This window comes from Podarcis tiliguerta (genome assembly GCF_965153285.1).
Source record: "Podarcis tiliguerta genome assembly, chromosome: 4".
Lineage (NCBI taxonomy): Eukaryota > Metazoa > Chordata > Lepidosauria > Squamata > Lacertidae > Podarcis > Podarcis tiliguerta.
This window is the reverse complement of record NC_139537.1, coordinates 35,239,463-35,311,551: the sequence shown is the minus strand read 5'-3', so window position 1 is coordinate 35,311,551 and position 72,089 is coordinate 35,239,463. Positions and strand designations below refer to the sequence as shown.

Below are 72,089 nucleotides of genomic sequence, written 5' to 3'. Positions count from 1 at the left end.
TCTTGACCTCAGGGCACCCCAAATTCTCCTGGCCAGAGGATAGGGGCTGTGGAAGCAGCTCCTGGGGGCAGGGCAGCAGCATTGGGAAGGAGGTGTTAGATTGCCTTCCCAAGGCCTGGTTAGCAATTTGGGAAGAAGGCTGGTGGAGTCTAGGATCCTGCCAGAGCCCTCACACCTCCTTCCTAAAGCCATACAAGTCTCTCCTCTTGCAGCTTTCTTCAGGCAAGGGAGAAAGTTCTACTACTATTGTGCCTACTACAACAATTCATCGGATTTGCAGGGGATTTTCCTCAAATAGAGTGGTATGGTTTTGTTTTCTGTAGATAAGCACACAACCCTCCAGGAGCCGCCTCCTTCAAACCCACCCAGACAGAGCCTAGCCCAATGCCATTCTTAGCACACTTTGAGAGGGTAGAAGCTGCCACAAGTAAGAGCACCTCCCCCTCCACTCTCTACTGAGCTAGCAAGGAACAGCTCCAGGTGAACTTTCAGCCCTTCCTTGCCAAACCCACCAACTCCCTTCTCCACACACCACTTCCTCTGCTTCTTGTATCTCAGTCCCAGCAAGGAGGAGAAGAGAAGAGTACCAGGAGAAAGTGTGGAAGAGAAGGGGTTGAAAACTCATCCTCACTCCCAGAGTCAGTAGTGGGTTTGCAATTAGGTGTGGTGCCTCCCCAGGCTGTGGGGGGTAAACTCTGAGCAAGCGGCGCTGCCTCTGTTGCACAAAGCAGGTGTCTCTCGCCACATATACCAGGCCTTCCTGCTCCTACCTCAGCACTCACATCACAATGGTCTTGACCCTGGCTGTGCCATTGGGGACCTCTCAAATCCCCATAGTGAAGAGCAGTGAGGGAGTGGGGGCTCCCAGGCTTCAAACCTCCCCCCCCCCCGGCTGGTGAGTTGGCACAGCGTGGAGGGGTGCGGAGAGACAGAATATCCATATTTTCATCTGAAGAATGTTGGAGGGTATGTGATAGAAAAGTAGACATTTAAACAGACATTTAAAATCACCTTAAGGTGCAGATTGGACCACTTCAGGGACAGTGATTTACCCAGGAATTACCAGAAAATAGGCATAGATTCTGGAAAATCGGGTCAGTTTAGACTCTAAACTGGACCAGGGAGAGTCCTAGGTGCCAGGAAGAGAGGCAAAGAACATCTGGCTCCTAGGTTTGGTGTCCCCCCTCCAGGTTTAGAGGTTACAAGTGTTGTGCAACAGGGTTTAACCTCCTGATTTCAACGAGCACAAGTGGTATGAATTCAGCAAAGCTCTTGGAACTCTTTCTAGATGTGGGTTCTACTTCTAGGCTAGAACAGAAAACGAAGTGAGTTTTATTTATTACTCTTATTATTAAATTTTTAATGAAAACAAGGATAGATAAAAGCACACAACTTCAGCCATGCTATGGACACTTCTCTACACATGTGCATAAATATTGAGTGTCGAAATGCTGGGTCCCAGCCATGGCCTGCAATGTTGTCAAATTAGCACAACTTCATTTAAGCCACAGAGTTGTGTTTATTCCTCTCCTGCACAATGCTGGGAGTTTCTCTGTCTCTCTAGTAGCATCAATTCCTCCTTTCATTCTCCAAGAGACTCTGCAGCAGATGGTGTTGAGCTAGCTACAGTAGCTTAGTGCCTGCTTCTCTTTGCTGGATTATCCAATATCAGTGAAATTTCCATCTGTCTAGGTATTCAGAGAGACATATATATTAGTAGATGATAGGAAAGACATGCATTTTCTGATATTTTGCTCCCATTCAGCAGTGTGCTTGTCTGTCCACCTACTTAAAAATGTCTCATTGATTTTAAGGGAAACATATTTATGTCTATTTATTACATTTATATTCTGCTCTTCCTCCCAAAGGACCTCAAGTGTGTTCCTTTAAGTGTGCTTTTGAGCAACTGGAACTATGTGCTTGGGAGCAACTGGAAGTATGTCACAGAAGTACCACATGTTACTGTGGGAACTTAGAAAGCAAACATTGGAGCCCAATGGTTTGGTGCAATTGTACTGATTTGGATCATTCCCCCTCCCTGCCGTGACTTTTTGATTCAGACTGTTGGCTCAGCGCCTTGATGGGATACTCCTGTGCTTCCCTTCTGACCCTACAAAACAGGACAGGCCATCCCACATTCAGGCCACATTCACACCATACATTTAATCATTATACTACATAGCTTCCCCAAAAGAATCCTGGGAGTTTGTTAAGGGTGCTGAAAGTTGTTAGGAGTCCACTGTTCTCCTCATAGTTTTATAAGTCACATAGTGCCCTGGGAAGATGGACTGGTTGTTAAAGCACTCTGTGGGGATTTCCTAGGGATATCCTAATGATGCTTCCTTAACAAACTACAGCTACCAGGATTCTTTGGGAGAAGCCATGACTGTTTAAAGTGATATCATGATGCTTTATGTGTATGGTGTGAATAGAACCACAGAGAGCTAGAAGAGAATGGAGCATTAGCCCTATGAGGACCACATTTTCTGTGGTGCATTTAGAACTGTATACAGGAAAGTAGAAACCAGTTTGCTAGTTCCATCCCCTCTGTTATAACAACTTGCCTGTCTCCGCCACTCCCCATCTGTTGAAGGCAAGCATCTGTGACAGGAAGACTATTGTACTTGCATTTGAGTGTGTGAAGACTGCTTCCCACTCAGGACAGACCAACTAGTCTATTTCTGTTCTGGATCATTTTTGCATGTGTCCATTCATAACCCTGTTCCATTCCATTTCCATGTTAGTCAGATTTAAACACAACCCGTATACAAATCTGTATTCAAATGCACATTGCAATAATATTTCATTTCACTATACACAGTTCAAAACATATTTTATACCAAAATACACATTTAGAATGCATTTTGCTATGTTTTTGAGCCAAGAGGTTTGAAAGTGAGAAATTGATTGATTGATTGATTGATTGAATGAATGAATTTATATACCACCCTATATAAGGTCTCAGGGCAGTTCACAGAATAAAATCAAAATATAAAACCACAAATACATAATCAAAATAAAAACAACAACCCAATAACCCCACTCCCCTGCCAAACCTCACATTTTAGAAGTGCATAGGATGTCAATCAAATCAGCCAAAGGCCTGGTTAAAAAGGAACTTTTTTTCCTGGCGCCTAAAGGTATATAATGAAGGCGCCAGGCAAATTTTCCCGGGGAGAGCATTCCATAGATGGGATGCCATTGCAGAGAAGGCCCGTTCTTGTGTTGCCACCCTTTGGATCTCTTGAGGAGGAGGCACACAAAGAAGGGCCTCAGAAGGTGATCTCAGGGTTTGGGTAGGTTTATATGGAAAGAGGCAGTCCTTGAGGTATTGGGGTTTTGAGCCATTTAAGGCTTTATAGGTCAAAACCAGCACTTTGAATTGGGCCCGGAAACTAATTGATAGCCAGTGCAGTCGGACCCCACATTGAAGGTTCCATGGGGCTGAAAAGCATTCAGCAAGTAACACCCTCTGGGAATGACCATCCAAGTAGGACTGGAACCACCAGAAAGTGGTGCCACCCACCTCTAGTTTGGACAGTCACTCCAGAAGGATACCATGGTCATTGGGATTGAAAGCTGCTGAGCGGTTGAGAAGGATTAACAGGGACATGTTTCCCTTGTCTCTCTCCCTACAGAGGTCATCATGCAGGGCGACCAAAGCAGTTTCTGTGCCAAAACCGGGCCTAAACCCTGATTGAAATGGATCCAGAAATTCAGTTTCTTCCAAAAGTGCCTGGATTTGGTCTGCAACCTCTCGCTCCAGAACCTTGCTCAGGAAAGGCAGATTAGCAACTGGCTGGTAGTTAGTTATCTGAAGGATAATTTGTTCAAGAAGGGCAAATTAGGTTGGCTTGCTTAAAAATACAGACTAAGTGACCCTATAGCATAACTGAGTTGTAGCCATTGAATGGTCTTTTTAAAAAAATTGTGTAGCTATTGCAAACAATTACTCAGTGGTAAACCCCAATAAGGTCAGTGGGTCTTCCTTACAAGTAAGGATGCATGGGTATCCAGTATTCAGAAAACTAGAAAGGTTTTCACTTGGAAATGAAATGAGCCATTTTAGTAAATAGTGAAAAAGGCAGCACTATGTAGAGGTGAGCGGGGAAACTGCCATGCAGTTCAGCCCAAGCTCTGCTGGTATTCTTTCACATTGTCTCACTGAGGGCAAAGGGGATGTAAAGAAGAACATAAGCTTACCAGGTAGCGGTCAGGGACATGGAGGGGTTGGGAAAAAACATAATAGAGAGAACAACATAAAAAGTAAGTTAGAAAAGAATAAAAGAAGAAGAAGGGGGTTGTGAAGAGAGACATATCTCGTCATGTATCTCAAGCTGGGTAACCTTGGAGAGAATTCTCTGTGTTTATCCTTTCTGTCTGTAAGGTCAGAGTAGTGGAAGGTTCTCTAATGTCTCTTACTGTATTCTTGGTGTACAGGCAGATCAGTAGCCTGGGAATTTTTCTTTAATGAGAAGCTGTTTATTTCCTCACAGGCATGAAGCATCGGAAAGCTCCACTTGCCAATCACCTTAGTGAACACATGATCTTGAATCCCCATGACTGGCAGAGGAACTTTGCTTGTCTTGGTAGACAGCAAGTGATATAAGACAAGAATATCTATTTTTTTAAAAATGCTTGATTGCTTGCTGCCTGCTTTTTTATATTTCCCACCAATAGTTTTGTGAAAAGTGTGAAATTAAAGGTGTTTCATCTCACTAGATGTTGCACAACCAGCATTCACAATTTGCAGCTGATCCCCTAAAGCACTCATAATCCTGCCACTTAGTTCACTTACACATTTACTAGTCTGTCTTGGCTGACCCCAGGAGGCTAAAATATTGCCCTCATCCCATATCCATGATGGATTGCTTTTTCATGGAACGAAAAGCAGCCCTGTTACCTTTATTTCATGGTGTTTTCTTTCACTTGGAAAAGGATGGCACAATAGCTAAAATTACCAGCAGTTATATTTCTAGTAGTGCCAACAGTGCCTGGTCACTGTGTGAAGAATCACACAGTAAACATACACCATCCATGAGATAAAGTTATGCAGTGAGTAATTCTTGTTTTCTATGAGCCCTTGCCTTGCCTTGCAATGATCAGGTATCACAGGGGGAATCACCAAAGCATGCTTAGGAACATTACTTTTTGTACCTCCCCCCACTGTAAGCAAACCTATAAAAACCATTATTCTGACATGGGACAAGGCATTTATCAAAGGCATTTTTATTTTACGATGACCATAGCAGAAACTTAGACACATGCTATTTTGCTGCTGCATCAATATTTGTTTGCTTCTAAAATTTATAGCCCAGTCTTCATCATCATAAAAGGGGCTCAGGGCAAGTAGCAACATACGACGAAGAAGAAGAAGAAGAAGAAGAAGAAGAGTTTGGATTTGATATCCCGCCTTTCACTCCCTTTAAGGAGTCTCAAAGTGGCTAACATTCTCCTTTCCCTTCCTCCCCCACAACAAACACTCTGTGAGGTGAGTGGGGCTGAGAGACTTCAAAGAAGTGTGACTGGCCCAAGGTCACCCAGCAGCTGCATGTGGAGGAGCGAAGACGCGAACCCGGTTACCCAGATTACGGGACTACCACTCTTAACCACTACACCACTACACCACACAACCCCAACCAACCCCAATTAAAACACCCACATAAAATCGATTAAAATCATTGCAAACAAACTATCTAATTGCCTTTGTTATCTTTTCAATAAGACAGTCAAATCGCCAATCTTATCATGAAAGCTGAAATATACACACAAATACACATAAAAATCTCTTTTTAGTGTCAACAGTTTACAATAGGGGTTCCATCTTCAAAATGGTAAAATGTGACTACCCGGCCCATTCAGCATCAGTAAAACAGAAGTGACACCAAAAACATCATTACAACCACTGTGTGTAATCCTGAATGTAATGCTTTTGATTATAGAGTGGACCCATTGCAATTAATGGGCCCAGTTTTGCCATGAAATCAATAATTTCAATAGGTCTGCTCTGATTAAAACTTAGCTGAAGATCATTCTTAATTATTAAAAATGGAACTGCAAGGTAGATTAGTAGATCTGATGGCTCTTTACTGTTATAGCTTATTATTGTTGTTGTTGTTGTTATTGGTTATGATTATTTTATACATCAGATTGAATCTCCAGTACACGTATGAATGAGAAATAAAATGACCCTATGCACACTATTTTTTTCGATTTTTAATTTAAATGAGTATTTTTGTTGACTAAAAATATGTGTTAAAGCTCTGTTCATAGTTAAGAGCAAGATGTATAGATCTAAGGTGAAAGTTTTTTCTTTGCCTCGGGCTCTTTAGAATCAATTCAAGATTCAGAGTTTCTCTTCAGAAGGCAATGTCAAAAGTGATTGTCAGGTGAAGAATGAGATTAGCTGGGTGATGCTTTTGGCTATGTCTCTTGCATACCTAGTGCATCTTTACTGTTTCCCTTAAAATAACAATCAGATTTTGCACTGCAGTTTTTGTCCCACTGGTAAGCAAATCTCCATACATTAAATTTCACACATCAAACTGGCCCAAACCAAACTGGTATTAACAGGACAGCAACAATATGAAGTCAATATTTCAGATACTTACATGTCCCACAGAAGTTATGTACACAGCCTTCTTTGTGCTTTAGACTGTTGAAATATTGCTTAATGATTACTGCACTTGCTCACTTTCTTTGATTAATTAAATAATCAACTAGACACATCTAGTTTGCTGCTCACTGTGATCTTGAAAACTTAATCAGAGTGCGGCTATAATTTAATTGCCCTTAGATAAGCCTTCACACTCTTAATTCTGCCGTTCTTTTGGAAATTAGTCATCACAACTATGTAAACCTTATTAAGGTAAATATGCCTCAGTTTTTATTGACTTGAAATTGGTTAATTGACATAATCAGCAGTACATGCTGTGCTGGACACAATAACCACCTACTTATTTTTTCTGTGGCGTGTTGTTGCTTGTTTTAGGTCCACAGTTCCATAAGAGAAAAGGTACTGCAATATGAAATAATAATTATTATTTACAATTATCATTTAGTAAAGAAACATTAGGACATTATGATCAGGAAAACTGACACAATATTCCCCGTGTCTGAATGCAACCTAAGTCTTCTTGAAAAGATTCCTGTTAAAAGCAGAAGAGAGTTGAAATTAGGGATCATCATGTTTCCATTGACATACAAGCCCTCTTCAGGTGTGAAACAAAACACATGGGGGAGGCACAGGGAATACCATTCCAATTGTCCTGAAATGCAGGTCTGATGACCTTGTGAAATGGCTCTCAGGGGTTCTAAATGTCCGGAGCACAGAAATTTCAGAGCTTTATGAGAATTCTCCTCATGTGTTCTAATATTTGTGGAATGGAAAACGAGTTGGCCTACTCATCCCTGTGCCTATTCTTGCACCAACTGCCCAGGGTGTTTTCACACACGTAATGTTGGAAAAAAGGCTGTGGTCATACTTCAACCTAGGCTGTTTTTCAGTTTTGAGGTAGCTGCTGGCAAACAGAGGGGGAGATAACAACTGGAGACCTGGAAGTCTGCAAGGTGCCATGAATACGAATGCTGCTGCATAAATTAATATACAGCATAATGCTTTTAAAATACCCAGAGCTTCAGTAGGCTCATATAGTTGACGAAGGATGTATCTCGGTGGCAGATGGGCATTTCGATCTAGTCTGTAAAGCATTTAGGGACCATACCCATAGGATGAGAAGAGGATCAGTAAATATTTAATTTCCTCCCTCCCTGCAGCTGCTTGAAGGCTGCTCTGTTTTCATAAGCACCTGACATTTATGGCTCAGTAGGAGCCAGAGTAACTTATCTTCATGCCAAGCAGCAAAATCTCAGTTTGGAGTAGTCAGTCTATGCATCCCTTTATCTGACTGCCTAAGGAGCATCATTGCCAATTTTGTGCCTTTTTGTTAGAAAAGGAAGACTAAACTTTTGTTAGCTAATACCAAACTTCATCACTTCCATGAAAAAGGTAAAATATCAAATGACCTTTTTGTTTTGTTTGGAAAGCAACAACAACAACCCAAAATAGTGTGTTACATTGGCAGCAAGTTTTGTTATTTCTCTGTGTTGGTGGCAGAGAGAAATCCAATTCAGTTTACTTTAAAAGGCAAACCTAGTTAATTTGCAGTTTCCAAAACAATACGGGAACTGAAATACAGCCATCCTTGGAAATATGAAGCTCTCTGAAATCGGCAGAGCAGCTCTCCAACAAAGCACCGCGTACAAAAATGCTTATCTTGGGTTCATTAAAATGCATCAATTAATACAAAATGCCCCATTTTCAGGAAAATTGCTTTGCAAAAATGAGCATCTTTGGCAACATTGTATGCAAACATGTGTACATTAGGAGAAATGTCCATTAGGATGATAAGAATAATGAGTACTAAAAAAAAAAGGTGGAAATGTAGAGAACTGAATTTAAAATTGGAAAACTGAGAAACTGTCAGAAACAGAAAGTGACAATTTCACCCACCCCCAATTGGTAGCTTGCTCCTCTTCTCACCATAGTTATGAATTTAAATGTGAGCTACTATCCCCACTGGCTTATTTATTATTTATTTATAAAATGGATTATTAAAGGTAAAGGTACCCTTCCTTAAATCCTTGATTGGTTGCCACTCAGCAATGACCAGCAGTTCCCACTAGGGAACCACTTCGTGACTTCATCTGGGCTTTGTAAATAATCAAACTATTTATTTTTTGTGCTTTCTACATAATCTGAAAATGCTGCTTACTTAAATGACCTAACACAGAAAATAGGATGAGGATCCCCAGTCCATGATTTCGTTCTATTTGCACTGCTACATCCAAGATGCTTGCATACCCAGATATTAAAACAAATAAACAAATGGGAATGGTATTGAGATAGGGAAGCATTAAAGACACACTAAGAACTCAAAATGTTTAGAAAATAATGGGACTGATATGGGGATTTGATAGAGGGGCTTGAAGCATTTCATTTCATTCATCTTTTAAAAAATAATACTGAATCGTTGTTGTTTTTTTGTAACATGCTCAGTTGAATTGTCCTCTGTAGGAATGGGAAAGAAATTTGATTCAGTTCATATTTAAGGCCAAATTTACCATTTCCAAAGCAATATGAGAATCAAAATATAGCCATTCTTCAAAATTTGCATTTATAATAATTTTGCAATGCAGTTCTCCAACCAACCACTTATTATTATTTTTTTTAAAAAATGCATATACTGGGGGGAAATGTGCGTAAAATGAATATATGAATGAAAATAGCATACAAATTGCATTTTATTAGGAGAAAACTGCTTTCAAAAAAGTGTACTTTAGTCAAAATTGCATACAAAATTATGTTTATTTGGAGAAATTTACACAAGTGCTAAAGAATTAGAAACTTGAACATTTTTGGCCTCCAGCAATATGATTTTTCTCAGGCTGCAGAGCAGAAGGAGAGAAGCAAAGCAGAACTATTTCATCACTTCTGCAGAGAGGCCACTTGTCTCCCTCCCTCTTCAGCCACCTAGTGGCTGTTATTCTTCCAGAATTCCTGAACTGTTTCCATCCCAGCATGTGACTAAATGCAGCTTTAAGAACTGGTGCCTAAACTTGCCCTCCCCCAAATTCCTCTTTCCTTTGGTGCCATGCATTTAAATAAATACAAAAACTGAAGGAATGGCCTATTCCTCCTACCCCTCTATCGTCTGTTGTTTTCTGCTGCTCCAGAGAAGCGGACACGGAGCAATGGCTCCAAACTACAAGAAAGAAGATTCCACCTAAACATTAGGAAGAACTCCCTGACAGTAAGAGCTGTTCGACAGTGGAATTTGCTGCCAAGGAGTGTGGTGGAGTCTCCTTCTTTGGAGGTCTTTAAGCAGAGGCTTGACAACCATATGTCAGGAATGCTCTGATGGTGTTTCTTGCTTGGCAGGGGGTTGGATTCGATGGCCCTTGTGGTCTCTTCCAACTCTATGATTCTATGATTCTTTTCTCTCCAGGGGCAAAGGATGGCGATGGGGAAGGCAATTGGAACATAAATAGCAATTGGGTTTGTCACAGAAAACATAAAACCATAAAAAATATAAATGAGACAACAGCCCCAAAACCATTCGACTTCTTAATGGATAATTAGATTTCCAGCGCTCACAAAATTTCTATTATACCACTTCAGGTATAGACTAGATTCTGCTCTACAATGTAATTATCAATGAGGGCCACCTCCCAGCCGACACTCTGTCAAATTGACTGTGCAAATTAGCATTTGAATTGCAAGCATCTATATTGACTTAATCTATCCAATTTCATCTGAGCTAACAACTGTACAAAAATCCTGTGGCACAGAATTTCAGAATAGGTAAAGAATAATGGATTTATGTACATGAGTTTTGCTCTGTGCATTCTCTATTGATAGCCCCATGATATTGCACCTGTCAGTGGGACAAAGAGAAGGGCTATTCGAAACATGTGGTTTGTCAGATGTGAGGCTGGGGTACTCTGCGTGTACACAGACAATCATTTATTTCACAATGTTTGTATTCAAATATATTGATTATTTTTTATTTGTTGAATTTTCAGCAGTTCATTTATTTTAAAATGAAAGGTATTCTTGGGGACAGGGGGCTGAAATATTTACTGTGGGTGCCTAGTCTATCATGCTATTTCACACAGTAACTAACCAGTTGCTTCTGGGAAGTTGAGAAGCAGAACATCAAAAGGGTTAGTTTTCGCTAGAAGGAGTTGACATCTTTCCAAAGTCTGAAAGCCTGCCAGCACTCTAGACAAAAAGAGAGGAAAAGGTTGTGTTATCTAAATCACAAACACTCCTGTGAATGAAACATTCTCTGCCACTACTACGATGACTAGGAACAGCGACTGGGAGGCTAAATTGACCTAGCTCAAAGGCTTTGAAAAACCAGCACTATTTTTAAACTCCCAGCCACCTGAGCAGATATTGAAATGTTTTGCTGAATAGCAGAATTTCCTGCTCCATAAATATCCAATCGAAAATGCAATGTCGGAGTCAAGGCACATGAATAAAGATTGGGACTTTGGCTGTATTTGAAGTGAATAGCTGGGTGGGGGTGGAAAAGGATGAAAGATGTGGAAAACATCTTAATATACCAAGCAGTTTCTTTTCAAGCCTATACAAAATGGAAGTTGGCACTGCCGATTATTAGAGGATAAAACACACTTTAGATCAACTGCAGTCATTTCTCACTAGGTCAGAAAGATTCATCTTGAAAGGGCATGATATGAACCAAAAAGTGGCCAGGGGAGATTACATTTTGCCTTCCTCCTCATCCTTATAATCATATTTGGCACAGATATCAGTAAATATCCAATTGAATGCGAAACGGCCAGTTTCCTTTACTGCAAGTGGGGGGAAAATATTGCATAGGGAGAATTTACCATTTCAACTTTATTACCATAAGAATTCAGAAGCTTACATTGGAAAGGTGAGAGCCCAGAAGTTTGGGAGATAGCAAGCCATGCAGAAGCATTACAAAAGGGACTGAGTGGTGAAACTGGATAATAGACTAGACTACGTCTCAAGATTTTGGCACTGTGGAATAAATGACAAATACCATTTCTGCTTCTATTTTCCAGAATCATCATAGCCAGAACTCTGTAAATAATAGTGTAGTCCACTCAGTACTGGTAAGAACCCCACAATCCTCTTTCCTCGTGAAGATCAGAAGTTCGATAAAAGATGTGATAGTTAATATGTGGTTCTGTTATAGTATATAAGATTTATATGTACTTTATAATTTGTATAGAGGGTCTCAGGGAGCCACAATAGAACTAGGACTGTTTTCCAGGTGCCGTTGTCCATTTTACTTTACAATGTTACCTTGGAAATGCATGAAAGGAAGAACTATCAATGACTACTACCCCTGAAGACTACATGCCTCTGAATACCAGTTTCTGGTAATCACATGGGGAGAGCCATGTTGTGTTCAGGTTCTGCTTCCTGGCTTCCCCTCAGCACCTGATTGGCTACTGTGAGAACAGGATGCTGGACCAGATGCGCCTTTGATCTGAGCCAGCAGGGCTTTCCTTATGTCCCTATACCTCAAACTTTTGCCAAATGTATTGCTTTGCTTTCCAATGGACCACCTCAGCAAGTGTGTGTGTGGCGGGGGGGGGGGGGTCCTGTCATCTTGGCAGCCTCCATATCTACTGCCCAGACATGCGCCCTGTGAAGGTCACTTCAGTGCTGCTAATGTAGTGGTGTGACTTCACCCCCAAAGGCACACTCCATTGTCTCTTGGGACAGACGAATGTCAACAATACCTCAGCTTAGTCTTGGGAATGTTCTCAAGAGGATTTGACATAAGCCATGGCTAGCCAAGAGGCATGGCTAAGAGTACAGGAGTGCTTCTCCATGTAACTAAGAAGCTCCCGACTTCCCATCTGCTCAGCTTATAACTGGGTTGGCTGAGTAATGGCCACGCGCCCAGTATCATCAATACCACCTTTCCCTTCTAATTCTTTGTGTCTCTTCTTTGGCATCAGGACTCTTGCATTGGCTGTCCTGTTGCCTGTGCATTTTTAGCCCCTGCCTGAGTCTCATTTGTGATTTGAAAGCTGATGTTGCATCATCAAGAGACACATCTGCCTAAAGGCAAGAAGAAAGCTTAAGCCACCTGCGCTTTTCGACTTCAAACTTAGAAAATGTGAAGCACAGTTTGAGCTTAAAATGTGAACTGGAAGATGTGCATTTTTGGAAAACAAAAAACTGATATAAGGCAGTCAAGATTGCATGTTCAGCCACCTGTCACAGATGCTTTAGTTAAGATTCCTACATTGCAGGGGGTGGATTAGATGACCCTTGGGGTCCCTCCCAACTCTAGAATTCTGTGAGTCTATAAGAAAAAAGGAGGAGGTTGACAAATCATGAAGCACTTTGAACGAGGTAAAAAGTTGAGAGGAGAAATCAAACAAAGAAAGGATCGAGGAACTGGAAATTCCAGCATGCATTCAATTTCCCAGTATTGGATATCTTTGCACAAAGGTTCCTCAGATGTTACCAAATGATGCTTCATGGCTCTTAAAAGCTTCAGTTGTTCTTCAGAAGCAGAGAAGTTGTTGGGCACTGGGCTGAAGAGGAGGGCTAGGAATCTCCCCCTCCTCCCTCTCTGCTTCTTTCAGAGGAGGAGGGGGAGTGGGAAGAATCATCCCCCTTCCCCATTGGTTACAAGAGAAGAGAGAGACCAGGCTGGATTCTAGCAGAATGCAGAGTTGCCAAGTTATGAGATCTTGGGAGAAGAAGGTGGAGTTGGAGAACTGCCAGCGGAAACATCTTTAGAGAGCATAGAATTACCACCCTCCCCATGTACACGCGGGTCACTTAGAATTCAAGAGCAAAGGGCTCAAAGACATTTGACTGCTGAGGTTTCCTGTAGAACCACAGGCTGTTGCTGGGGGAGGGAATCAGAGTGAGCAATGCCACCATGGAGTACTGGATTCTTTGCCTTGCTCCACTATTACTCAGTAAAACCACAAATACGAACTTTCTTGTTTCTTCTTTGCTCCTTCATGCTACTGGGGAGAGGATCTCTCGAGTCTGACAGAGGCCTTCCTTGTGATGGATTAATCATGCACAAAGCACCACCAGTAGTGCATTAGTTCCTCATTGGTAGCACCTGCTCTGCCACTGCATCTACTTACAATCTACTAACAATGCATCTACTGAGGGAATACCATGTTTCTTCTGTGCTCAGATAGCATTTCCCCACATTCAGTCAGATTGTGCAAAATGTTGTTGTGTGTCCCGAGCCCTTATTAATTTGTGTGTGTGATGTGCTTAGTGACAAGCAACACAAATCCTTTCACCCTGAGCCAGATTCTCACATGCTGTATTATATCTAAATCTGGGATACTGTTGGTCAAATTTCTGTTTGAAGCCTCTGCAGGTTAACCATTTGAGTTTATACACTGTAGGTCTTATGACCTCATCCAGGCTATTGTTGGTCCTAAGTAACATGACATGCTGCTGTAGAAGCAACTGCGTGCATGAAAAAAAGTCTCTTAAACACAGCAAAGGAACATAGGATGCTGCCTTATCCTGAGTCAGACCATTGGGTCCATCTAGCTCAGAACTGTATACACTCACGGAGCCTTGTTCATATTTTTGTGTGAACCTACCTAATTTGCACATTCCAGAAGAATGCACAAACTGAAATAAAGCTGCACACACTTTTCACACTCCTCCAAATGTTGTAAGCATATATACATGTGGGAAGTGTGCATTAAAAGTATGTTAATAACAATAGCATAGAAAAAAAGCATTAGGCAAATTGCTTGCAAAAATATGTATATTAGGCAAAATTGCATACCATAATGTGTGTGTTAGGATAAATACTCATCAAAATGCTAATGAACTTTCATCAGGTCCCCCCCCCACCCCCAGATTGCAAACTGATCCAGAACTGTAGTTGCTTGAACTTAACATTGGGATAATAAGAAACTGGGGAAAACCAAAATTGACAGTTTTGTCCATTCTTAATTTACAGGTGGGTTATTGCAGTCAAAGAAGACTGACTTGGCCTTGCAAAAGAGTGAACCTACACGTTCTAATTCATATATAGGTCTGCTTCATCATCCAAGGAAGGAGAATCTATCACCTTCTGAGGGAGTTTGTTCCACTGTCGAAAGGTTCTTCTCTTACTGTCAAAAAGTTCTACCTGATGTTTAGTCAGAATCTCCTTTCTTGTAACTTGAATCCATCGGTTGGGGTCCTATCTTCCAGAGCAAGAGAAAAAAAGCTTGCTCCACCTTCTATGTGACAGCCCTTTAGTTATTTTAAAATGGCTATCATGTCTCTTATCAGTCTCCTCTTGTATCCAGGCTAAACATGCCCAACTTCCTCAACCATTCCCCCAGATCATCTTGGACTGCCTCCTCTGCACATGTTCCAGCTTGTCAATATCCTTCTTAAACTGTGGTGCCCAGAACTGGACACAGTACTCCAGGTATGGTCTGACCAAGGAAGAACAGAGTGGGACAATGACTTCCCTTGATCAGGGCATTATACCTCTGTTGATGAAGCCTAAAATAGATTAGCTTTTTGCTGCTGTATCACACTCATGTTAAGGTTGTGGTCTACTAAGGCCCCTATACCTTTTTCACATGTACTACTAGCAAGCCAGGTGTTTCCCATCTTATACTGGTGCATTTGGTTTTTCCTCCCTAGCTGTAAAACCTTACCATTCTCCCTACCAAAATTCTTTCTTTTCTTTTCTTTTCTTTTCTGAGCCCAGTTTTCCAGTCAGTTTGTTGTCATCTGCAAATTGGATGCACATCCCCTCCATTCCTTCATCCAACTTGTTTATAAAGATGTTGATCAACAACAATTTGAGAACATTCAGTCACACACACAAACATGTCATTTGAATCATCTCTCCTAAACCTTTTTGCTGTTTTATGCATTTATGTATTATGCAATGTGTGTTATCAGATTCTCTGCATAGAATGATCCACATCCTTTCCTATTTCAGCTTGCAGCTCAAAAATTAACAAGTTTTTTTTCAGATGTTCAAAGCTTTTCTCATCTTTTTTTTCTTTTCTCCAGCAATTCAATTTTCTCCAACACTTCAGCCTCCTTTGTCTGCAGCAATAGCATAATGGGAGGAAGCATGAGTGTTTCTGAGGAAATATTGCTACCATCTGGGGATAGCTAGTATATACGTGTTGTCCTAGCCTTGTGGCATTAATTCCTTCTCCTTACAGTATGGACTTTGTAGAGGTTGATATAAAAATAGTATATCCTGTTTAATCCACCCTTATAGCCTATCCAGTGTTTTAGAGAGCCAGATTGCATGTTGCTATTCTCCCCTCAACCCTTACTTGTATGGGAAAGCACAGCATTTCCCTCAAGTGCCCTCTTTCATTGCTCCATCTCCTTCTGGAAGCTCATCGTATCACATGGCTATGTGATAAGAATCCACCTTGAAATCTGATCTCCATAAAGGATGACAAAAGCTACATTGCCATTGTTTCAACTTGCGATCCTATCCCCACTTACCTGGGAGTAAGCTCCATGAACCTAGTGGGAGCTGCTTCTGAAGAGGCATATATAGGATGACTCTGTGACTCTCTTGTATGAAGGTATCTCTCCAGGGCCAGCTCAAAATAAAGGACAACATGGCACCTCTATGCACTCCACATGCAGAAGCTGACAGGGCTGAAAGTTGATTCTTACTTCAATATCAGGGACAGTATAGTGTTTTCCAGTGCACTTGAGGTAACAGGCTAATTGCTGGAGTGGGGAGACACAATTCCAACTAAGGGAAATGGCTGAGGAAATGGCTTACCAGGAACAGCCAGGTGGCTGCTGCTGTGCCCCCTAGCATTTGCTGCCTGAGGCAGCTACCGCACTTTGCCTGATGGTAGGGCTGGCTCTGTATCTCTTGCAACTTACTGGAGCCCAGACTAATTGGCCACTGTTGTTAACTTTTCCTATAAATTCACTGTTATACTAATGTCATGTTCTGGTGAGAGAGAATTGCCTCCGTCTCTGTCACACTGAAAACCAAAACAACGGAAAACATTAAAATATTTGCCTGTCCCTGGTCATTAAGAAATAAAACTTCTAGAGAAAAAGGAAATATATTAAGAAGCTAAGGTGTCAAGCCAGTGGACATGAGCTACTATTAACAATCTGCTGCCAAAGTTAGGAAACCAGAAGGTCAATGCAAAATTGTTTTTGTTCTGTTCAGTTTCTTCTATGTAGTACTTTTTATATTAAAAAAAATCAAAACTCTACAAGTTACCTCTTGAACTAGCAACCTTTTCAAAATTTGCTTCCCTTTAAGCAGTGTTTCAGTGCAAATGGAGATTCGTAGTGAAAGATGACAACATCTCTCCACATTCCTACATTTCTAAAACTACAACCAACCTTTTGAATTGTTTTGGTACTTTCACTTGTCCACTGTGTGGACGAGCTATAGGCCATAACAGACTGATGTGGTAAGTTTATAGGATAGTGTTTACATAGAGCTCAGTACACTATTTCGAATGGAAGCAGATTTTCAGGAGCAGAGGGAGATTGGCTCCAGCTAGACAAGGAAGCACAGTCTGAAAGCAGCCTGCTCTCACCTCTGTTTCTCAGACTAAAAAGCCAGGCTAATGCCTGATCAGTCCAATCAAACCAAATTATGTATTCCAAATTATACAAATTATCCAATAATCAAACACATCCCAATGTTATGCCTAATTATAAATTATTATTATTTTTTAGCTGACTTCCCATGCTTCGAGATCGGAGGGAATACTAATCATCTCATAGTTTTACTGCATTTCAAAATATTACAACAATTCCCTTAATACATTTTGATGTTAATCCTCCATTATTTTCAACAGCCTCTGTGTTCATTCTGCAAGTGAGTTGAAGTCCAAATAAAATGTTTCTGTGTGGATTTTATGTCAAAGCCTGAGGCTTTTTAACAGGGCCAGCTTCAAATTTAAGGAAGTCTTTGGCAAAGTACCAACACTGGTGGGCCTCCTCTGCCACCAGCTTAGCTGGCAGCAGGTAGCTATGAGTCACCATTCAAAATTTCTAATGCTTTCCCAGAGCACCAAATGTAGCACCTCTGACAGTTGTTAAGCTGGTAACTTCCATTCTACTTTCTAGACTACAGCACCTGAGACACCAAAGTTCAGCAGAGATAGGTCCATCACCACCTCATGCTGGTGCCAAGAATAGGACCACCAGGTCTTGTTGCCAGAGTCCTCCCCAGGCTCCATGCTTGACAGAGAATGCTCTAGAACAGTGTGATAGTAGGGAGCAAGAAGGTCAGAATGAATGAACTGGAGACCTGAAAGCTCTGGTCAGGTAAATTACCAGAGTGAACTCTATCAGATACCCAAATGAATCTGCTTATTAGGAAATCAGTTGCCCAAATTAATGTGGCTGGTAGGCGAATTTTAGGCCCATAAAAATCTGTGAAACATGGAAAGTATTCTGTTCATGGACTCTTCTGTTCCAGAGTTATATGTGGGTGTGCAGAAACTAGTTGGCTGCCCAGGTGTGCTTCATATAACTGAATTAGCTTTTGCTAGAAACCTGGCATACAAAGATATACAAAGTGCTACCAATGGCAGAAGAACAATTGATATTGAATTAGGACAGTAGTGCTGGAGGCAATGGGAACAATATCAAAAGGAAAGGGAACAGCAGACTGCTATAGGGCAGGTGGGGAAAAAACTTCATTAATTCTTCTTCTTTCTTCTGAATCTTCTCCGAGTCTGTCTGTGTTCTCATGCCTCCTTAGAAGCACTATTCACTGACTGCCATTGCGGTGTATCATTGCCAGTGATCCATTGATTAAGAGCTCCCTTAGTACACATTGGTGAGAGATTATGTCAATGATCCATGAATTAAATATGATGAGATCTGAACAGTTACATTTTTAATTGAGCAAGTGTGCCAATTCCATTGATAGTGCCAGATGTGAATATGTGTTCAGTTTTTCTGCAAACAGACTTTCAGCATTAAGAACATAAGAAAATCCCATCTGTAGTCCATTGAATAAACACTTTTAGGTACACTCAGGGTTCATGCATATATATATATATATATATATCCTCTATAGCATCCAATCTGAGTAGTTTAGTAAGCACGCACTGAACTGCCACATTACATTAAAAATGTGGAAGAATTTCATAACAGCTATCTGGTTAATAATTTGCAGCTGACTCTATGAACAGGGACACGGGGGGTGCTGTGGGTTAAACCACAGAGCCTAGGACTTGCCGATCAGAAGGTTGGCAGTTCGAATCCCCGTGACGGGGTGAGCTCCTGTTGCTCGGTCCCTTCTCCTGCCAGCCTAGCAGTTCGAAAGCACATCAAAGTGCAAGTAGATAAATAGGTACCGCTCCGGCGGGAAGGTAAACGGCGTTTCCGTGCACTGCTCTGGTTCACCAGAAGCGGCTTAGTCATGCTGGCCACATGACCCGGAAGCTGTACGCCGGCTCCCTCGGCCAATAAAGCGAAATGAGTGCCGCAACCCCAGAGTCGGTCACGACTGGATCTAATGGTCAGGGGTCCCTTTACCTTTTATATGAATAAAATCATACTTTGCATTTCAAATGCCATACACTGCAATAACTCTCCATTAGTCTTCTGTAGTCTTAAATTCAAACGTAAGTGTCATCTGAGCTTCCATTAATCCATTACACTTCTTGAGCAAATTCACAGTTTATGGATTTGTCTCATTTCAGTGTGTTTTACTGTTTCCCCTTCTCTGCTTGTATTTCTTTGCTTTACCTGGTGTTTGCCCTAATCAGAAAAGTTGACCACCTGATACCTTACAAGGAGCAGGCCTCAACACTTAATTTTCGTGTGGGGAATTTCAGCAAGCACATCTCACTCTTCTCTACCTCCATAAATATACATCACAATAAATCCCAAGTCATATATTTTTCTTATGGTTGCTTTGCACCCCTTCCAAATATTCCTATTGTTTATATTATACTAATGTGCTTTTAGGTTAAAAACTGTCTTGTGATATTTTACATGGCACTATGATTTATAAATATTTAAATAAATAGCTTTTTAAGAGGATTAGACAAATTCACAACTGATACGGTTATCAGTGTTGACTAACCATGATGGCTATAGTCACAGGCAGTATGCTTCTGAAATTGCAATGGGGAGAGTGCTGTTGTGTTCGTTAGGATTCCTGCTCCATGATTGCAGTCATAGGATTGTTGTCTTTCACACGACAGTATACGTTTTGACTCCACAGAGTGGGAAGTGACAAAAACAGGATGTTTGTGTTACTGTGTTCCGTGAAGTGGGACTATTGTCCTTTGTTCTTTTTCTCTTTGCTGTCTGATGCTAAAGAGAGAGGGAGCCATGTTGCAGTGCTCCATGTGTGTTTATATGTAAATAATGTAGATTAGCCAAAATGCTGAGTTGCTGAGGTCTGTTATGCGAGATGCGCAAACTCTGTGGATCCCTACGTGTGCCGCTGTCGGTTGGCATCAGTCGCTGTGATGTTCAGGCTGAAGAAAGCTTATGAATCTCCTGAATGAAAGACCAGGAGGGAGAGAACATGCCAGTTGGGCATGTGTCTTTGCCAGGGTCCTACTCGAGTGTAGGCTGAACTCCTGATAGTGTTCAGGTCCTGCTTGCAGATTTCCCAAAAACATCTGGTTGGCTGCTGTGAGAATAGGTTGCTGGACTGCATGGGCTATTAGCCTGGTGCAACATGCTCTCCTTATGTTCTTAAATAAATGTGTAAACCTCATATATGTAGTCTTCATTTACATGGCTGATTCCCAGTTCCTTTTCTGGGACTCCAGTGCATGATTTTGACCTTATGTGCATTAGGATTTTACATGCCTGGGAGGCCAGGGAAAGCTCTGCACTTGATCCATTGGGATTGTTCGGACAATAATTGAAAGAGCCAGAATTCTGTGTGACTTCCAGGTGCATTAAAGCAAAAGAGGTATCATTTTAAAAGAGTGAGATTAATGTGTACAAGAATTTGTACAGCCAATATAGAGAAATATTTTTCACTGATTTTCCACGGGTATTTTGAAGTAAATAAAGATTGAATTTCTTAAACCGGCATGAGGCTAGAAGATGGTATAAGAAATTTATGCTTGTGAACATTTTGGAAAGTGCTCCAGGATCAGAATGGTCCTAATACCTTTTAGATTATTGCTACAACTCACACCTGATGCGAACAACCACAGGAAAGCCATCTGCTCCGATATCAGTTTTGCCGCTGTGGGCATTTCCTGAAAGAAGGCGGAAAAAGAGAAGAGTTAAATCTACTTGTCAAATTTTCACAAAGGCAGAACATATCAAAACATTTACGACATGTTTAATCTTTATAGATGTTGCATTTTCCCCTTCTGATCTCTTGGCTAAGATCGATCCATTAATTCCTGCCTGCCACAGATGTTCCCTTTTCCTTCCTGAAAAAAAGAAAGGATGGCAGTGAGTGATTATTACACATCCAGTCTTGTGGCTGCAGCTGCTACCTGTCGATGTATTTCTTTTTCCCATTACTTGTATCTATGTTGCCCACTGAAGCCTTAGAACTGCTAAGATGTTCTGGCAATCCCAGTCTTGTTTATGGAGGTCTCATTCTGCCCTGGAAACAGCATATGGACATCCTGCAGTTTCACAGTGGGCTTGCCTGGTGCAAATACCAGCACAGTCGGATCGAACCGCAAGCTCTGAACATCAGCCCCGCCTGATGGTGTTTCTCTTCCCTGTTTAATGCCTGTTCCTTAAACAGGCACTGTGACAATAAGCCTGCCACCTCTTCAATGGACAAAGGTGCTTTGCCTGCAATGGCTGGCAAACAGATCTGTGGCCATTACAGTGTTGCCATGCTTCCCACTTCTAGGTTTGCCTGTTATACTCTGAGCTTATGATTGCAGTAGTACAATTACATAGCTGCTCACATGGCGGGTGACTTATTTATCTCCTTGACAACTGATGGGAGGTTGTTCCACAGGGAGGGTGCCACTGCTGAGAAGGCCCTCTGTCTGGTTCCCAATAGCTTCACTTTTTCCAGTGAGAGAACCACCAGAAAGTCCTCGCAGCTGGACCTGAGTTTCTGGGCTGTATGATGGGGCTAGAGATGCTCCTTCAGGTATACAAGGCTGAGACTGTTTAGGGCTTTAAAGGTCAGCACCAACACTTTGAATTGTGCTCCGAAACGTACCAGGAGCCAATGTAGATTTTTTAGGACCAGTGTTTTATGGTCCTGGCAGCCACTCCCAGTCACAAGTCTAGCTGCCACATTCTGGATTAGTTGTAGTATCCAAGTCAGTTTCAAAGTCCCACATAGAGAGCATTGCAGTAGTCGAAGCAGGAGATAATCTGGCGAGACAGTGTGTGGGCAGGCAGAGTCTAAGCCAGCATGCCGAATGGAGCTGGTAAACAGCTGTCCTGGACACAGAGATAACCTACACCTCCATGGACAGCTGTGAATCCAAAATAACTCCCAGGCTGCACATCTGGTCCTTCAGGGGCACAATCACCCCATTCAGGACCAGATATTTCCCCACACCTGCTCATTTTCTGTCCCCCAGAAACAATACAGTGGTAGCTCGGGTTAAGTACTTAATTCGTTCTGGAGGTCCGTTCTTAACCTGAAACTGTTCTTACCCTGAACACCACTTTAGCTAATGGGGCCTCCTGCTGCTGCAGCACCGCCGCTGCACAATTTCTGTTCTCATCCTGAAGCAAAGTTATTAACCCGAGGTAATATTTCTGGGTTAGCGGAGTCTGTAACCTAAAGCGTATGTAACCAGAAGCATATGTAACTCGAGGTATCACTGTACTTCTCTCTTGTCGGGGTTCAACCTTATTCTGTTCATCGCCATCCATTGACATGATTTCTTCCTTCCTCTCAATCCCTTTTCTTTTTGTGCTCTGTCTTTTAGATTATAAACTGGAAGGAGGGGACCATTTCATTACTGCTATCTGTAAACTGCTTGGGGACCCTTCACTGACTGAAGTTCAGGGTGAAAGTGTGTTAACAGAGCAAGCTTACTATGTCAGGAAAGGGTGCTGGTGGGACAAAGGAAGAATCCAAAGTTCACTGGGCTCTTGAGAGCAAGTTAGGAAGTGGAGGGAAGCTGGGTTTCCTTTTCAGTATGCCAGCCCCAGGACCAGCACACTTCTCCCTCTGATCCAGGGGCATATCGGGAGAATAGGAGGTATTCTGATCCAGACCCTCATCTGATTGTATCCTGAGTGCCCACCATTTCTGCCCTTTTCACTATAAGCTTCTCTCTATCTCTCATCTGACCTGATTCGCCCATGGAGGAGGAGATCTGCAGTACTCTTTGGCCTCAGGGAGTGACTTCCTAGGAATCATAAATGTATGCTCTAAATAAATAGATTTGTGTTCTAGTTAGACTCTTAAGTCAAGATCTAGTGATATTTTTTTTAACAACACGTCTGCTTTATTTTCATGGCTGCCTTCTTCTCTCATAGTGTGCATGTTTATAAAAGACAAGTCAGAATAAAAAAATCAGTGTGTTGTTTCTCAGGCCTGTTCAGCTGTTGAAATTAGTTTCCAGAAGAGGGCAGCATTCATATATGCAAGAGAAAAAACCTGGGTGCGTTCCAAGGTACTGCAAAAGCACAGCCAGATTCATAGGCTGTCAAAGTCAATAGAAAATATCTAGTGACTTCAGTAGATTTTTTGAGTAGGCACACAGTTTGAAGAGATTTTGGCTATCACAAAACTGAATTGAATGACAAGGTTTATTTAAGGAGAAGAAAAAAGTTGATATTATTTGGATATGCTGAGGGAATTGGGTATGTTATTCCTTGAGATGAGAAGATTGGGGTGGCAAGTCTGAATTATTTGAATTTCCTCGTTCAAACAGTGCTGCAAATACTATTTCATCCTCCATATTGGGGCTTTGGGTAAAGTTTGTAAGATATAAGGGAAATGAACATTTCATTCCAGTGATTGAAAGGAAACGAGAAACAAAGTGAGTTAAAAATAAAATAAAAGCAATGCCTTAAGCTTTAGTGGTCTCACCTGAAAACATATGAAAGCACAATTTTAATTTTTGAATAAGTGGATAATAAAGGTTAACATAAGGAGAGGTACCCAGTAGTCCTACCAATCAAAAAATACTGTATGAGTCAGAATGTAGGACAAAGAAATGGATGTTTGAAATTAGAAGCTACATGAAGTCAGGAGTTCACCAGAAAACAGAAGCCAGAATCAGAAAATCAAGTCAGGTATACAAGGTTGAAGAAGTGTGGCATCTAGGAACATGGGAAGAAAAGAAAACAGCTGTAGACATAGGAGCCAAAATTAGCAACAAAAAGCAGAAACAGCTGGTGTCTGTTTTATGTTGAAACTGAGATTTTTTTTTTGCAGTATATAACAACATTTCTGCTTGCAAGCAACGCTTTATAGCAACACAGGAAGCTGCCTGATACTGAGCCAATGTCCCTTGGACCATCTCATTCAATATTGTCTACACTGGCTGACAGCAGCTCTCCAGGTTTCAGACAGGGGTCTCTTCCAGCTGCACCCAGAGATACAAGGTATTTGTACCTGGGATATGAAAAGCACTTGCTCTTCCACTGAAAGACAATTTTGTGTAGGACTTAAGATGAAAGATTTTCACTGTGTGTACATAACATTTAAGCACACAAACACACCCACACAACATGCAGGTTTTTCATTGCCTGTAATATATGTGTGTGTTTATGTGTGCATGCGTGCACAGATGTGAATGTAAACACACACAACCAGACACCTGCCTGAGGCGAAGGACAACATGGTGTCCTCCTAATTACGTGAAAGAAGCTGACTAGGTTGGCAGCTAGGGGCAAGGAAGGAGGAATCGATTCAGCTCGCATGCAAAGTCAAATTTAACCAATATTATGAAAGAATATGTGAACCAAAACACATGTGACCTTTGAAATTTACACTTCTATAGATTTCACAATTCCAGCCAAGAAATGTGTGTACAAATGCATATACAGTGGTACCACAGGTTAAGAACATAATTCGTTCTGGAGGTCCGTTCTTAACCTGAAACTGTTCTTAACCTGAGGTACCACTTTAGCTAATGGGGCCTCTCGCTGCTGCCACACTGCCGCTGCACGATTTCTGTTCTCATCCTGAAGCAAAGTTCTTAACCTGAGGTACTATTTCTGGGTTAGTGGAGTCTGTAACCTGAAGCGTCTGTAACCCGAGGTACCACTGTATATGTACCCTGGTTTTCGAACTTAATTTGTTCTGCAAGTCCATTCGACTCCCGAAACCATTTGAAAACCAAGATGCGGCTTCCGATTGGCTACAGGAGCTTCCTGCACTCAATTGGAAGCCGCATCAAATGTTCAGCTTCTGAGAAACCTTCACAAACCAGAACACTTCTGGGTTTGCTGCGTTCAGGAGCCAAATTGTTCGTGAGCCAAGCCATTCAACTACCAAGGTACCACTGTAGTGTGGTACAAGTGTGCATATAAAACAACACACATTAAAAAATGCATTCCATATGGAAATATTGCTTTGCAAAAATATGTACCGTATTTTTCGTCCCATAGGACGCTCCGTCCCATAGGACGCACCTACTTTTTTGGGGGGGAAATAAAGGAAAAAAAATTTTCCCTTTATTTCCCCCCCAAAACCAGGTCAGGGAGGAGCGGGATGGCGGCGCTGCGCCTCCCCGCTGTCCCCCGAGCTTGTGGGGCTGGCCGATGTCTGCCCGGCGCGAGGGCGCTCTGCTTCAGGGCGCCCCATGCGCCGGGCGGCAGGCTGCCGCCCGCAAGCCTTGCGCGCGGGGGGGAGTTCTCCCCCGGCGCGCAAGGCTTGCTGACGCTTGCGCGGAGCACGGGGCGTCCTCCGAAGGGCGCCCCGTGTTCCGCGCTGCAGGCTGCCGCCCGCAAGCCTTGCGCGCGGGGGGGAGTTCTCCCCCGGCGCGCAAGGCTTGCTGATGCTTGCGCGGAGCACGGGGCGTCCTCCGAAGGGCGCCCCGTGTTCCGCGCTGCAGGCTGCCGCCCGCAAGCCTTGCGCGCGGGGGGGAGTTCTCCCCCGGCGCGCAAGGCTTGCTGACGCTTGCGCGGAGCACGGGGCGTCCTCCGAAGGGCGCCCCGTGTTCCGCGCTGCAGGCTGCCGCCCGCAAGCCTTGCGCGCGGGGGGGAGTTCTCCCCCGGCGCGCAAGGCTTGCTGACGCTTGCGCGGAGCACGGGGCGTCCTCCGAAGGGCGCCCCGTGTTCCGCGCTGCAGGCTGCCGCCCGCAAGCCTTGCGCGCCGGGGGGAGTTCTCCCCCGGCGCGCAAGGCTTGCTGACGCTTGCGCGGAGCACGGGGCGTCCTCCGAAGGGCGCCCCGTGTTCCGCGCTGCAGGCTGCCGCCCGCAAGCCTTGCGCGCGGGGGGGAGTTCTCCCCCGGCGCGCAAGGCTTGCTGACGCTTGCGCGGAGCACGGGGCGTCCTCCGAAGGGCGCCCCGTGTTCCGCGCTGCAGGCTGCCGCCCGCAAGCCTTGCGCGCGGGGGGGGAGTTCTCCCCCGGTGCGCAAGGCTTGCTGACGCTTGCGCGGAGCACGGGGCGTCCTCCGAAGGGCGCCCCGTGCTCCGCGCTGCAGGCTGCCGCCCGCAAGCCTTGCGCGCCCAGGGGAACTCCCCCCAGGTGCGCAAGGCTTGCGGATAGCTTCCTGGAGCCTGGAGAGCAAGAGGTGTCGGTGCGCACCGACGCCTCTCACTCTCCAGGCTTCCGCGAAAACCTGCATTCGCCCCATAGGACGCACACACATTTCCCCTTCATTTTTGGAGGGGAAAAAGTGCGTCTTATAGGGCGAAAAATACGGTACCTTAGGAAAAATTCTGCATCAAAATGCGTATCATAGGAGAAATTCGCACATTACCATGTTTGTGTAATGAATTTTCATGAGAAACTTTTTTTTTTTTAAGCAACTAATTGGAAAAATGAGAAGCTACGAAAAACCAAGATTGACATATTCACCCATCCCTATGGGGACATACACTGGAGCACAGTAGGATGGATTAGAGGGTGCAGAGCGGAGGACACAGCACACAAAAATCTGTACAGTTCCTCAGTGTTGCTACCTGCCCCTCAGTATTTGATGTCTAAGCCACCTCATCCTGCTTTGTAGCAGAAGTGGCCCTGTGTGCGTATGTTTCCCCATTATGTAGAACTGAAGTGAAAAACACTTGCAAGATGATCAGATACTGCAAAAATTTTCAAAGGGTTTGGGTTTCCCTGTCCTAGTTAGAGAAAACCATAGTTTGCTGTGGTATTCAGATCTGACACTATGGTTGCATAGATCATAATTCTTCCAGTTCAAATCTCAGAGCAAACTATGGACTGCTCAAACTGACAAAAGAAGGTTGGATGGAAGGAGGGAAAGGAAATAAGCATGTGAATGATGGCAAAATCTTGGCTTGGCTGTGTGAATGAGCCACTGTGTTAACCTGCACTCTCCAATCTGTTGTCTCCAAATATCGGAATATTTTGCATCTTTCCCCTGTGCTTTGTTTTTGAAATGGCAGGAAAGACACAATAAAGATCAGAAGCCCAGCCATGTGAATTTCTCTCACTTTGCTTGTTTATTTGATCTCAAAGAATGAAACAAGTTTTTCATTTTTACAAGGCTGTCTGAACAAACCATTTTTGTCAATATTCAGTAATATGTCCAAATTGGTAACACAGAGAGAGAGGGTCTTAGTGCTCTTTTCACACTCCTGAACTTGAGTAATACAAGGATATTTTAAGTGAATCTCACTCAGTTCAGATTGGGTTGTATTGATTGGTCTTGGTCTTTCATAGTGAGGCAGATGACTGAAATACTGACAATAGTGTTCTCTTACACACAGGCAACCCAAGTTAAGCTATTATTGAACTGTTATTTCCACTTTATTGTCTGCCTATAATCTTCTCTAACGAGATCTCCAATGCCACCCTAATTCACCTTTTTAGTCTGCTAAGTGTTTTTCTACGGCCTATGCCTCTTCATTAAAGCCCAGATTTTCTTACACTTCTTAGGTCTTTTCATTAAAAGGTAAAAACTTCACCAGTAATTATTTCTTCTTCTTCTAGGCTACACAAAATTTCCAGCCTTTGTTTTTCATCACAGAAAATAATGAGCAAAGGCATTAGGATTTGGTTTCTCAAGGGCTGGTGGTACTGAAATAAAGATCCCTTGTCAAGTTGCAGCCATGGAGATATATTTCAAAATTCTATTAAAAATGTTGTCGTGTATGTAGATGGAATTAATACAATAGAGAAAGATGTACAGTGAAAGATTTATTTTCAGTTATTTATATTTTGGCAGCACAAGCAAACCTCCTTCATCGTGAGATTTTCTCTAGCGCGAGAGTGGGGAAACTGTGGCTTTTCAGCTGCTGCTGAATGACAGCTCCATTAAGGTTCAGAAACCATGGTCGGTGACGAGGGATAATGGGATTTGTAGTTCAGCAACATCTGGAGGGCCAAAGGTTCCCCACACCTCATCCAATGCATCTTTTGAAGAGTTGGTTGCAAGTGGGAAAGAGCACCAGTTTGGGAAATAGAAGGTGACAGCTATGGCATGCCATGCGGAATTGACATTATCCCCAGATGGAAAAACTCACCTTTTGGTTGCCTGTCAAGGGACAGACATAGACTGGATAAGAGAGGGGGCCTAAAACCCATCTTTCCCATCTCACAAAGCAGCTCCCTAATTATACAGCCACAGCATCAGACAGGCACACTGGCATCAGCACCTGGCATGGTGGACCAAATGCTGGGGACCACAGGCCCTGGACAGCCCACCACTGACACCAGCATCCTTTGGGAGATCTTATAATAACATTTGAATTCCACCTGCCTCCCTTTGTAAGGCCTGAACATCGAAAGAGGTATGCCGGGTGAGGTGGCTACAAATGTCACCATAACGTTTTCCTCATGATGCTTCTGGGCCTATAAGCATTTTGAGGAAATCACTATGATAGCAGTATTGGCTCCTCCACCCAGGACTTCTCTTCAAAAGTTCCCTCTGGTAAGCTCACCGATGCACCAAATGTTGTGCTACACCTATAGGGTCAGATTCAATACCACAGCTCCACATTGGCAAGGGACTTCTGAACATGTGGTGGACCTTCCTCTTTCTCTCCTGACCCCTCTAATCCTTCACACACTCTCAAAACCAGCTCTAAAGAGTTGGGGGACCCTCCAGAACAGATTTTATGGGTGTGCAGGGAGAGGAGAAGAAATGGAAATCCTGTTGCAGCATTTTGCTGGCACGGAATTGGATACGATCCATAGCAATACATATAATATGTGGAAATTGTTCTTGCTTTCGTTGGAACAGTGTGTTTGTGTTTGTGCGTGCGCAACTCGCTTCTTGTTGGGATTAAGAAGCATGGTGAGAATTAGAAAAACTCTGCATGGATAAGCTTGACAGAGATTTTCAGAAAAGCCAAGCCCCTAAGGGACGAAAAGCATCTGATGGAGCTTGCTGCTCAAAAGAGCTAAAGAAATGTCCCCCTGCCTCTTGCTCTCTGTTGTAAAATGCGCATGACATGGCTGCCGCTCTGTAGCAGTCAAGGGGGAAGAAGACCCTGACAGGGCCTGTCTCTCAGCAGAGCAGATGGAGAGGCCCTGCTGCAGTCGCATCTCTCCCTCTGCTAATTTACTTTATATTTTCCACCTTAAATCACACACACACACTCATAGGATATTGCTTTCTCTCATCCCCTGCCCCAAATAGTGGCCTAGAAAAGTGTCCTTTAAAAAAATGTTATTGATTGTGGTGAGTGCTGATAGAAAGAGACATGCAAATATTACTATCTTGACAAAAAAGACAATGACAGGATGAGATCAGGCTTCTTAAAAAAAAAAAAAGTCCTTAAGAAACAGAAGTTATCTAATTGCTTATTTTACCTAGAGGTAGAGCAATCTATTTCTATCTATCACATAGTAATGAGAAGTCATTATCTTGAACTCTTCTTTAATTAACATCAATCCTGATTAGTCAGAATAAATTACGCCTTTGTCTGTTACCATAGTAGTAGATCCTCCAATAAAACAGGCTTTTAATCAGACATTACCGTTTGCCCAGCACTTCTGTGTAATTATTACTTTACCTTGCTTCATGGGCAGTGTATTTTGTCATATTTGAATTATGAACTATATTATAGTACCACTTCTCAGGACAGATCTGGGCATGCTACACTTCTGCATGTTAATAGTAAAACGTGTATGAAAATGAAGGGAACATTATTAGATTTGGATATAATTGGGTGCAAAAGTACAAAGCAGAAAGTATCCGAGCCCAGGGTTTTGTTTTGTTTTTTGGCTTGGGGTGGGGAGTAGCAGATATCCTTTAACATGCAAAATATATTTGGGAACTTCTCATTTCAGGTCCGTATAAAGGTGGGCGGAAGCAAGAGCACAAGATGGCAAACGATGCTAACAGCTGGAAAAAAGAATACTTTCCTTACGGAAGGTCTCCGCTATTACAATCACAATGGCAGCACATTAATGAGGGTGGAGAGTGACACAAACACTCTGGCTGTCAGTTCCTTGCTTCGGTTTATGCAAAAGAAGTAGAAAGAACAGGAAAGCAACATGAGCACCTCAGTTGTTAGGAGCCCCCCTTTTTTTCCTTCCGCAGTGTTACAATTCCCAGAGTTCCCTGGGAAAAGGGAACTAAACTACTCTGGGAATTGTAGCTCTCTGAGGGTACTTGTTGTTTAGTCGTTTAGTCATGTCTGACTCTTCGTGACCCCATGGACCAGAGCATGCCAGGCACTCCTGTCTTTCACTGCCTCCCGCAGTTTGGTCAAACTCATGCTGGTAGATTCGAGAACACTGTCCAACCACCTTGTTCTCTGGAGCCCCAGCTTCAGGATCTATCCTTCCAGCGAGCACTCAGGGCTGATTTCCTTCAGAATGGATTGGTTTGATCTTCTTGCAGTTCATGGGACTCTCAAGAGTCTCCTTCAGAACCAATAATTCAAAAGCATCAATTCTTCGGCGATCAGCCTTCTTTATGGTCCAGCTCTTACTTCCATACTAGGGTACTAGGGGTCTCTTAGAAGTTTCAGCACCAGGGCTTTTTTTCAGCTGGAACTCATCAATCAGAATGCAGTTCTGGCACCTCTCAGGTGGGGGCCATTGCCATGATAAGAGAACAAGGGAGGCACTCATGGTGAGTTCCAGCACCCCTTTTTCTAGAAAAATGGCACTGCTCAGCACCCTTAACAAACTACAGCTCCCAGGATTGTTTGGGAAAAACTATGACTGTTAAAGTGTTATAATAGGGCTTTAAATATATAGCAGGGATGTGGCCATAGCCTAACCTACCTCACAGGGTCAGTATGAGGTTAAAAGTGAAGAGCAGGGAAAACCATGTAAGATGCCTTGAGCTCCATACAGGGGAAGTGGGATGCAACAGGAATGAATGAACGAATGAATGAATGAATGAATGAGAAAGAGCCCTTTGGGAACAGACCAACATTATGTTAGTAGCAGATTATACCGAGCTACTAAACACACCACTGCCTGCCCCCAAATAGTGGAAAGGTGGGGGAGTATGGATGCTCTTTAGACTTCTGTAGCCAGACCATCTCTTTCCCTCATTCACAGAGAACTGGAATGGGTATAAAGGAAAACAAAAGATATAAGAGTGTTCCAGATAGCTCTGGAATTAGGTTCTAATTTTTAATCTGGCCAGGAAGCATGAGGAAGCTCTTTTAGCTAGTAAAGGATTTAGCACATTGAAGTGATTTTTGGATGTCCTGTGTATAAACCCAGCTGAAAAAATTGTGCAAATGATTTAGAAAGGACCGTCAGAAAGGTGCAATGCTGAACACTCATGAAAACTTGGGCCTTGCCTATGAATCATGATTTTTAAAATGATGGATACACCCCACAAGCGCTTCTTGTGTCTAAAGACAGATCTAACTTTGTGTTGCCAGCACTGATGTGAATCACATTTACCATCAATGTTTTGAGACACAGGAGTGAATTGTGGTAGTAATTTCTGTGGTTGTAACTCATAATGCATGAAGTGGGCCTTGTTTTTTGAGTCACCTTCAAAGATGCATATTTTGATGAAGTTTGTGCTAACTTTATTCATATTAAATTATTTTTGTCTTTATAAAAAGTATGTATGTTCCCAGAATTTTAAGCTTCTGGTAATTACTATCAGCTATGAAATTAGTGCAATCATGTTTTGGATGGAAGGCTGAGTGGCCCTGGGAAGGTCATGCATGGCCAGGCAACCACCAAGCAACCACCAGTAAGGGGGCCTAATGTGCCCCCGGGAAAGCCACGCAAGGCCTGGCAGCTACCGGGGCTGGCACAGGCTACCTGGGTCTCAGTATAGCCAGGAGGGGAGAGTTCTTCTAGGTACTGAAGACTTCCAAACCAATAACAAGGGGTGAGGTGATCCCCTTTGGGTCTGTTATACCATTTAGAAAACCTCAGGTGTGGGATTGTTAAGAGAGTGGGTAACTAAGGAGAAGTGCCCCTTGCTCATGAACCTAAGTATTAAGCTGTGAAGGAAGTGGTATGGTGTTGAAAATATTTAATTGTAATATCTACACAACAGAAACTGAGTTGAGCATTTTACCAACTATTCTATAAACCTGAATATTTACCACCTGAAGTGTAATATCTGATTTTTAGTAATTGAAGTTTAAGAGTTGTGCCTATAGTATTGTGTTTAAGCCTGAGATGTCTTATAGTTCGTTAAAGTAAATAAGTCAACTTCTACATGAAAGAACCCACTTTGTTCTTGACCCACTTTCTTTCATAAACTTCTTTTTGTTTAAACTTCTTTTCTTGTTTGATCGACTCCTGCCTGAGACTCTAAATCATTACGTTTTCCCTCACACAAGTCCCACACTAGATAATCTGTGGTAAATTGTAGAAATTTGTGTAATTGGTGTACCGTGAGGTGGGTGCATTATATTTAATTGGGGGCAGTTAGTGGAAGTGGATCTGCGACATTATTAATTGGTGGTATTAAGTGGTAGGTCCACTACAGCTTCAGAGGTGGAGGATTAAGGATGGGGGAGAAAATTGATCCAGTTCGCATTTAAAGGCCAACCTCCATAATTTATACTTTCCAAAACAAGATGTGGACTGAAATGCAGCCACCCCTTCAAAATTCACACTTCTCCGAATTTTGCAATGCAGTTCCCCAGCAAGGTAATGTCTATTTATACCCCGCCCATCTGGCTGGATTTCCCCAGACACTCTGGGCGGCTTCCAACAAAAGATTAAAAGTACATTAACACATCAATCATTAAAAACCTGGATAAATGTTCATGGGAATTTTCTTTAAATCACGAACTGAAATATGGAGAACTGAACTTAAAATTGGAAAACATAGAGCAACTGAAACTGACAGCTTCCCTCTTCCCTTGGGAGGGAGATTCTGAAGTGCCCGTTTTTCAGCTTCTGTGGTCCTTAAATTTGTTTCCATAGCCTCATTTGATCTATTCAGTTATAGAAAACTAATCACATTGAAGAAGAATATTAGCAGCCTGAATGCTCTTAATTAAAGCAATTTGGGTTTGGAGTGGAAAAGGAGGATTTAACAAATTAGATATTCAGTAAAACAACAAAAGGATTTCTCTATTGATTTATTCATTCAATATAGTGAACCCTTTTGAGTTATTAACCCATGTAATAGTAATAGAGTCTTAGGCATAAAGAAGAAAAATATATCCCAACATGGAATACATGAGGCGGGGAAATGGTTGGGGTTTGCCGCTACAACTGTTGTTTTTCATTCCTGCCTCAAGAATCCTCATTCTACTTTACAAGAGTACAGCATAAAAAATCCAGTCATGTGAACTAGTGAATATGGATTCATTTGTCCTTAGAGAACAAACATTACTTGGCATTCTTTAAATATTACTTTCCAAACTCACCAGCCACACATACTGAATGTTTTTTAAAGAAAACAATTGCTCATTGGTTGAAACAGGCTCCAGACATTAGATGTAAATGTGCAAACCCATTAAAAATGCTGTTTTCTTTGAGAAGATGTCCTATTATTGCTGTCACTGTTGCAGTTGGGTAGCCTTTATAAGCAGTGTTGCGATTTGTGGAATGTTAACTAACAGCCCTTGCAATTCAGTAAAATTCACAAAGAGCACCATCAATCAGTCACAGGAATGCTGTGTATTAGCGATTTTGTTCTTTGGCAGTGTCATGCTCTTCTACATAATACATCAGAGTGAAATCAGAGGCATAAACAAAAGATTAAAATGATCGTTCTTCTCTTCATTATCGGAATATAAAATAGAGCACTCTCCTCAAGGGCACATTGCAATTTATGTGTTACATATTGTTATGAACTGTGCTGTCCTCTTATTCAAAGCCCATCTATCTTTGTAATGGCACAGGGAGGACATCAGCTTTATAGGATCCCATTGGCCCCTTGTCAGTTCATGTACTGTAGCTTAGCCCTCTATTTGAATGAAGACACCCACCAACCACTCATTATTCTGTATTATTACATCCAGCTAACATAGAATTACCAGCAAGCAGAGAAAGAGGTAGGATGAATGACCCATACGGTTTTCTTCAATTCCATTGTAATGTTGGAAATGGGATTTAAGGGGTTCTCTGGTGGTTCGATCTACAAGTCCCACTTCCTATGATACAAAAGAAGTGGAGAAAGCAGAAGAAATAGCCACCCACTCCACCAACTACTGCTAGGTAATGTATAAACTAGATGAACTAACAGAGGAAAGAGATTTGGGGGATTTCTGGGTAGAATTTCTGGTTGTTAAGGTAGTTGAAAAGTTCTCCTTCTTAAGTCCAAATTCAACTTCATTCTACTTGAGTTCAGATATTTACCAGTAAAAAAATTAAAATATGAATCAATCAATCAATCAATCAATCAATCAATCAATCGCAGAAGTTCTTCACAATGGTAAATTCAATTTTATGCCACATCACTTTCTAAGCTTAATATTGGTTTTAGCACATTTCTCCCCTGTAGTCCAGAATGACTATTAGTAGAATCTGTAGCTCAGTCTTAATCAAGCTGGTACCCTTCAGCACAAATATCTCTGGAGGGTATGGCAAAGGCTGTCATAGCTTGACATACTTCCAGCATCTGACTCCTACACTACACAAAATTAGACAAAAGACTGAGAAATGATGGCTACTATTAGAGAGTAAGATAGAACATCTTTTGAAATAGAGCACTGAACTGACCCCCAGATGGTTTTCCTTATCTTCACACATAATGGCCAATTTTAGGTCAATGAGATGAGCTGCTGGAAACAACACATCGAATTAATTTCAGCATAGTGGTAGTGGTGGAACAAAGATTGTCAGCTCAGTGATTTTCCCATTTTAATCGAAACAGTCTAGAATTTCACAATGCTGCCACACCTGCAAGATGTGTTTCACTTTTTATGGCCTACTAATTTTATACAGTTTGTAAAACTAGCTTTATGATGAAGTTAAAATGTAGGTAACAAGTTAGGCTGGCCTAGAACTATGTTGTTGTTGTTTAGTCGTTTAGTCGTGTCCGACTCTTTGTGACCCCATGGACCAGAGCACGCCAGGCACTCCTGTCTTCCACTGCCTCCCGCAGTTTGGTCAAAGTCATGCTGGTAGCTTCAAGAACACTGTCCAACCATCTTGTCCTCTGTCGTCCCCTTCTCCTTGTGCCCTCCATCTTTCCCAACATCAGGGTCTTTTCCAGGGAGTCTTCTCATCAGGTGGCCAAAGTATTGGAGCCTCAGCTTCAGGATCCTTCCAGTGAGCACTCAGGGCTGATTTCCTTCCGAATGGATAGGTTTAATCTTCTTGCAGTCCATGGGACTCTCAAGAGTCTCCTCCAGCACCATAATTCAAAAGCATCAATTCTTCGGCGATCAGCCTTCTTTATGGTCCAGCTCTCACTTCCATACATCACTACTGGGAAAACCATAGCTTTAACTATACGGACCTTTGTTGGCAAGGTGATGTCTCTGCTTTTTAAGATGCCCTTCGTGGATCACTGCCCCCTTCATGGATCACTGCCTTGCCGTGGTGAAGGGGCTTGAAGCTATGAGCTATGCCGTGCAGGGCCACCCAAGATGGAGAGGTCATAGTGGAGAGTTTTGACCAAACATGATCCACCTGGAGCAGGAACCAGCAAGCCACTCCAGTATCCCTGCCAAGAAAACTCCATGGACAAAGACAGCAGGCCTAGAACTATAGAAACCCATTATTCTCACCCTGGTCATTCTATACTTCTTGGTTTTGCATGTGCCATTCCCCTGCTATCAATATTGAAAAGTGACAGGAGCTGCAGACCACCTCCAGAACTCTACATACTAAGAGAGGCACCACTTGAAATATTATTACCTTGATATGTTGGGGGAATGAAGCTCACAGGTATTCATAATGGAGTTCCCCTGTGTCACACTCCTGATTGCTCCAACTCCTCTGAGCTCAGTCCAGCTCTGAGCTTACCCCTTGGCAAATTCACACGAAGTGCAGGAAGGAAATAACCATCCCATTTGATTGTTCTGCAGCAACAGGTAATCAGAGATATATGGCCTTTTAAATATGGAGACTGTGGCTAATAGCCATTGATAAACATATTTATGAATATGTATAATCATTTAAAAAAATCTATCCAAGCAAATGGCCATTACCATATCAATGTACTCCATAACTTAATTATGTATTGCGTGAAGGAACATGTCATGCAAAGCATTTATCAGGTGGCTTTCAACATGGAGATGTGTCTCCAACTTCCCTCCTCCCACTTCAGTTGCCCTGATTACCCAATGACTTTCCGGCTTTTGGCTCTCTTTTCTTTTGCTATGATCCAGTTTAATACCTGTCCTGTGGCTAATGTCTGATCTGCAATTTGATAAGTTTTTCTTCACTCACTTATGATTCTTCTTTTTGTTTTGTTTATTTTTAAAAGCTGTTTTTAAGTAGATCTTTAAAAGGTTTATATAATTTCATAAAACCATGTTTTCCTTGCCTCTTGATAATCTGATCCATTTTTCTACATCAACTGGCTCACTTCTGGCTAGGACATTCTTGAAAATAGATTTGTCTCCTGTGTTTTGGAAATGGTGTCATAAAACACATAAATCACACAATGCATTCCTCACTTTGCTGGTTTTACATTTTATAGGTGGCTCCTAGTCTTTTAAATGTTCCAGAAAATCATCAAGCTTTCTTCCTGAGGTGAGAACCAAATGCATAAATGAAAGTCTGTGTTAGGATATTTTGTCTTCCTGTAGCATATGTTTCACTGTGTTAATTTTCAGAAATTGATCTTACAGCTTCCCTATTCTTTTTCTTTAAACAAAATAAAGACCGTATGCTTGCAATGGCCCTGGAAGTCATCTAGGCCAAGTCACTTCTCAATTCAGGATCTGCAATGCAGAGACATTTACAGTATACCTGGCAGAAGCAACTCTATACAGTGGTACCTTGGTTCTCGAATGGCTTAGTTGTCGAACAAATAGGCTCCCAAACGCCGAAAACCCGGAACTAAGTGTTCCAGTTCCACTTGAGTGCTGGAAGCTGCTGCAACCAATCAGAAGCCGTGCCTTGGTTTTCGAACACTTTCAGCGCTGAATGGACTCCTGGAATGGATTAAGTTTTAGAACCAAGGTGCCACTGTAAATGCTTTTAAATCTCCTGAGGCAGCCTTTTCCACTATTGAGCAGCTCACACCTTTAGGAAGGTTCTCCTAATACAGAGATGGAGAACTTTTTTCAAGACTGAGGGCCACATTCCTTTCTGGACAACCTAACAGGGGCCACATGCCAGAGACAAAAGTGGGTGGAACAATGGCTGCAAATTTCCCTATGCACATTCATACACTCCTCTCTATCCTCCAAGTGAGCAAGAGATGTTATCAAAGCTCAAGAACACATTTCTGCTGGGCAAAAACTCACAATGAGGACAGGAGCAGTTGGCAGGAAAGGGTGGCGGTGATTATTGGAAGAGAAAGGGCCAGTGTGGTTGGCGGGCCATGGCTGAGCATACCCATGGGTGGGAGCACAACCTCATCTCTCCCCCTCCCAGAATGCTGCAGCAATGCAGGTGTAGAGAGGCCACATAAGCACCCCCCTCACTGTGCTCCTGCCTTTAGTTCTGCCAGTGTATCTGCACATGCCTTCTCCTCTTGACAGGATGCAGTGACAGTGGTCTTAAGGAGGCCACGTAAGCCCTGCCATTCCTCCCTGCCATCTGTTCCCACCCTTGGCCCCAGCAGTGTGTCTGCACACCACTGACCTTCCCACCTGCCTGACTCCTCCCAGTAAGCCATGGTGATATTAGTGCCGGGAGGCCAGTTGGCATCTGCAACCATCCCTGCCATTTGCTCCTGAATATTTGCAAAGTAGGGTAAGGTTCAAAACTGGGCTGGTGAGGGATGTGGCCTGTGGAGAAGGGGTGTGACTGGGGCAAATTACAAGGCCCATATAGAGAGGCCTGGAGGGCTGCATTTGGCTCCCAGTTCACCACTGCTGCCTTACCCTTTTGCCAAAAATTGGATTCCCTACACTTTTCACTCATTGTTTGCAGTTCTGTCCTTTGGAACAGCAGAGAATCTGTCTGCTCCTCTTCAGCATAGCAGCTCTTCAGATACGAAAGTGCCATCACATCTCCTTTTAAATATTCTGTTTTCCAGAGCAAACATGCCTGGATCTTTCAGCTGTTCCTCATAGAATTCAGTTTCCAGGAAACTTCCCCATCTTGGTCACCAGTGCCCCTCAGTTAAGTTTACCAATGTTTCCCATGTAAGCTTTAAAAACTTTTCAGAAGACTCGTAATACTTGAGATACTCTAGGTCAGTGACACTATGAAATTGGCAGATACACATGGCATGAAGTGCTTTCCACATGGCTTGTTTGTATGAATTGGACCTAAGGTAAGCTTACAGGGCCTTTTAACATTCGGTGTCTGTTCTTTTCTCATTCATATATCCTTCCCAGTGCTGGGTGTGCTATATTCATTTATTTCCTTTCCCAAGTAGCATGGCTTAAAAGATAAATTGTGAGAGGGAGGTGATTTGAGCATATGCATGTTGATGATACTTATTTCAGTGAAACATTACATATTCCACTTTCCCTTTGAAAAACTCTTCAGTATTAATGCCACAGTCTTTAGAACAAGTACAAAGTCCTTCACATTTCAGCATTATTGACTTCCAAATAAACCTGCTGGGCTTTTAATCTAAGTTTCTTGAAGTTTCCTGCTGGACACAACTAGGCAATGCATTATTCCCCATATTTGTAGCATAATTCTGATTTGAATGCATCCCTGGCTCTTCTTCTTTGATACCTGCCAGGATATATACCTACAGTATAATCTTGTAAATGTCAAGTACCAGTAAGCCTGAGGCTATACTCTAACGCCTACTTTCTTGGGGGTCAGCCCCACTGAACTCAACAGGATGTAGGTCTGAGTAGACGTTCACATGATTTCACTGAAACAGCATTTCAGAATGTAGAAGGTTGTCAACTGAATCCGCAGCAATAAATATGGTTTATGGTAAAAGAGGTGCTTGTGATCATACAATGGATGTTGAACAGGTCAAGGGAAGCCACAATCATATGAAATATATTTTCTTTTCTTCCATTATCGGATATACCAGCAGTGTTAATGGTAAGCTGAAAATTCCTATTCAAAGGGTGTATGGGGTTTTTTCCGGTGGATTTTTTTTTATATACATGGGTTAGCCCCTGAAGTATAATTTCAGTCATTAGGAAACATCGCTTAGCATTATCTTGGCTAATGTTAAATTATGTTGTTAATACAAAATGTGCATCATGCCCTCAAAATGCCATTGTGGATAAATGCACTGAGATAATGAAGCAGAAGTAAACAATAAATATTCATCTAAGCCTTTTTGCTTATGAATTTCTCAGAAGGTAAGAGTCATGAATAACTGAACTGATCCAACGTACAGGTGAAACACTTGATGCAAGATTTTCTACTAACGAAAGGTCAAAAAGCACAAACAAATATGAGGTGGAGCCCTCACCAGACATCACTTTCAGAATGATTGAAAGGGCTAGCCCTGTTAGTAGCACTGTAGAAAAACCAAGAAAGAACCTTGTGACACTTTAAAGACTAACAAATTTATTATGGTATATGTTTTAGTGTGCTAGAATCCATGTCATTAGATGCAGGGTTATCCTGAGCGATGGTTATGGATGGACAAATCTGTCAATTTTGAATTCTTTCACAGTTTCTTATTTTCCTGTTCTTAACTTTAATTTGCCCCATTTCCATTGCTGCACAGACTTGTGAAATTTTGTAAAAAAAAACCCAAAAACAAATCAGGAAATTTTAAATGTATTTTTGTATAAAAATATTCTAAAACATTGTTACGCATTTTGGGTGTGGGCGTTAAACTGTATGCCTAACGACGCTAATCTTTGCATCCAGCAAGTGTCAAAATCTAATCAAGACCTTTAATCCTTGGATCCGGCAGGTATTAAAATCTAATCAAGCCTTCTAATTCATGGAAATAACCAAGCTATCTTGCTGGTGAGATTATGGGAAATTAAGAGGCTCTCTACGAGATGGCAAATGAGTGGGACACCCCCTCCCCCCAGCTAAAGCCAGAGTTGAGAGCAGGCAGTGACAGTGATGTAGCTGGAAGCAAAGTAGCAAGGTGGAGGGAGAGCCATGCCTGAATGCTGCTGGGAGAAGCAAGATCTTCTTGCAGTTTTAATACTGTGAACCTCTCTGTCATAGGCTCAGGTTGTATATATGTGTAAATAAACCCTATAGCATAAAGATAAATAAACCCTATATAGCATAAAGTCTCTGCTGTGCCTCGTTTCCAAATGAAACATAAAACTTGGATAAGTGCCTGGAGCCCTGGGAATCCTGAACCACATGGAAATTGGGATGCAACAATATTTATTTTGCATGCAATTCTGCCTGGTGCAGGATGTTGTCAGCTCCGTTCGTCCGAGCTGATAAGGCCCATCTTCCTCCGAGCCCTCCCAGAAGAGCATCAAAACAACACAGCGGAAGAATCAGATAGGTATGAGCTACATGCCATGCTTTATTACTAAGCTATGCAGAGAGCAAAGAAATATACATCTTCTCTCTATGAGAGCAGAGAGCAACTGAACAAAGAGAGCAAAGAAACAAAGGAAACAGGAAACAAGTAACGTCACATCCCATCTCCCTTTCCTGTGAGACTCCAATAGCCTGGATCCCTGGAATGTAAACACAGTCCTGTGACTGCAAGCAGCTGCACAGTGAGAAACAGAAACTAACACAGGATTGATTCAAGTAATTTTACCCTAGAAGGTAACTTTGTACATTATTTTCATGGATATATGTATGCATGTGTCCGCTTTTTATGAACACACACATTTCTGTATGCATTATTTGGTTGGAGAACTGGGTTGCAAAATTCAGAGAAGTGTGGGTTTTGAAGGGGAGCTGTGTTTCTGTTCCAGAAGTACTAATCTGGTAAATTTGCAAAATGATAAAATCATTCTTGAAATGACCTTCAGAGGATTTTGATGTGTCAGAACATTCCAATAGCTAGCTATCATGCCCAAAATGTATTGTCTCCAAAGATAAACACTATGGTGACAACTAGTTTGGTTGTATTCCTCTCTAATGTATCCTGCGGCAGGAGGTCTAGTCTGTTGAGCTATATAAAACGTCTTGCCAGTGATATTGCATAGCAATGTCAGGTTTCAGTGGTTTGGTCACTCTGCACTTCTAAGGCATCACTTTTTATTTCCTCTGGGGGTGCACAAAAGTGCCAACTTGGCCAATTTATGGTGGAGGCTCTTTATGTGTGGAGAGCACAGAGAGGAATTGGCCCCAATGGGTTACACATCAGCAGTGCTGTTGTTTCTGTAAAAGTCAGGCTGCATCCTGATTTAGTGTATAGAGGCTGCGACAGTGAAGCAGGGAGAAGGCAGACAATTCTCTTGGCCCAACACCCCTCTTCCCCTACCCAAACCAGGCTTTTTAAATCAGCGAGGAAGTATCTTGCTCATTGCATAAAATCTAAAATGGCACCACTCCTCATTTCTCCCTCCCAAACTTGGCTCAGCAAGGGGAAGGCAATTGGTTAGGAGATGATGCAAATGAACTAAAGAGACCAAAGACTATGTGCAAAGGAAATCCAATGGAATGTACCATCAGAAAATCCTCATGGGGTGGGAACTTTTTCAAATCTGTAAATGTAGCGGGAAGGGATCTGGATGCTGGGAATATGACATAAGGGCCCATATTAACTCTGTTCTTGTTAATTCAGTAATTAACCATTTCTGTCCAATGGACCCTTCCCCCAAGTTTATACTTGTGACATTCCGTGGAGGCTCAGTGGCTGGAATGAGAAATGTTAAGATGGAATATTTTATTAAGCTAACACCCAGCACAACAGATATGCCTAAAATACAAAAATACAGTGGTACCTCAGGTTACATACGCTTCAGGTTACAGACTCCACTAACCCACAAATATTACCTTGGATTAAGAACTTTGCTTCAGAATGAGAACAGAAATCGCGCAGCGGCGGTGCAGCCGCAGCAGGAGGCCCCATTAGCTAAAGTGGTGCTTCAGGTTAAGAACAGTTTCAGGTTAAGAACAGACTTCCAGTACAAATTAAGTTCTTAACCTGAGGTACCACTGTATGCATCCCTATCATACAGCAGGGATGGGGGAGCTCAGGCTTGGTGCTGAACTCAGAGCTCTCTTTCTTCTCAGGTCACGCCCTTCTTCTAGCCACACCCCTTTTTACACTTTTTACCAGCCCTACTTTCTACCCTCTGTGAGTGTTCCTGCCTGATTAGAATGTGCCCTTGATATCCTATAATGCTTCTTGCATTCCTGGATAGACAGAAATGTGGGAGTAGATTAGCATATGTTGCTCCACCCACTTTTGCTTCTAGTCCTGCCCACCAAAGGCAAGTGGCCCCTGGGACTTTGCCTAGAAGGAATGTGTGCCTAGAAGGAATGTGGCCCTTGGGCCCCTGTTCCCTGATAATATGGAAGCATTCCTTCATCTAAGGCTGCATTCAGACAGCACTTTATTTTCCTGCCTTTTCATTACCTGATAATTCCCATGTTTTATGGGGTCTCTCACACAGCATAAAAGCACAGTGGAATTTAGTGAAAATATAGTGCTCATTTCCATGTTTCTGGGGGGGGGGAGGGGACAGTTTGCAACCCCCTTATCTTGGTAAATCATGAGATGTTTTTGTTGCAACTTTGTGTGATGAAATTTGAGGCGGTACTTTAGCATACCGTTCTTTCCTGCCATTTACAATTTAGCACAGCATGGCGGAATATTGATCAAAAAGCCACAGTTCCATAATGCAACAGGTACTGCTTTGTAAAACGAATGTTAGAAATTAGGGCAGAAGCACTAGCATTATAACCCGTAAAACTAAAGCAATAAACCTCACATCTGAATGCAGCTTGAGTGTAAGCTGGCTGAACTAATAGCTGCTAATGTTGTATATTCACTTTGCAACAAAAACCAAAAAACAACTCCCTTTATTTGTTTTTTGTTTTTTAAACTGAGCTCTGCTGCTACAACAGATGCAACTTCCAAATATTTCTCATTAGAAAAGTAATTAATATGCATAAATCTGTTTGCCAAGCAATCTAAAAGTGAATCAAGAATTAAATTAGACGCAACACACTAGCTATTTCTAATTTGGCTTTAAATGAAATTTTAGGGAGGCATTCAGGACAAATTACAAAAAAGGGGGGAGGGGTGTTCTCAATGTGTTGTTGTTTTCTTCATTAGCTTCATAATTCTAAGAAAATAGAAAACTGGTTTTTATTTTAAGATCGTGCATCAATTCAGTAGCATTGGCAAACATTGTTCTTGTTCCTCTTTTGGGAGAGAGGCGGGGAGTGCAGTTCTATTGGTTGTCCATGACATCCCAGCAGCCTTAGACCCCATCAACCATGGTGCTCTTTCTGTCACAATGTTCTTTGAGGGTCCAGGAAGTTGTTGCTTTGGGCCTTTCCTTGAGGAGGTTTCTGTCTTTCCTATTGCCACTGCCAGAAGCTTCCTTGGGTATTGGGGCTGGGTTGTGAAACTATGGATGTGCCTTGTTGTTCCCTCTACAATAATGTAGATAATATATAGGCAAAGAGCTTATACACTTATAGGGGCAGAGGAGTTAGACTCAGAATTGGCTCTTCTGTTACACCAGGCATCCTTGTATCCCACCTGAACTGGGCTCTGGCTCAAAACAGCCCTTCTCTAGAAATCAACTATAATCCAAAAGCTGCTGCAAGGAATCCAACATCCATCCTGTCTCTAGGAAAGCTCCACACCTGCTTTGGAGCAGGGATCAATTATTTTGGATGCTGCCATTTCCTCTCAGTTGTTCACAGCTGGAAGTGACCAGGAAGTTTTTTGTTGCTGTTTTAAAAGCATTATGGTGAATTGCACCAGAATCCATTTTAGATGAAGAGTAGTGCATTCCATATTTGGTTTCAAAACTCATTGTCACTCAAGCTTTCAATAGGTACTGCTAGACTTCTTCAAACCCAGCCATTTAGTTCTTCCCTTCATCATGACACAGTGCAGAATTACTGGTGCAATTCAGTGCATTCCATAATGGCAGCAACTGCAGAGCAGACGACGTCTCTTCTTGTTGAACAAAGCATGTATGTGTTCTCAGTTAAACACACACACACACACACACACAAATAAAAACAGAGAAATGAACAAATAACGAGCTACTTACATCTAAATGGCACAGCTCTGTTTCCAAACGAGTTTTTTATTACAGCATGGAACCATGTATGAAATAATTCTGAAATGTTATAACATTATTTCTCAGATGTTGTTTTATAGATTATGGCCTCTGATGGTAATTGCATAGGTCTCAATCCCTCATTTTCGGCAGCTTGGTGCTTTGTACTTGTGGCACCCTATTAAACAGAACCTTATGAAAAATATTCTAAACTTAGTAATAGTCTAAAGCAGGGCATCCGTCAGAAAGCTTGTTCTGTGTCATAGATGCAATATGATAACCAAACCAATCATTTCCGCAGAAGCCATTGGTATCATCATAATCATCACCACTGCCAATGTCAAATTAGCTCAGACTTTAATTTCAAAAGACACCAACTGTTTATGTCATGCTGACATAAAAGCTTTGCTCATTTACTATGTAAAAGAATGAAATTTTACCATCTCCCTTCATTTTCCCTTTCCTTTCTCCTCCTACTTTTACCCCAACACCATATTGCCTATAACAGTAATGTCATGATTTTCTATGACAGATACTTTATATGTACTATTGCTATCCAAGAAATATATATACATATACACGTACGTGTGTGTGTGTGTGTGTGTGTAATATTCACATTATTTCCTTATTTTCCATTATTTTCTAACTGAGTAAAAAAAGAAGAGAGTACCTTATTTGATACTCTGCCTACTTCAATCTGTTAATGTTTTTGAGATCCTTTCAAAATGAGTAGCACTCTACAATCAACCTGATTGGCTAGTGATAGTTTAAATTGTTGAAAATTGATGTTAATGAGATTTAAATAAGTGAGAAACATGGATTGATGATGAAAAGTGTGAGGTGGGGGAGAGATACAATCCTAACCCTAGAGTGGCAAATTATATTATACTGATATTGCAGTTAAGGCTCACTTCAGATATTACATTGGTGGCATGGCTATCACTAAACTTGGAAATAGAGTGGGCATTTATGCAAAGCAGTAATCTATCGTAAGGGGAAAACATTGCATAAATGGTGCATAGACTCTAAAGAGAGATCAGGTTAGGTAAGAACATAAGAATAGATCAGGTCAGTGGCCCATCGAGTCCAGCATCTTACTCTCACTGTGGCCAACCAGATGCCCAAAGGAAACCCACATATAGGAGTTAAGTGTAGTAGTAGTAGTAGTAATTATTATTATTATTATTATTATTATTATTATTATTATTATTTTATAATTTATACACCCATCTGGCTGGGTTTCCCCAGCTATCCTGGGCAGCTTCCAACAAATTAAAATGCAGTAAGACATCAGACATTAAAACTTCTCTATACAGGGCTGCCTTCAGATGTCTTCTAAAAGTCTGATAGTCAGATAGTTGGTTATTTCCTTGACATCTGATGGTAGGGCAGGCGCCACTGCCAAGAAGGCCCTCTGCCTGGTTCCCTGTAACCTCACTTCTCGCAGTGAGGGAACTGCTCGAAGGCCCTTGGAGCTGGAGTTCAGTGTCCAGGCAGAACGATGGGGGTGGAGACACTCCTTCAGGTATACTGGACTGAGGCCATTTAGTGCTCTGTAGCTCTCACAACTGAAGCAGAGCCTCGCCATTGATAGCATTATCCTATATAAATATGTCTAATCCCCTTTTAAAGCCATCTGAGCTGGTGGCTACTACTGCCTTCCGAGTCAACGTATTCATTGAGCTATCCACTATGAGTGCAACATCTCGCTCATGGTCATGAGTTACGATATAGATATATATTCTGCTTCATGATCTTGGGCTCTACAAATAAAGAAAAAAGAACTATATTCACTTGTCTGCATGCAAACCTTTACTAGATGCCTGATTTTTAGGTACCCTGAATCAATATGCCCAATGCCTTTAGAGCAAAGAAGGTACTAGTGTTAATTTTTTGTGCAAAAATTTGGGGCTTTCCAAATATTGCATCTGAAAAGGTTTAAACTTATATTTTGCATATGACTTGGGGCTTATTAAAATGTACTTATTTAATTAGAACAGCATAATTTTGTGTTGAGGCTATCTGGCCTAATAAATTCTAGGGATGCATAATTACTGGCTCAGATTAATTCAAATGGGTGAAAATAGGGTCTCTAAGGTCCGCTAGCTCTGGGCAGTTTCTCATTTCAAAGATTTCCAAACATTGCAGCAATATGAATTTTTAGTGCAAGCACTGAATTCACTTGAAAATATAACCAGAAACATCTTTAAACAAAGAGTATCAGATGTAGAAGCACAAATTGGCAGAGCTGCCATTTCCTCTTCAAGTCTTATACATTGGTTAGTAAGTGTAAAATATCAGCATCAATGGAAAAAATACCTTTAATTTCCTATTCTAATGGGAAACTGGGCTCTGCTTCGAATGGATGGAATGATTAGTTCAACTAGCAATGTTTGTGGACATACCAGTCCAAAACCTGTGATGTATCTGGAGGACAGCGATATTACAAAATGTGCCTCACCATATTCTTGAATAGCACATTGATTCTGATAATAGAGAACATTCTCTGGAGCCCTTTCTAAAGGACATGAAATATTAGGATGACAGTAATGATAAATATTAATTACAATAACAATCAAGCATTAATTAATGGATTGTGAATTATGCATGTTAAACTACTGGTTTTTTGTGTATTGTTGTTTTAGATCGTATGCCCTTCAGGGTAGAAATTTTTATTTTAATTGTGTACAGGAGTATGTACATTGATGGTGCCATGTAAATAAATGATGGTGATTATAATAATAATACGATTTTTATAGCAATTCATTATATATCTCTTTGTAATAAATACAAGTGACTTAAACCTTGCACTTTATTATTCCAATAAATGATAAGCAAACTTCACTTCCCTACAAACTTTTCATCGCCCAATTTGCCTTCTTATATTATTTGTCAGATGGACCATATAGGGCATTTCCCACGCCTTAGAAAACAAAGAGTCTATAAAAGGTAGAGTGGAATTTCTCCAGTTTTGACAAATTATCATTCCAGCTGCAGTTAGCAAATGGACCATTTCAATGTATCCTCTGATGTCACGCCCCTTGTTTGTATTTTTATGTGGGGTTTAGAATGTACCGGTATTTTATTTTTAGGTGGACTTTAAATGAGATGGTCTGAAGACTAAATTAATAACAAGGAGGGGGGTCCAGATATATCCCCTCATGCTTTCAATGAAAGCTCCCCTTGCATGCTGAAACAACTGGTGACCATGCCCTGCGTTCAGTGTTAGTGAGAGAAGAATCTGACAAGTGTGCATCTAGGGCCCCTTTTTCACTAATGCAAATGTGTGGCTACCAGGCTACGTGGCCTGAGAAGTGCATCAGCTTGCGATGGTCATGGTCAGCAGGCACTTTCCTGCTAATCTCTAACATACAGATTGTGAGTGGGTTCCCCTGAACACCTCTAATTTTCTGTCCTCTCCCTCCAAACTGATAATGCTCAGATTTGATTGCTATAAAATGAGTGTGCTTTGTATATCGCTGTGGAAGATAACAGAAGCTTTGTGGTTGCAGTTAAATGGTGCAGGGGATGACAACACACTCAGTTCCTATGAGGTTGGGAAGGGAGAAAGGTAGGTTGTACCAGGAGAAAAGTTTCAGGTGAGTAAGCACATTTGTTTGGGAAAGTTTTCTAGAGCCCATTGCTATCACTTGGCCTACTCTAGCCAATTAAGACACTATCCATTGTTCCTCAGGGCCACCTGAGACTTCAAGCTCTTACACTGGGAAACAGGCATCAACAGTTGTGTCCCCAATGCTCTCTGCAAATTTTGATTTCAGGTAAATGCTAAGGCAACCGCAGGTAAAATGCTTCAGCAAGAGAGAGAGAGACTGTGTGTCTGGTGCCTGCCCGAAGCATGAGAATTAGAGAGAAAACATAGAGAGCTTAGAAGGGATGTTTAGCTGGCACCTGCATTTCCTTTCTCTTATCTATTTCACACTTATCGGGTGTGTGATTTTTCTGCCCAGCACACATTAGAGTCTGTAAGTAAAAATGACATTTAATTTTAAGCACCAGTGCATACCATTTTTAGTTAATGTACCGTGTCTCTTGGGTGCAGAAGAAGGAACTGTCTTGCGGAGCACTTGCCAGCCTCAAGAAACATGATTCCAGGAGAGAAATCAAGAGGAAGATTCCAACAAAATATGACTTAAACACTATATTTTAAAGTGTCTCTTACTGCCCTTGGGACAGGGTAAGCAGCACACCTAAATACTTTGGCCTAGTTATCACAGCGAATGGATACGTTGTGAGGAATCCATTTCTAGATTGGAGCACTTCAGAGTTCAAGTTGGGACTGCTTCTCCCTAGAAAAGCAAATAAATAAGCTTCTGTGTACAAAAAAAGTAGCATGAAAGGCTAGGCTCTGTAAATGTCACATGTCTTCCATCAGCACCACCCACAATGGCCAATGGTAAGGGGTTGGCACTCCAACAACAACTGGAGGGCCACAAGCTCCCCACCCTTCCTTTAATTTAGCCTTTCTTCCTGGCACACCAGTTTTCTATGTGTGCTATTCTGCTGTTCCTCTTTCTTATTGTCATCAGACCCTGGCAGACTCCCAAGTTGAGAAACACTGTGGGCAGCTGAAGAAGAGGAGGCGGGGTTAAGTAAAAGCAGCAACCATCATTGCTACCTGCCCGTTCATTGGTAGTGGCTCCTCCTCTTCCTCCTTTTTTGCCATTGCAGTGACACTATTGGTTGCATCTCGCCACCACAGCAGCAGCGGAAACCGCTGCTTGCTTATTTGCCCTCTTCCTGTGCTTGATAGTGTTGGTGGACTGGGCCATAAGGGAGAGAGCAGGTGTGTGGCAGTAAGGAGGAGATGCCACAGAGGTTGTTCTGATTGGTCAGTGGTGAGGCCCTTCTGGGATGTGGTCCACGCATACCAATCTTTGGACTAGTTACCCTTTTCTGTCTCTCAGCACAACTGGATGTCAGGGTCTTAGGAATGAGACAGTAGCTCCTTCCCTAGAAAGGACCTGAGAGTAGTTTGTAAAATACAGTCGTACCTTGGAAGCTGAACGCCTTGGCTCCTGAACAAATCGGCTCCTGAACGATCGAAACCCAAAAGTGAGTGTTCTGGTTTTCAAACGATTTTCGGAAGCTGAACGTCCAGCGTGGTTTCTGTGGCTTCTGATTGGCTGCAGGACACTCCTGCAGCCAATTAGAAGCCACACTTTGGTTTTCGAATGGTTCTGGGAGTCGAACTGACTCCCAGAATGCATTCTGTTCGAAAACCAAGGTACCACTGTATAATGTTGAATCTATTAGGCTACAGGCTACATTTAGGTTCTTATTCTGTTGCGTTGATTCCCATTGCAGACACAGGAGCATAAGGCTCTACCTTATATTGACTCAGATCATTGGGTTCGCCTAGCTCAATATTGTCAAAAGTGCCTGATAGTGGATTTCCTTTGAGGCAGGAATATTCCCCAGTCCTATCTGGAAATGCTGGAAATTGAACCCAGGACCTTCTGCATGCAAAGCACGTGCTCTATCATTGAGCTACATCCTTTCCCAAGGCTCCCCATTTCACTCTACACCCACTTCAGCATGACATTTCTGCCCCAAAGCCTGCTGAATTTGTCTTCAGATTCTTCAGCATATCCTGGTGTACATCACACCACATGTTTGGGTTATTTGTAAGGGCAGATGGCATCCCTTCATCTTAAAATACTTTGCCAAATATCAGAAAGCCGTACAAGAATGGAAAGGAAGAAAGTCGTATCTGAGGGAATAGCTCGTCTTATTAATGCTACCCATTTCTTTATGAAACATTACAGTTCTTCAAAGCTAACCTTAAAAGGGAAGATGAGTTCTAAAGGAGACGGGGATCCACAGATTTGACAAGCTCTTTCTTTGCTTCCTCAGAGGCTTCACTGTGACACACAGGGCACCATCCAATTTGCCACGTTTTTGCTTAAATGGGTGAGAAATGTTGCGGTTTATTTTTATAAATGGAGTCATTGCCTCAAGCCAGTCAAGATTCAACATCTGAATAACCATGTATATGAAACACAGAGATGTTCGAAGTGCTCCACAGACGTCCCTAGAGTGGGTTCCCTTGAAGCCGCAGCAGCAGTTCTATCAAGGATGAATCTCAGCCATGATTTTTACGCTGAGGCTGAAAGGTTTGTTTTATTTTGATCGCTCTTTCCCACCGGAACCTCTGGCAATCATGTGGCTATGCAAGATAAGCTCTCTGTTGAACAGAGGGCACTTATAGCTTACAGAATTTATTAATGCAGAATGCAGAGTTGAAGTTACTTGCTGCAGAAATCAACCACACAAAAAGGAAATATGGTTTAAAATTATTGCTATAACTTAGGGCAGGGAAACTTGTTGTCTCCACGGGCCAGATATTTATCAAGATCAGCCTTGTGGGTCAAAGTTGACACATGGGTGGGACTGCTCACTTGTCAACCACATAGGCGAGATTCATTAATGAACACTGTCAGTGGAAGCTCTGCCCAGGGGCTTCTGTTTGCACAGTGAGAATTTATCCTCCTCCCTGCGTCTTGTGAAAATGGGTCTTGAGGGTATGAGAAAATCCCCAGAACAGCACATGGGGGAGCTGGGTCATTCTGTCTAGTAAGCTGATATGCTTGTGCAGATCCAACATTTCATAGAATCATAGAGCTGGAAGGGCCCTGAGGGTCATCTAATCCAACCCCTTTCTATATAGAAATCTCAACTCAAGCATCCATGATGGATGGCCATCCAACCTCTGCTTAAAAACACCCACAACCTACTGAGGGAGTCCGTACTACTGCTGAAAGGCTCTTACCATCATAAAGTTCTTTCTGATGTTTAGTTGGAATCTCCTTTCATGTAACTTGAAGCCATTGGCTGGGGTCCTACCCTCCAGAGCAAGAGAAAACAAGCTTGCTCCATCTTCCATGTGACAGCCCTTGAGATATTTGAAGATGAATATCACGCCTTCTCTCATTGTCCTCTTATCCAGGCTAAACTCCCTCAACCATTCCTCATATGGCTTGGTTTCCAGACCTTTGATCATCTTGATTGCCTTCTTCTGCACATGTTCCAGCTTTTAAATATCCTTCTTCAGTTGTGGTGCCCAGAACTGGGCACAGTATTCCAGGTGTGGTCTGACCAAGGCAGAATAGAATGGGACTATGTCTTCCTTTGACCCAGACACTATACTTCTGTTGATGCAGCCTAGAATAGCAATAGCTTTGTTACTGCTACATGCTGCTACACCACCACATGTCTCTTCCTCCTCTGAGGAGTGGCAAGAATAGTTTTGTACATTGTACCTTCCACAGCCACCTCAGTGTGTTTTGAGGTCTGCAACTGCTGTCCTAGTGCAATGTAGAATTCCACCCGCAATATCATTCTGATGTCGCAAGATTGGCAAGTGTGTTGTTCCTCTGGCCCATCTGCCCAAATTCCTTGTGTAGGCTTCCTGCTTGGGAACCACAGTGCATGGGACATTTTAAGCTCCATGTTTGGTGTTTTGGGAAGCTCTGAGCATGCTCAGTCCTCCTTGGGCTGGTTTGTGGCAGGTGGTGGAAATCCTCCCTTGAGGTTTTTTCTTTTTCCAAATACACACACACACACACACACACACACACACACACACTTGTACTTATCCCAAGCCTGCCAGTACCTCCCTCTTTTGCACGGATTATGTCATTTTGGCTATATAATGCCTTGTGCTCAGTGAAATGAGGTCACTATTAGTATATATGATAAAAGAAGCAGTCTTTTCCCAGGTAGAAATCTGAATATATATGCAGCAAAAAAATCCTCTTTTAAGAGCAGAACTCCATTACAGCTGATAGCTGTTACTTCAGTGTAGCTTAATTAGAAACTTAATGCACCATTAATGTAGCAAGAATCGGCGTTAAAATTACAACATAGCTGGCTGAAACTGCTATGAAACTCACCCAATGCTCTGCCTGTCCTTTATCTTATGATTACCTCCCCATCTTACATCTATGCAGTCAAAACTGCAGAGCTTAATGGAATAATCATGTACATGCCATCTCTTTAAAAGGTGAGATTCAATACTTTTAACACATTATATTTCTCCTACAATGGACTTCTCAAGAAGGAAAGTATGGTGAGAAATTAACTCATCATCAAATAATTATCTTATGAAGTAGTTCACAATTCACTCTAGCCTAGAGTGAACAAGGGAAAGTGTGTGCGAGCAAAAGAGATGAAGCCATTTGTTCAGAATTCTATAAAACCTGTTTTCTCCAATACCAAATCTTTATTTTTACAGAGTAAAATTTCATAGGCCCCTTGCTGCACATGGCTGAATTTGAGATGATTTGTATTTTGTTAGAATTTTAAGGGTATGTATTTTGTAATTCTTGCATTGTCCAAAATGGAGGGAGGGTTTTTGAAATGAAATTCAGTTGAAACGATAAAGAATGGCAAAGTATGAGAAATATCAGCTGCCTAGATTGCCAAAGATGTTTCAACCGAAAGGTCAAGATGCGGTTAAGATGTCAACTCTGCCTACATGCATACATGGACGAATAACGAGTTGACCAACGATGCACACCAGTTATGATATCATCCCATTAGCTCTTGTTATGGCTTTGTGACCTTTTGAGTTATCATCATGTTCCCAATGAGAAAGGAGTATGGATGTGGCTTATAAAATTCATACACATTTATATATACATTTGAAGGCAGCTAGTGTAGTGTAATCATCATAGTGTTGGACCAGGACCTGGGAGACTAGGTGACCTTGGGCTGCTCCCTGTCTCTAACCTCCATTTGCATGGTTGTTGTGGGGAGAAACAGGGAAGGGGAGAACCATGCCTGCAGTGACAGCAGAGAACACCGGAGGTGAAAAGAAAGGAGGGTGGCGGCGGTGGCAGTAGGGCAGGGTAGCACTTCCTGTTTCTCCTCAAGCAGCAAAATGGGACATGTTGTCAAGGAGCTTTGTTAAATGTTCACATTGGTCTGATTTATAACTGATCATGTACCAAGTTTAACTTCCTGCTAGCAACTGGTGTGAGTTTGTTGATGGCAAGAGCAGCTTGGACAATTGGACAACCCTCTATTCAGCCACCATGCACTCATATACCATGCTGGCGGTGGCATCCTCCCCTTCCCAGTGATGAAATGTAAGTGAAGGGAATTCCTTACTCCTCTAGTGCTACATTCTGGCCACCAGCAGTGTTTCCTAGTAGATGACTTCCCTGGTTGGCATTGCCGTTTCCCCTTCTTGATTTTGTACTCAGAACCACAATGTGCATTGCTTAGTGACATTGAAAGCAGCTCCACCCCCCAGCTCTACTACAAATCCAATATTTATTTGTTAAATCCATATTAAGACCCATGTTAACAATGTTTTCTCCTAAAACCGATAAGCTCAGTCCCATAGCCTACGAAGTCCACCTCGTGACTTTGGAATTAAAAGTAGATATGAGAACAGGATGAGTTCTTTGAATTGGAGACTTACTTTTCTTATTTCCAGTAAGAAAACAATCTGGCCTTTGGAATGGAACCTTTACTGTCTGTTCTTTTAAAAACGAACATTTCCAGAAGGTGTCCATTAAAACAGAAATCCAACATCCATATAGAATATTTCACCCATGAAGGGTGACTATTATAGTATAAAAAGGCCCATAAGTCACAGATGCAATGGCAGTCATGAACTATGAAGGGCATTTTCCTCCTCGCACCCAGTGAAATGAAAAGGATCACACTTCTTAGATGGGCTCTTCTGAGGTCTTCTACTAATTTTTTTTAAAACCAAATCAATATGTTTATGACATTCAGCAGTGATATTTCAATATGGGATGAGAGATAAGTTGAGCCATAGCAACTTTCAAATATAATGTTATCATTTAACCCAGTGCTTTGTCTTGCTACTAAACAATAATACTGACAATTTATGGGGTGGGTGAATGATTTCCCCTTATTTATAAAGGTTGATTTCTATGCTCAAAGCAATAAAAGTTGACTTCTCCTAGGGTAGGTGAATATGCCAATTTTGGTTTCTCTCTGATTCTCATTTTTCCAGTCCTATGTTCAGTTCTCCACATTTTCACATCAGTTTATGAAATACATACATATTTTTTGTGAGGGGAAGTCCTCATGAAAATTAACCATTATTTTAGTGCAAATTTCTCATACACATTTTTGCATGCAATTTTTCCTAATATACACATGTTTACAAAGCATGTGTATTTCCCCCTACTATAATGCATTTTTGTACATTATTTTCACCAATATATGCATTTAGATGCACACTTTACCCTGATATATGCTTTTTTGTACACATGACCAAGCTGGGGGAACTGCACTGCAAAATTCAGAGAAGTGTGAATTTCAAATGACGGTTGTGTTTTGGTTCTCATATTGTTTCAGTAAGTGAGAACTTGGTAGATTCACTTTTAAATGTGAACTGAATTGAATTTCCCGTCCCTTACTTCCAGGCTTACTCATATAGGAATGTTTGGCTATAGAAATGTTTCCTACAGAAGCTGGTGAATGATGGATCAGGAAAGTCTCTAGTAAATTGCTCCATTATTTCATCAGTGTGCATAAAACTACACTACCAGGCAGATCATTTCTGCACTAACCCTGGGTGCAATCTAGTTTCAGCCCTGGAGTTCTCACCTTTGTAGCTTTCCTTCCATTTAGTGGATTCGATAACCCTTGCCGAAGTCATCCAGGGTTATTCCCACTAGCTACAAACTTGTATACACAGTAAAATTCTATGGAATCATGTAACTTATCCTTACCACTTCTTCCAAGATCAGGAAGTGCCCCACTCTTTGCATCTTTATCTCCTGTGTCATTTCCCTTAGTTTCCCAAGTGGCCTGTTTCAGTGATGGAAGTTGAATGAGCATTTGGGGAGCTAGGTATTTCCAATAACCTTTCTCATATGTTCCTCATAATTCAAGGTAAGTTTGATAGATGCCTGAGTGGGGAACTTTAGCATGGATCCATCATACTTAACAGCAGTGATGACAGTCGTTAGTAGCAGTCCATGGAAGATGTCTGGGAAGTCAGAACAATTGTGTTCAATGCCAACCAGCATTAGTTCAGAAAGAGGAATCAACTTATCTAGTTCCAGTCTAGAAGATGTTTCTTTATATGTAGTAGACTATCAGTGTGCACAGAATATGAATTAATTAAAATGAATAATGTGTCCTTAGAAAATGTTTATAGTGATTAATTCTCAATGTAGTGTGGGATATTTGCATAATATCTTGTCAGGCATTAATTATATCCACAGATAGCAAATTATATCCAACTGTAACAAATTGACTGTTATCATTAATTCTGTCACAAATGGGGAAAGATTATACATACTGGTTGTAGCATGGGTTATTTAGCAGGGCACAAGCTATTAGTAAGGGAAATATCTGTCCTACAGAAAGAGTGGGGTATAACTAATGGTAATTCCATTATACACAATTGTGGGATGACAAGCTAATTTCTATCCCCGCCCCTCCCTGGCCCCAACAGAAGAGAACAAAACAGCCACAACTTGAAATAAAACTATAAAGGAATCTAAGAAACATGGCCATAAAAGAAGTTTAGAGGAAAGGAATCATTGTGAAAATAATTGGCAAGGGAGCCAATTGTTCAGGGTTCCAAATTACATGGAGAGTCTTCACGAGCACACTCTGTGAGTTGGATGGCAACAAGAGGGATGGCGTCAAAGCTTGCCACCCTCATCCTCACATGTGAGCAAAACATCAGTAAGCAGGCAGACTAAGCACACGTCTCAAATCAACTAGTATTTTTCTTTTGGAAATAAAATAACTCTGGCCCTTTAAAATTAACAGGATAGTTAAATGTATCCTGAATATAAAAACATTTACATAAAGTAGTTACAATGTAAAACTATCCTCCTTGAATATCACCTTGATCTAACAGTGGTAGAAAATGAGATGATCTGAGAGTGAATGAATTATATCATGTTCTGCATTAAAATTTTGATGTCTTTGCATTGAACTCCATCTGCATATTAAAGATAGGAAACGACTTTACATTCCTTATACTTGTCTGACTAGAAGGCAAAAAAAGCACCTTAATGAGGGTGATGCTTGCTTCTTGAGTTAAAACAAAGAATACGCTCATGCAAAATATTCCTAAAATTATATTAGAATCTGGGTTGTCATATTTCATTGCAGAAGTACATTTTGTCTCAGCTAGTTATACGAAAAGAGAAATATGTTGCAATATTTAGTATCTTCGGGCTTGGAGAGGTGAGGTCAAGAATGAGACTCCATCTGCACTATACATCTAAAGCAACACCATATCACTTTAAACAATCATGTCTTCCCCCAAAGAATTCTGGGAGCTGTGGTTTGTTAAAAGTGCTAAGAGTTGTTAGGTGACCCCCATTTCCCCCACAGATTCTGTAGGAAGCCTTCAGGAATGCAGATGGTTCTCCATAGTCTATGGGCCAGACCAAATACTGGTATAATGTAAGATGCCACACACACGTGTGTGTGTGTGTGTGTGTGTGTGTGTGGTGATACTCTGGGTTGTATTTTTACAGGATAGTCTATTATGACTGAGTACTATAGCTTTTCTGCAGATTGTATCAACTCATGGAGAGTGACGATGATGGGGAGTGAAGCTAGTACACTTCTTTCCACTCATGTGTTTAATTTACTTGAAATTATGATTCCTGTATTGGGCTAGTATCATTGGGAATATCTAAATAAGCTCTGCTGGAACATATCTTTGTCCAAATTAGTCCAGCATCCCCATTCCAGCAGTGGCCAGCCAGATGTCCCCGAGAATTTCGCACACAGGGCAAGAAAGCAATAGTACTCTCCTGTTGCTTGCTCCTAGCATAAGACACTCAGAGGTACTCTACTGTGCCTGTGGATGTGGAAGTTCTGTTTAGCTATCCTGGCTAGTAGCCACTGACAGACCTATGCCTTTTTTAGGATAAGAGAAATTCAAGGTGGAGAAGGGTTATCAGTGGCTACAAAGCATGGTAGCTAAGCTAACTCGAACCTAGTAGATAAATAGCGACACTGCCAACATAAAGATGCTAGCTTTATTCATACTTTCCTTTTGTTTCATCAACTTCTTAGATTTTTGGATTAACCACAGCAAAACCATTCAATGCACTTTAAATTTATTCCGTGCAATATCCCCGTAAACTAACTGGAGATAGTGGGAGGAAGACACAATATTGATACAGTTTGTCAGATATAAGTGGTAGCTGTTAACCAATGTGTTAGCTGTTAACCAAACATATATATCTGTGTTTTTTTACCAACTCAGGACATTGGTCCATCAATACCAGTACTTACTACAATGGAATAGCTCTTCAACTTTACCCAGAGGAGTCTTTCTCACCCCACTTGGAGATGCCAATGAAGGAATCTGGGGCCTTCTGCATGCAAATAATGTTCAGTGCTGAGCTACAGTCCTCCAACAATTGCAGCAGTAACATAACCACAGTTTATATGTGAATACTCAGAGGCCTTGCTGCATTATTATATAAATTCTCTTTTCACAATGTTCAAATTACTAGATGTCTTGCGTGAGCTGTTAAACGAGCAAATAAGAAATTGTAATGTGTGAAATGGCCCCAAGTTGTTAAGTATTGGTTATAGGTTTTCTTTCTATAGCAAGACAAACGATAAACTGGGTGTCTCTGGTGACTATTTACTATTTATAACAAATGAGTGTGAAAGTTTCAAGCTGCATCAAAAGGTGCTGGGATTTCTGAGTATTCTTTACCTTCTCATCCCATAATACTGCCTTGATTTTATGTGGGCCTTTCTGCATTTACCATTTATAGGGGTCTAGTTGCTGTCCTCCACCCCCACTCCTGATTTTTTGGCATGCTGCCACACAAATTTACCATTATTAACCTAGTATTATGGAATAATGTCCTGCCTTAACAGCAATTAGTATCACTCTTAAAAACATCTGCTCAAGCAGTAACTACACCTGTATCAATGGTAAATGAAGAAAGGCCCCATATTAGTGCTCACCATCCTAATGTCATGGACCCTCAACAGTTCCATCCAGCATTGCCAATAGTAAAAGATGATCGGAGTTATACGGAGACCACTATGTTGGCTACTTGTGCCTAGTGTAAAAGCCAGCAATGAGGACATCAATGAACAAGTCTATTGAGGCCTTGCTAGAATAATTAAATGGACAAAGAGACGATAAATTAACCATTCTCAACTGTTTCAACATTAGTTTTTTTATTCAAATACACTTCACCTGCTAATGAAAGAGTAGGCTTTAAAAATTCAAATGGCTCCACACTTCTGGCCTCTTGCCATCACTGCTGCTGTGCTACTGTATTTTGGAAAAAGTTCTGAGCACAAGACCACCTGAATGCATCTGTATTCAGACCACTAGTATTTGATTGATTATATGAGCAGTTATGAGCATCCTTGTAATGCATGGCCCAATCGCATTGGGTGATGAAATGTACTGTATGAATGACTGACCCTAGTAATACTGCTTTCATCAACAAAACTAATAAATATTCATGTAGTTAGCAAGCATCACGTTGATGTTGAGTTGATGCATAAGCCTTCAGTCTGAAATTATGAGCCCACCTATCTAAGTAACAAACATCCTCTCTGGATTTATGAGGACACTTTTGAAGAGAGCTATTTGCAACCCATCACCAGAAGTACTTGACTTTGTTAGATGCAGAATTCAAGAATGATTTGAAGACAATTATGTCAGAACGTGTATATGCCTCCTGTTGTCTATGCTCCAATAACTTCTAGGTTGGAGCACTGCAATGCCTCTGAATGCAGCTTGGAAACTTCAGATGATGCAGAATTCAGCAGCCAGGTTGCTCACTGGGGAAAGCATGTAACACCTATCCTGACACTGACTGCCAATTAGTTTCCAGGCCAAATTCGGAGTGCTGGTTTTGACCTATGAAGCCTTAAATGACTCTGGGCCACAATACCTCTCCCCATGTAAATTGACCTAAACCCTGCAGTCATCATCCGACTCCCTTCTTCATGTGCCCATCATGGAGTTCAGAGACTACTTAGTATACTCCAGTGGAATTTCATCACTTTAACGCCTTCAGCAATACACAGCAATACACAGAGGCATTCAGCATTTCAGTGTCAATTAAACCTTGGAGCTATATAAAAAGCAGTGACAGGGGATTGGCTCTCTGGAATTACTTGATTTCCAGGGTAAGGATGCTTAAGGATGGTTTGTCCCTCAGTTTGAAGTGAACTGACCTAATTTGCACTTCCTGGACAAATGGATCTGAAGGACATTATCTTTCAGGTCTCGCATTTCTTTGAATTTTGCAGTACAATTCTCAGCTCAAAAGACATACAATAATGAGTACATTAATGAACATTAGGGGTAGGGTTGCCATATTTCAAGAGGTAAAAATCTGGACAGAAAAAGTTGCTGAGCCCCTCTACCGCCGCTGAGCCTGAGCTGCCCATGCCAGTGCCAGAGTCCAGGTTGCCCGTGCCAGAGCCAGAGCCTAGGTCACCCATGCCAGAGCCCTTGCCATCCACACCTGAGCCAGATCCGGAGCCCAGGTAGCCTGTGCCAGAGCCCAGCCTGAACCAAAATCCAGGACATTTGCTTTAAAATGTAAAATCCACCCCTCCTCCGATGGGTATGTAGAACACGCAAAAGAGGATATGTCTGGGAATTCCCAGATGTATGGCAACCCTAATTAGGGGTAATATGCTCAATGTCTGCAATATGCATGCAAAATGCATAATTTGTGAAAAACTGAATACCAAAATAATGCATTTTTCCATATATTTTTTTTAAAATGCAGATTGATGCAGAAATGGACTTATGAATGAACAAGACTGACATTTCCACTCCTCTCTCACCATTGTTTAGTGCCTATTAATGCCTCATCTGTCCTGGTACTCGCATCCAGTATGACTAAGTCCTTATCTTGAGATGGGATTATCTCTAACAACCTGTATTTGCTACTGAATGGTGTCATGTTATAACAGTATTCGCAGAATATGAACAATTTGCATAATTTTTTCTCCTTGTGGTAAACTTTCTAGAAAGCATCGTTTTCATTCGCTTTAAGTAAACGAAGACACGTGACTGTGGTATAACTAATGTACTAAACTGTAAAGATCTCGTGTTAAGAAGACGTTAAGTTAAAATAGCCAAACTGAGATTCTTAATTGGAAATGTACATGTCTAGTTATGATTCACTTTGAGACCATTTGCAAAGAGAGCAGCTATTTAAATGCAAATTTATTTTATATTATGTTTTTCACGTATCCATCTAATCGAAAATCAGAACTTGCACTGCACTTGGATTACTATCATACTAAATACTAAGAGCTGCCTTCTGTGCTAGTAATCTATTGCAGCTAATGGAATTACACCAGGGAGCAACTGGGTACTGTATATCTTTTACACGCTACTAAAAATAAAGCATCCTTGTATTAACTAAAAGAAAAGCAATTAACCTTTCTTAGATACTGCATATACACTATTTTATAGATGAGAATTCTAATTCTCTTTAACCCTCATGCTGTGCCTTCATCACTCAGCTAGAACCTGCATCACTTGATGTTACTAATTTAGTCACAAGTGTAAATTTGGTATTTTACATACAAATGAAGCTTACAAAAATAGTGGCCTTCCTAGTCATATTAATTGAGTCAATTTCCAGGAGCTGCTGAATGTAATTTTCAGCAAGACAAAGATCTGGATAGTTAGAATATACATAGAGTTCTTTTCTTTCCTTTTTTTTTTCTTTTTCTGTTATCGAGCCATTTCAAGTTTGGAACTCCCTTGTGTTTGTGTTTTAAAAGAATGGTGGAAAAAGAAGAGGTTATTATCCCCTGAGCTGTAATTGGTAAAGGAAACAAAATGAACGCTTTGCATATTGAGATAGCTAATTGGGAGTAATCTATTGTGGGTTTTATAATAAATTCATATGCTTTGGAATTCTAGCCTACGTATATAGCACATGTGTCAAGAATAATATGCATTCCTTTAGTCAATGAACTTATTTAGTTGTGCTGCGTTTTGGTAGATGAGTTTATGCAAGAATATGGTGTTTTTAACCTATTTAAAAAGTTGAAAACATAGTTTTTTGCTTGTAGGGAACCTTTGGCTCTCCAGGTGTTTCTGGAAAACAACTCCACATGATCCCTGATCATGTGGGCTGGGGGCAGATGAGAATTGGAGTCTAGACAGCATCTATATAGCCATATGTTTCCTACCCATGTTCTAAGGATTAAATGGTATAGAAATGAAAATAATTTGTTGATTAATTATAACAATATGCATTTGATTTCCCCCTTGATCCTCCTCTGTAGTCACATGGGTTGCTATATGACACACTCAGCATATCCCAGAAAATGTATAACAGTCAAGTGTTTCAGGATCTCAGTTTCAGGATCTCCTCCACTTTCTCCACTTCCTTTTCCTCTAAGACAGACTTCCTCAACCTTGGCTCTCCAGATGTTTTTGGCCTACAACTCCCATGATCCCTAGCTAGCAGGACCAGTGGTCAGGGATGATGGGAATTGTAGTCTCAAAAACACCTGGAGGCCCAGGTTGAGGAAGCCTGCTCTAAGATGTCCAGCTTAATGTTTACAACGTAAAAGAAAGACCCGGATTTGGCTGTGTGTTCACAAAAACTTTTCTTCTTGTGAAATAATTAGGAGATACATCTAGCTATGACAGTTTAAAATTTAGCAAGATGCGCTCATTGTGGAATAGTGTAATATGATACATTTGTTAGTGTTCATTTAAAAAGAGCAAAAGTATCAAAGGAGCAGTGTCCTCCAAACTTTAAAAATTGTGTTTATTAGTGGATGCAGAGGGTGGCAGATTGGGGAGGGTAATGAAGAGAGTGGAAAGTATTTTCCAAAAAATGTGTTAATGGAATTCACTGCCATCAGAAGTGGAGATGGCCACCAACTTAGGAAGATTTAAAACAGGACTATTTAGTTAGTCAGTTAGAGATGACATTTATGACGCACGCCCCTTTTTGATCTGAGGAGCTCAATGTGTTGTACAAGGTTTCCCCCCGCTTCTCATTTAATCCCCACAACAACCTTGAGTGGCAGTGACTGACCCAAGGTGAGCTTCATGGCCAAGTGGGGATTTGAACCCTGGCCTCCCAGGTCCTAGTCAGACACTCGAACCACTGTGCCACACTGGTTCTTATAGATTAGAACAATTCATGAAGGATACCAATATCAGTGCTAGACATGATGGCTATACATGTAGTACCTCCAGGGACCATGCTTTCGAACACCAATTGCTAAGAAATGGGCAGGAAAGGATTGTTGCCCTCATGTCCTGGTTTTGGGCTTCTCTGAGGGCTTCTAGCTGGCCACTGTGGAAAACAGAGCGTAGGACTAGCTGCGTATTTGGTCTGATCCAGTAGGTCTTATCTTATGTTCTTATTCACAAGCAGACCGTTTCCTTGTTCCTCAGTAGAGATTTTCCAGAAGGATGTCCCAAGAGGCACTCCATGTATTAAAGCTGAAAATTACTGCTTGAACTTTGAAAAGGACTTTGAAAGTGGTTGAGGCTGAATCTGCTAGATATAATAAAGTAAAAGGTTCTTAAATACTGAATTATCAAAAGGTCCCTGTAGAAGGCTGAACACTGCAAATTGACATGGCAGCTGCAACAGTTCTCTTAAAAAATAAATCCATTTTGCAATCTAAGTTGTTCAACAGCAGAGATGCAGTACAATGCTTCAATGATCAAAAGCCTTGCCAATTTGAGGTCAGAGTTAAGGTTCCCACATGTTAGCTTAAGTCCACAAAGCCAGGAAATTGAAAGCTAAGGCTGACACGTAACAGATGTGCCCCATGATCAGCAATGATATTGTGCTTGCTTACAACCCAGCCTCCATGAATCCACTTTCCCTTCATCTTTCAGGCCCAAATCCAGATAGGGAGCATTGAATGTCCAAGATCAGCAATGATGTTCCATATCAGCCTACACCTGTATTGTCTTCTGGAGCTTCTGAGGAATCCCCCTGTGAGTCAACCCATGCCATGTGTTCAGTGTTACCTTGTGGGATGGATTGTTTGTGTGGAGCTTCGGTGAGGAGCAGGCTGTGAATGTGGGGTTTCAGCGTGTGACAGGGTTTCTGTGAAGCATTTCACTGTGGGGATGCATGTGTGGGTTTTGGGTATAGCCCCTCATTTGTCCATGGCTCCCAAAAGGCCAGTGATCTTTCAGAACTAAAGGAATAGGCATTGTACAAAGCATCCACCAGGTGGCTCCTACTGTAAACATTGCCATTCTGTGAAAAAAAGGGGGGGGGGTTCAAAAAATGCTTGGTGCTTTTGTCTTATTTTCCCAGTACAGTGGTACCTCAAGTTAAGTACTTAATTTGTTCCGGAGTTCTGTTCTTAACCTGAAACTGTTCTTAACCTGAAGCACCACTTTAGCTAATGGGGCCTCCTACTGCTGCCGCGCTGCTGGAGCACGATTTCTGTTCTCATCCTGAAGCAAAGTTCTTAACCTGAGGTACTATTTCTGGGTTAGCGGAGTCTGTAACCTGAAGCATATGTAACCCGAGGTACCACTGTAGTTGCTGCCACAATTTTATGAGGCAGGAAACCTCAATAACTTTTTAACTGCTGCTCAGAACTTCACCAGACCAATGAAGGATTGTCTTCTATGAAAAGCTTGAATAAACACTCAAGAAAATCTAAACAAAGCAAGAAAATATGTGTATGAAAATAATTGAGCACTGCGGTGCTATTGATTTTCCTGGTGCTATTGGTTAAACATTAATCAGTGCTATTGTAGCTTTATGCAGCATCATTGGTCAGCCTATATGTTTTCAGCACAACTATAGATTTTCTTTGGTCTCTTCATACTTCTTTTGCTTCTCTAAATAATCTTCAGGATACCCAAACATGTGCCATGCCACTAAGCCTCAAGGATTATGGTGACATGCAGAATTGTGCCTGCATCTTCTTGGTAACCCAGCCAGAATTGAATGGAATGTGATGTCTTGCCATTTGTATGTGTGAAGCAGGGAAATGCTAAAGTGATTGCACCATTTTTCTTTTCTTTTTTTGCTTTTTTGCAGTGATGCTTTATGGGGGAGATGCAGCAAAAGATTTGGTCTAGCAGTGGTCATGGATTTCCATACAGCATGTCGTTTTGGCCTTATAGAATTGACTGTCAAGTAGGGAACATATGAATGTGTGTCAATCCATTCCAACTTTCATTTGCACTTTTATCCAGTGTTTTTATGTTTCATATGGTGGTTTATGTTGCGGAAGTCTTTCTCCTATTTCATTATCTGCAAGGGATTGGACTAGACCCATGCTGAGTCTTAGTAATCACAGCATCCTTTTCTAAGTGCTCACAGACTGACTGTTTAATTATCTGTTGTAGGACCTTTTCTGGAATCAGTATCAAGCTCAATGGTTGGTAGTTACCTATGTCTTCTCCTCCCCCCCCTTTAAAGATGAGGACATATCCCCCAAGATGGAGTATACCCCCCTGGTATACTCCAGAGCTTAGGGTGAGGAAACTAGCTGGGAGATGGCTTGAATGCAAGTGAAGGAAAGATCCGAATGAATGCAACCACTGGTAAGGGCTCATTATCGAGCCTACCTAGTGGCAGTGAAGACATATTTTGCTGTCTCCATCGCATCCTCATCATATCTTCCAGCAGAGCTTTTCTGGGTTGTATAGGGCCTTTTACAGGCTGGCGTAGTAATACTACTACTACTACTACTACTACTAATAATAATAATAATATATTATTTATGCCCCACCCATCTGGCTGGGTTTCTCCAGCCACTCTGGGCGGCTTCCAACAGAATATTAAAATACCATAACCTATTAAACATTAAAAGGTGATAGAACCAAAGATAGCTCGCTGTGACTTGTTGCAAAGCATTTTGAGAATAAAATTGCTTGCATCCACCAAGACCTTGAGTCTGCTGTTATAGCAGATGAATCTCATAGGATGTCCAGAGCACAGTCTGGTCTCTGGTCCTGTTGTGTCAGATGAGTTTCGGATGATAAGCTTTGAGGATGTGGACAAGGTGCTGGGATCAGTCAGGGCAACCAGTTGCGCTCTAGACCTTTGCCCCTCTTGGCTGATAAAAAACAGCAGGGAGAGAACAGCCAACTGGACCAGGGAAGTGATCAATGCCTCTTTATGAGAGGGGGTGGTCCCTGCCTGTTTGAAGGAAGCAGTGGTAAAAGCACTCCTTCCCTGGATTTGGAAAACCTAACTAACTACTGGTCAGTTGCTAATCTCCCTTTCCTGAGCAAGGTTTTGAGCGAGTGGTCGCAGACCAGTTCCAAGTGCAGTACCTCAGGCCCTGGAGATTTGAGCTGATTTAAAATAGCTAGGTGTTCCCTTACCACCTTCTCCTATTGTGGGCTTCGACTCCTTTGTATCCTTTATTCTGTTATCATCAAGTTGGGCACTGCTTTCCTTTTGAGTGAAAACAGAGGCAAAGGAGGTGTTTGAGCAGTTCTGCCTACTGTCTGTCACCTAACAGCAAACCTGAAGTTTGCAGAATGGTTGTGCAATGTTACATTGCTACATCTGGTGTGCTGTTAATTCTTTACCTAATATGCTATTGTTTTTATTCTCATTATATAACCAATCATATGTTGTTGTGAGTACAGAGCCTGGAGTTGTGATTCTGCTATAAAGCCAACAAAATACGCTTTCACAACAAGAGAATAACAATTCTGCAGGAAGGATGATAATGTGCAAACACAGTGTTTATAAAGACTAACAAGATAGAGAGAAATTAAACTAGAAGAAGCTCTCCATGGTAACTAAACATCTGTTTAGTGGAAGATTGTTTTACTCAGTGCTATTTTTTCTAGAAAAAGAAGTGCTGGAACTCACCATAAACACCTCCCTTGTTCCCTTATAATGACAATGGTGCCCACCTGAGAGGTGCCAGAACTTAGTTCTGGAGAGTTCCGGCTGAAAAAAGCCCCGGTTTTATGACATAAAAATCTTGCAGTTTAAAGGGGCCAAAAAGGATATTTTGATCGGGAGACAGTTGTCACGCCTACTGATGCTAACTGAAACAGGATTCTAAACCGAGTTCAGTCACAAATAAGTATGCATAGGATTGAAAACAATTTTAAATGGTTTCCATGTAAAGGAATGAGACTATTCTTTAAACAGTTGCATGGCTGCACCGTAGCTCGAACCACAATGTCCATTTCATGACATTTGTGCAGGTGGTGAGTGGCAGGAGCGGGGCCCTCAGGCACTCACGCAGGGGAGTCCTCCTGGGCAGCAAGCAGTCCTTATGAGGTCTGTCAGGCCCCGCCCTGGGCAGGTGGTGAGTGGCAGGAGTGGGGCCCTCAGGCACTCACGCAGGGGCAAAGACAGCTATGATGTTATGCGAATGAAGGCCTACGAGGCTGTAAACTTCACATTTCCAGATTCTTGCAAGCACCATTCATTACTACCTTAATGTAACAAGTGCATGACTGTAGACCCACACAGATACATAATTTATTTAGTAGAGTAATTGATTTCATGGATTCTAGTCTTGAGGGATGCTCACAACACAGAAAACAGATTTGTTTATTCTCTTGCAACAGAAACACAGAACAACCTTGATTGGGAATTTATTGCAAATATATTATAATCATTATTTTTATTACGCACTCACACTTTTTAAAATTACAATTTCACAGTTGTACACTCTTTGCAAAGTGGTATCCAAAGACAGCTTTGTGAAGTAGGAAGTCACAAGAAGGAAGGGTCAAGACTGCTGGTGATTTAAAAGTGGAGGCTGACAGCTTTGTCCTTGATGCACTGAAAAATGGGGAATGCTATTGTAAACATTGAAAGGGCAATACTAAATTCAGCAACAGAGAAGACAAAAATTCTATCACCAGCAGTTTCCATTGATTTGTTGCGTCAAACATCCAGTTTCTCTCATAAATGGAACAGACCTCCTGTTTAAAAATAAGGAAAATAAGAAACAAGGTAGTTCATCCTAGGAAGGTCTACTAGTATTCTGAGATTATTGGGGGAAAACTGAACACTCTCCATTTATTGTATACTTTACAAGCTCTATTGGGGCGTTCAGCTTGTGGTTCACAAGTTATGCTGGTCTAATTCCTCATTTCCACAGAGAGTAGCACTAATAGCCAACGGCCTTGCACTGAGGATAAGTGAATTCAAGTGGTTCCACTTGGAAACGTTTTTGCAGCAGACAAACATATCCATTACCCTGTGTCATTTTTTAAAAGAGTGGATTGCAGGAGCCAGACTGACTTCTACAGTTCACTATACAGGCATATGCAAAGAGGGCTAGATGGTCACTTTACCCACGGCCTGTTTGAAGCATGCTAAGTAGGCCCATGCTAGTAGTTCACATATTGACATGCTGGGCATCAGTGAACTAAAATGGATGGGAATGGGCAATTCAGTTTGGATGACCATCGTATCTACTACTGTGGGCAAGAATCCCGTAAAAGAAATGGAGTGGCCCTCATAGTCAACAAAAGAGTGGCAAAAGCTGTACTGGGATGCAATCTCAAAAATGACAGAATGATCTCGATATGAATCCAAGGCAGACCTTTTAACATCACAGTAATCCAAGTTTATGCACCAACTACTGGTGCTGAAGAAGCTGAAATTGACCAATTCTATGAAGACTTACAACACCTTCTAGAAATGACACCAAAGAAGGATGTTCTTCTCCTTATAGGGGATTGGAATGCTAAAGTAGGGAGTCAAGAGATAAAAGGAACAACTGGCAAATTTGGCCTTGGAGTTCAAAATGAAGCATTGCAAAGGCTAATAGAGTTCTGTCAAGAGAACAAGCTGGTCATCACAAATACTCTTTTCCAACAACACAAGAGACGACCCTGCACATGGACATCACCAGATGGGCAGCATCGAAACCAGATTGATTATATTCTCTGCAGCCAAAGATGGAGAAGCTCTATACAGTCAGCAAAAACAAGACCTGAAGCTGACTGTGGCTCAGATCATCAGCTTCTTATAGCAAAATTCAAGCTTAAACTGAAGAAAGTAGGAAAAACCACTGGGCTGGTAAGACACAATCTAAATCAAATCCCTTATGAATACACAGTGGAAGTGAGGAACAGGTTTAAGGATTTAGATTTGGTGGACAACTATGGATGGAGGCTCATAACATTATACAGGAGGCAGCAACGAAAACCATCCCAATGAAAAGGAAATGCAAGAAAGCAAAGTGGCTGTCCAATGAGGCCTTACAAATAGAAGGCTAGGGGGGCCACTAGGTGGCGCGTTGGAAGATGGCTGACAATAACATCTCTCTGACCCATACGAGGTATTAAGGGGCTGCTATGGGAAGTAGGCAGCCTTCCTGGCCCCCCCCAAGGGGATGGGGGGGACTGCCCTGCCAGCGGTGTTCATAATGCACCCCCCGATCCGAGAGATGGGGGTGCCGAACACTTGGCACAAGCCCTCGGTGGAGTCAGATCTTCCCGATGCCAATTCCAATCAGCGCGTGCTGGTTGCTTCAGCTTGGAATTATAATTGGAAATAATAGGATTGGAAGGAAGGCTGAAGCACATATATCAAGTGAAGCTCGACGATAAGACTGCTGATTAATGGATCTCTGTGACCGGGAGTGACGGATGGATAAGTAAATCTTTTGATGAACTACCACTATGAGAATGTATGGCTGGAATGAAGGGGGGGGGTGGAGGAAAAAACTCTTTCTTTTTCCCTTGCATGATGTGACAATAATAATCCTCCACCCCAGAAAGAAATAAGATCGTCGCGTTTTAATAATCATAAACAGAACTTTAAGAACTGTGTGGGAGGAAATATAATACAATAAGAGAAGATCGAATGGTGAGAAGGAGGAAAATTTCTATGACGCAGTTAAAAAAAAATGGCGTCTCGCCAAGACAGGCTGGTCGGAGAAGAAGATCAGGGGGAGGAGAATCAGGATTGCGCGAAAGAGAAGGAATGTTGGAATGCAAATTTGACCTGACAGAGCCCCCTAATTTACTTGATTTATTGGGCCAGCCTGAGGAATAATAATGGACAGACCGAAGATTAACTTTGTTTATGGAAGTATTTAACAGAGGTTGTTCCTGAATAATATGAGTTTGGAAGAGCACAAAACCCACACAGAGACGCCAAATTTTCAATCTGTTTGTGAAAATTATCAGAGATCGCAAAGAAAGGAATAAATGATAACAACAAGAAGAGAAAGAAGGTAATAAAGGTCTATCCGAATCGAACTGGATGGAACTGTCGAACAAAAGCAGCAAATAAGTGATGTCTGGAGTCATCTGGAATTTTGGACTCGTGCGGAGCTTGATATATGGGTACCCCCCCAAAAATTTAAAATTTGGCTGTATAATCTGGAACTAATGTGATTTGAACAATGTGATGTGATTGGCCTGTTAATAAAAATTATTTCAAAAAACAAAAAACAAATAGAAGGCTAAAGAAGGCTGATCGCCAAAGAATTGATGCTTTTGAATTGTGATGCTGGAGGAGACTCTTGAGAGTCCCATGAACTGCAAGAAGATCAATACTATCCATTCTGAAGGAAATCAGCCCTGAGTGCTGGAAGGACAGATCCTGAAGCTGAGGCTCCAATACTTTGGCCACCTCATGAGAAGAGAAGACTCTCTGCAAAAGACCCTGATGTTGGGAAAGATTGAGGGCACAAGGAGAAGGGTACGACAGAGGACAAGATGGTTGGACAGTGTTCTCGAAGCTACAAACATGAGTTTGACCAAACTGCGGGAGGCAGTGGAAGACAGGAGTGTCTGGGGTGCTCTGGTTCATGGGGTCATGAAGAGTTGGACATGACTAAACGACTAAACAACAAACAACAAAGTAGTTCACATATACTCCAAGCCTCTAGGGTGGCTGGAGTATGGTATTTTCACCAGCCTCTTGATTTCAATGGACACAACTGATGAATCCTATGCTGGACAGAATTGCCATGTTTTGCAGCATCCTGGGGCATCCCTGACATAAGAGGGTCTAAATAATATTTCCCATCTTTCCTGACTTCCTAGGGGCTGAGTATCCCAGCATCTATTTAATCTCTATTAAAAGTTTGCCACGGAGAAGTGGGGGTCAATGGCTACTAGTCACGATGAATGACTATTTCCGGAATTGGACGGCTGGGTACTAGCTATGATGGGTGTGTACTATTTCTGGTGGTACACCTCTCAATAGCAGTTGCTGGGGATAGTGCTATTGCCTCATGTTTGTGGGCTTCCCTCGGGCATCTGTTTCAATAATATGAGATTGCTGGAGTAGTTGGGCCTGTGGGCTGATCCAGCACAGCTCTTCTTATATTCCATACCCTCCAAATCCCTAATTTTCCAGGAACAGTCTCGGAATTACAGAAGCAATCCCGGTTTCTGATTTGATCTCAGAATCTCTTGATTTTCCCTTTTCTTCCCTTCCATGTCTCAGTGAACAATTAAAAGTGGTGGAGAGATCAGACACCCAACTTCCAGTCCTTTCTGGAAACAGGAGCCTTTGGTCTATGTGTTTGTGTAGGTGCAAAAACAGAGTCCTGCTTATACTGAAAATAAAATACCTGCACCAAATGAAGGAAATGGTGAAGCTGGCATATGAAACCCTCCCTATAATTTTGAAGGAAAATGTAACCAATCCACTTTAAATTCTTTAATTGCAATGCTCCAGCAGCCAGCCATTTTTAAAGAAAATGCAGAGCAAGCAAACAACTTTCTAAAATACTTTGTAGAGACCTCTTCTTCCATTCTATATACATTTAAGAAGCCATGCTTTCCTAGACTGATAAATGTGATCTGAACTTGGCTGACTGCAGTGGGGTAACTATTCACAACATTTCAGTATTTGCTTCATGAATTTCTATGGAAGTAGCCGAAGGATGGCTTTCCAGTCACCTTTATCCAACTGCCTCATTAGTTTTTATGAAGCTAACACACAACATGGCCCTAAATAAAGGCCTGAAGGATTGTTGCAAAGGAATAATAAAATAACTTTTCTGAAGTCAATAGCATGTCTCTGTGAAAAATAGAGCATATAGAATTCAAATTGGAAGTCAATGTGCAAAATATTTAATAATGCTTTTTTCAGAATGTTAACACTTGTGTGGCAATATTCGGGCATATTTTAAATTGGTATTTTATTTTTAATGGGTTATGGGCCACCCTGGATGAATACCAATGGATTTCCAGTGAGGGTGTTCTCAACACTGCCATCATGTCAGAAGGTCGTTCTACGTTTCACATCATCTCTGCACCATGCTGTTTCAAGGAAAGTATTCCACTCTCCTTATTGTAATGTTTATAGTAACTCCTCTGGATTGCCTGAAATATTTCCATGCCATCACCTGGCACTGGTGATTAATCTTTCCAACTTAAATGGGAGGGTCCATGTGGCAAGCCACACTGAGGCCAAAGAAGGACAGGTCACCATGAGATTAAGTTAGTATATACGGTGAAGTAAGATGTTCCCCCTGGAACACCTTTATTGAGCATTCTAGAGACCTTGGACTGCAATTCTGTCACCACATCTGACCTGTGTATATTGCAGTTCTGTGCCAAAGCCTGCACTCAAAATTTTTAAATGTTTTATTTTTCTGAGAAAGAGGCTTCTGTGTTTGTAGTTTGGTGCTATCATCATCATCATCATCATCATCATCAATACTCTGCCCATCTGACTGGATTTCCCCAGCCACTTTGGGCAGCTTGCAGTACATATAAATACATAGTAAAACTTCAAACATAAAAAACTTCCCAATACAGGGCTGCCTTCAGATGTTTTCTAAAAGTCAGATAGTTGTTCATTTCCCTAGTATCTGATGGGAGGGCATTCCACAGGGCAGGCACCACTGCCGAGAAGGCCCTCTGGCTGGTTCCCTGTAACTTCACTTCTCACAATGAGGGAGCTACCAGAAGTCCCTCGGAGGAGAACCT

The 72,089-nt window shown here is 41.8% G+C and overlaps 1 long non-coding RNA gene across 1 annotated transcript; it reads left to right on the top strand.

Annotated features, from left to right (window-relative positions):
* The first annotated feature begins 38,132 nt into the window (after window positions 1-38,132).
* On the top strand, window positions 38,133-61,558 carry LOC310676540. Its single transcript, XR_014510600.1, has 4 exons — window positions 38,133-38,242; window positions 55,009-55,105; window positions 57,456-57,642; window positions 59,971-61,558. It is a non-coding gene; the product is annotated as an uncharacterized lncRNA (long non-coding RNA).
* The last annotated feature ends 10,531 nt before the right edge of the window (window positions 61,559-72,089 follow it).